The sequence below is a fragment of the Canis lupus genome, chromosome 1, assembly GCF_011100685.1.
Source record: "Canis lupus familiaris isolate Mischka breed German Shepherd chromosome 1, alternate assembly UU_Cfam_GSD_1.0, whole genome shotgun sequence".
NCBI lineage: Eukaryota > Metazoa > Chordata > Mammalia > Carnivora > Canidae > Canis > Canis lupus.
Window position 1 is genome coordinate 7,085,778 of NC_049222.1, and position 72,089 is coordinate 7,157,866.

Genomic DNA, 72,089 nt, shown 5'->3' on the forward strand with positions numbered 1-72,089 from the left:
TTATTAATCCTCTTCTGTTCCTGGATTTAGGCTTTATTTGCTGTTCTTTCTCCAGATCCTTTAGGTGTAAGGTTAGTTTGTGCGTTTGAAGACTTTCTTATTTTTTGAGAAAGGTTTATATATACTTCTATCCTAGATTGCCTTTACTGCATCCCAATGGTTTTGAACAGTTGTATTTTCATTTTTATTTGTTTCCATGAATTTTTAAATTTTTTTCTTTAATTTCCTGGTTGACTTATTCATTCTTTAGTAGGAAGTTAACTTCTTTGTATTTCAGTTCCTTCCAAATTTCCTCTTGTGATTGAGTTCAAGTTTCAAAGCATTGTGGTCTGAAAATATGCAGGGGAAAATCCCAATCTTTTGGTACAAGTTGAAACCTGATTTGTGACTCAGTATGTGATCTATTCTAGAGAATGTTCTGTACACTTAAGAAGAATGTGTATTCTTTTGCATTAGGATGGAATGTTCTGAATATATCTGTGAAGTCCAACTGTATGGTATGTTATTCAAAGGCTTTGTTTCCTTGTTGATCTTCTGTGTAAGTGACCCATCCATTGCTGTGAGTGGGGTGTTAAAGTCCCCCTCTATTGTTGTATTATTATCGTTGTGTTTCTTTTATTTTGCCATTAATTGGTTTATATGTTAGGGACATAAATACAACGGCAAAATCTTGTTGGATAAACCCTTTAATTATGATACAGTGTCCTTCTTCTTCTCTTATTACAGTCTTGGTTAAAATCTAATTTGTTTATACACAGATTGCTATCCCAGCTTTGTTTTGATGTCCATTAACATGAGAAATGGTTCTCCACCCCTTACTTTCAGTCTGGAGGTGACTTTGGGTCTGAAATGAGTCTCTTATAGACAGCATATCCTTGGGCTTTTTTTTTTTTTTTTAATCTAATCTGATGCCTTATGTCTTTTGATTGGAGCATTTAGCCCATTTATATTCAGAATAACTATTGAAAGAAATTAATTTAGTGTCATTGTACAACCTATAAAGTCACTTTCTGTATATTGTCTCTGTTCCTTTCTCATCTACATTACTTTAAGGCTCTCTCTTTGCTTAAAGGATCCCCTTTAATATTTCTTGCAGGATTGGTTTAGTGATCATAAATTCATTTAGTTTCTATTTGTCCTGGAAGCTCTTTATTTTTCCTTCTATTCTGAATGACAGTCTTGCTGGATAAAGTGTTCTTGGATGTATATTTTTTTTCTCATTTATCACCCTGAATATATCATGCCAGTCCTTTCTGGCCTGCCAGATCTCTGTGGATAGGTCTGCCACCTTCTTATGCTTCCACCCTTGTAGGCTAAGAACCTCTGGTCCTGAGTTGCTTTTAGGATTTTCTCGTTGTCACTGAAATTTGCAAGCTTCACTATTATATGTTGAAGTTTGACCTATTTTTATTGATTTTGAGGAGGGTTCTCTGTGCCTCCTGGACTAGAATGCCCATTTCCTTCCCCAGGTTAAGGAAATTCTCAGCTATAATTTGCTCAAATATATCTCGTGCACCCCCACCCCTTTCTTCTTTTTCTGGGACTTAATTATTCTAATATTGTCTTGTTTTATGGTATCACTTATCTCTTTAATTCCCTCTTGCGATCCAAGAGTTGTTTATTTCTCTTTTTCTCAGTTTCTTTATTCTCCATCATTTCATCTTATGTATCTTATGTATCTTATGTATCACTAATGTATGTGATACATTTATGTATCACATAATCCTCTCTTTTGTATAATGTATAATGTATAATGTATCACTAATCCTCTCTTTTGCTTCATTTACCCTAGCAGTTAGAGCCTCCATTTTTTATTGCCTCTTATCAATAACCTTTTTTATTTTGACCTGATTAGATTTTAGTTCTTTTCTTTCTCCAGAAAGGTATTCTCTAGTCTCTTCTATGATTTTTTCAAACCTAGCTAGTATCTTTGTAATCATTATTCTAAACTCTAGTTCTGACATCTTATTTGTATCCATACTGATTAGGTACCTAACAGTCAGGACTGCCTCTTGTTCCTTTTTGGGGTGAATTCTTCTATCTTTTCATTCTTGCAAAAAGTAGTTGTTTCTCTATTTGGAGAACTGCAGCCCTTTTCTTAATCTTCAGTTGAGTTCATAGGTTTTCAGAATGATTTGATATTTATCTAGCTGAATTCCAGGGACCAGACAAAACTAGGGTTCCCTACTCCTCTGCCATCTTCCTCCTTTAAAGACTATACAGAATTTTTTAGTTTGATGTAGTCCCACTTGTCCATTTTTGCCTTTGTTGCCTGTGCTTTGAATGTCATATGCAAGAAATTATTGTTAAGACCAATGTCTAAAGGATTTGCTCTGTGTTTTCTTCTAGAAGTTTTACATTTCAGCATAATTACTGGTGAAAGATTGAAAGCTTTTTCTCTACAATCAAGAACAAGACAAGGATATTCAGTCATAACTTCTATTCAACATAGTATCTGAAGCTCAAGTCAGAACAGTTGAGCAAGAAAAAGAAAATATATCCAAATCAGAAAGGAAGAATTAAAATTCTCTGTTTGCAGTGCACATGATCATATATGCAGAAAAGCTTAAAGACTCCATCAAAACAATGAAATAATGAACAAATTCAATAATGTTTCAGTATACAAAATAAACATATGAAAATAAGTTGTTTTAGTTGTTTTCTATATACCATATTAATCACTGAATATGAGTTTGTGATTGTCATCTTAATGCCATATACTCAGTAGATTGACTTGATCACTAACTCATGTATAGATTTCAGGTTCCAGGACTCAATGGTTTCCACAATATTGCCCAGATGACCTTTCAAGATTCTGTTCTTTTTATTCTCTTAATTCATTATTCAGACACTGCATATTTTATGTATTTTTTCATGGTGTCACCTACAATTGGAAAGACTCTCCCCAACAATTCTCATTTGTGGGAATTCTACTTATCCTTCAAAGTTCATTCAAATAACTAATTCTAATTCTCTCTCTTTCATAGGCTAACGTATTATTATTATCTCTTTTGTTATCGAGGCTGTTCTTTCTTGTATTCTGCCTATTTAATTGCCTTAGTGACATCTACCTGCTACCAAATGTTAAGTCCTTTAAGGGTAAACAGTGGTATGAATAAGTAGTTTGGATTGAAGTCCATAATCATACAAGGTATTTGAGGGTTATTCAGTTATGCCTGTATTATATCCAATGCTGGATCTTAATCATTCTTTTTTTTTTTTCAATTTCAGAGGTGAAATATCATATCTTATTGTAATTTTGCTTTGCATGTGTTTTACTGTTTATGAGACTGAGTTTCTTTTACAAAGTTATTGGCAATCTCTGTCTACTCTGAATTGATAGTAGAGACAGACACTTAGCAACACTGTGGAATGCCATAAATGCTTAGAGAGTTGAACTACAGATTTAGCACTGAACCAAGTAAACTTTTTATATTAGGACATTGAAAACATCCCTGCTACACATGAAACTAATATTGCACTGTATGTTAACCAACTAGAATTTAAATAAAAGTTGGATTAAAAAAAGAATAATCAAGAAAAAATATAGGAATTATTGATTCAGGGCAGCCCGGGTGGCTCAGCGGTTTAGCGCCGCCTTCAGCCCAGGGCATGATCCTGGAGACCCAGGATCGAGTCCCACATCAGACTCCCTACATGGAGCTTGCTTCTCCCTCTGCCTGTGTCTCTGCCTCTCTCTCCCTCTCTGTGTGTCTCTCATGAATAAATAAATAAAATCTTTAAAAAAATACAAATTTCTTAAAAAAAAAAAGGAATTATTGATTCATCACTTACATACAACACCCAGTGCTCATCACAACAAAGTACCTTCCTTAATACTCATCACCCATTTAGCCCATCCCCCATCACCTACTTTTCAGCAACCCTCAGTTTGTTCTCTGTAATTAGGAGTTGGCTTTATGGTTTATAGGGCACTCATTTTAAATTGTGATGAATATTGTCACAATGAAGTCTAAATGTGTCATAGCAATTTACATTCCCACTAATACTAATACTTGAGAATCATGATTTTCTTAGATGGAATATCATCAAGATACTGAAATGAATACCGATAACACTTAAAAGTATAATTTGTTAAAGCATTTTGTCTCCCATGTAATACATATATGCTGTTATTTTGAGGGCATGGAACACACAAGATACAGATTTTGTTTTAAACTTTATAGACGAGTAGTACATTTTATGATTACTCTCATTTTCTCTCTTCTCTGATGGAATTATAGTCCTTGCATCATGGCCTTTTGATCAACTTAGTGTAAACTCAAGTAGTGTTTGCAATGTTTGAGAAGATGATTATATCTATGTATGGTTATTGAGGTTAACTAGACTTATATTGTTATATATATAATATTTTTATTTTATAAAGCAAAATATTGCTTAAAAATATATATATATATATATATATATATATATATATAAAATCATTATGTTGTGCACCTGAAACTAATATAATGTTTCATATTAATTTACCTTGGTCAAAGAAAAAGCCAAATTCTGGTCCCATCATTTATCCTCCTTCTCTCTATAAAGGACATAGCTGTGTCCTTTATAGTGAAGGCTACTCCTTCATTGGAATTGCATAAGAAGGGAGAAATGTACAGCTTATCTACAGCAAACTAGCAAGCATATACAACATGAATAATAAAATAAACCTGTTTCTTTAAGCTATTAGGATATATGAGTTATTTGATACTATAGCACCACCTAGTAAAAAAAGGAGTGATGCATATATATATATTAAGCAATATCAAGGTTTGTAAATTGGGTCTAATTTGATCTAATACATGAAGTTTACTCTTAAAATACTGTGAATTTATTCAATTCATGCAAAGGATTCTGGGTGTGATCCATTTATCCTTGGTAAACAGATAAACTAGCAAATCTCTCCCTGGAAGACAACCATTAGACCTAAAATGGCTCAGAATGAATCTCAGATCTGTAATCACAGATTCTCATATTCTTTTCATTTTGCTTTAGTTGACCTCTCCAGAGAGATTTTTAAATAAATTATAATAATCTATTCTCTGATGAGCTTGGTAATGATGCAATTTCCCTTTCTCTTAATCTGAATATCTCTAATGACAGGAGCTTTTTGAAAACATTTCTATCATGAAAGTTATTTATGCTTGCATAATTACTCATTTAATTGTGTTTAGAATAAATTGACAGTGAATTCATTGTCAAATGACACCTTATAGATCTGTAGTCACAGTGAGAATTTCCCAGTCACCTTACATTTTCACAGGCCAAGAGAAATGATTATATGTTTGGATTCTAGCAACAGTTATATCTTTTGGCTGCTTCTTTTTAAAAATTTTTTTAAAAAGATTTTATCTATTTAGTTGAGAGAGAGAGAGAGAGTGAGAGAATGTGAGCTGGAGGGAAAGAGAATCTGAAGCAGACTGTTGAATGCAGAACCGGAGGTGGGGCTCAATCTCAAAACCATGAGATCATGACCTGAGCCAAAACCAAGAGTCAGATGCTTCACTGACTGACCCCCCCCCCCCCCCCCCAGGTGCCCCTCATTTGGCCTATGTTTTAGAACTTCACATTCTTTGGAAGATATTTGTTAAGTTGCACATGCAACTGAAAATAAAATGTGCAAACGTGCAAAAAATGTGCAAATATGGCTGCATCAAATTTTGTCATGTTATAAGTTTAAACTGTCTCATTCTTTTGCTTTTTGTATAGGGCATTTGGTTTCAAAGTTTTTATTCATTACATTCAGGCTTTACTTATGTTTAGAAAATTTTGTCTTTTTAAAATATTGCTTCAAAAATTCAGGAAAGTTCTGACCAAATAATGTCATTTTTTCATAAATAGTTCTTGAGAAACCACAAAATATTCAAATACTGATATCCTCACTCTAATGGGTAAATATATTTAACCTAAGTTATTTGAGGGAGAGGTGAAATTATCTGTCATGAAACACAAGCAACTACAGAAAAAAGCCTCAAATCATGACTCAAATCCATTTCACTGCGATCAAGTAGAGTTCTTCATAATCAAGGACAGTCTGCAGTGACACCATTCATCTGGATTCTCCATCTTTTTCTCTCTTCTCTCTCTTTTTTAAAACAGATCTATTTATTTATAAATAAATAAAGAGGGGGGGGCAGGGCAGAGGGAGAGGTAGAGGGAGACTTTAAGCAGATTCCATGCTGAGCATGGAACCCAATGTGGAGTTTGCTCACCAAGAGACCACAACCTGAGCAGAAAACAAGTGTCAGATGCTTAACCAACTGTGCCATACTTGGATCCACAGTACCCTGTGGATTCCCCTTCTCTCTTGAGCTCTATCACTTGAGCTCAGAATTGCTTAAAGCCTTATGGTAGTCTGCCCTCCCTTTTCTCTCTTTGTTGTCTCTCCAGACCTTGTCTCAGCTGCAGAATGAGAAAGGTGAAAGGGAAGCTCCCTCCTGGGTTACCGTCCTCTAAGGAAGCCTTGGCATTGGTATCTGTGGTCTTTTTGAAGCTTGCATAATTTTTATTAATTCCAGAAATATGTGTGAAAAAAACTGGCTGAATTTGTTTGAAAATCAATATGCTATCCATTAACTGAACTATATTTATCAAAATATTAGCCCTCATTCATCTTTATTCGGCCAAGATGCCGCAATGCCAAGCAGGAAACCACTCACTCAATTTTTGATAGAATCTGACTCAAACTCCTTGGCCCTGTGTCATGTCCTTCCTATCACATCTTTGATTTCAACATTTTACATGGTCCTACTTCTCGTTAATTTATATTTCTTCTGAATGGAGCTTTTCTATCTTTTTTTATTTTTGCTGGCACATTAAAAACAAAATATTTTCCTGAAACAGCTTTCTTAGCAAATATGTTGCTTCTAGTATTTTCACAAGTTATTATTCAATATTTTGAGTGATAAGTAAAACAAAAAAGTGCATAATTCACAGAAAAACTGTTTACATTCTTAGAAAATATGTATACATTTAAAATGTATATATGCATATACAAAATATATATGTAAATGCACGTATTATGTGTGTGTATATATATGTATATATATATATATATATATATATATATATTTACTATCTTCCTCTTTAACTACAACCATACTTTTCACCAAACCTACCCTTCTTCTGACTTTCACAAGAATGTTAATATTCAGGTTTTCAAGATTATCAAGGGATAAATCCACACTAGCACCATGTACAGGCAAATGTAGTTTTGCAACATATGCAAATGTTTTATACAGATTAATTCCCTTTGTTTTAGATGAAAATCAGAGCACACTATATGCTTTGTTTCCTGAACCCACACACATTTTTTCCCTCTTTCTAAGACCTTATGTGAAATTATTTTATAAGGTCTTTAGTATTGTTTTCTGGAATCCTCTAAACTAGTAACAAGCCAGGATAACCCAGCAAACTGCAACCAAGATCCACAGGGGGTTGTGTTTCCAAATGGGCTTGGTTAAAAATGACAACTCCACGTCTAGTTGATTCATATGAAAATTATGGGGATTTGATGGATAATTTCATAAAATACTGCATGTATCTGGATCTTCTTTTGAAATAGTAACAAACTATTACAGATTGGAAGATTTAGCCTCTTCCAGGTCATTCCTGCCTCAAAGAAATTGGTGAATACAAATACAAATTGGTATAATAAAAACATAAATATAAATATAAAAATAAATATAAATATAAAACTACTGCCCCGGGCCACATCCCTGGGATCTACTAGGTAATTCTCTTTATATTCCAGTCTGTTGTAATCTGTCCTTCTATCTCAAGTAGCTTAATCTGGAATTGTGTAACAAGAAAAATTATTTCTAAAAGTAACTGACAAATATACCTCCCTTTTATATGATTATCAATAAATTGTTACAGTATTGATAAAATCTAAAAAAAATCTTTTTTTTTTCTTTTGTGTTAAGGTTTTTTTCATTGCTATCAAAACACAAATTATTTGTATTCAGCAAAAACTTCATTGGTCACTGTATAATGTTACCAGATTATTGTAACATCCACCATACCAAGCACCAAAGAATGGTGGGCTTGGTGATGAAAAACCATGGGTGATCAAATGACAATATTGTATATGGCTTTGGTACTAATTTTCATTTTTATTGTCACCTTAAGTTTTACTTCCTAGACTGCATGCTGTATCATAGAAAATTATCCTTAAAGGTACCAACTAACATTATTTCTCTTCTCTCTTTAATTCAGGCTTAAAATCGAGGATCCAAGAAAATCAACTCTGGCATCTTCTGACAATTATTTCTTTAGGACTTATAAGCTAATTAATGTAAACAACTCACTTCTAATCTACCTGGCTTAGCTCACAAAGTGAGTTGCTTAGAGTAGCTAATGAATATTTTTACCTATTTGTGTTTATAAATGTATTATTAATCCATTTCAATAAAATTATATGATCCCTAAACTATTAATATCTTTGAGAAATCTAGTGAAAATGTTTTCCTTTTAGTGAAGATAAACAGTGGTTCTTTTGCAATACATACTGGCAATTCAGGTGTATATTGCTCATTTCATGGTTTGAAAAGGGAAAATAAATAGCTTTGCTTTCTTCTGAAGTGTGCTACCACCTACCAAAGATCTAGAGAAATTTTAGTTAGATTTCTTTTTATTGTCTAAGAAAGGAAAATAATTAAAATTCAAGAAATCAAGTTGTTTGTTTTCATTAAAACATAATGATATCCTGAGAACAGTTTATTCTTTTTGTTTCTCAGACATAATACATTACATAGAGAAGTTGAAGAAAATTAAGCATTTTATGTATCTGAAAACTTTCTTCCCCAAAAGTTCATTCCCACCTATGAAAGTTTTGATATTTAATGAGAAGAAAATATGTTGTGGTTGTCATTACTGGTAAGAATTACTGGGGTGTATCAATAGAAATTCAGATCACTTGAATATAAATGCATTCATGTATACATAAGTATGTAGATGTACAAAATAATATTCTGTCTTGTGTAGCCTTTCTCAAAGAAGAAATAACAGTGGGAAAGAAAAAAAAAGATTTCAGAAGAAAATATTCTATTCTCCATGTTAACAATGAGACAAATGTAAGCCTAAGTGAATGAGTCCATACAATTGATTTTTATAAAAGATGTATATCTATCCATGTCTCTGTGTTTCTAAAAATAAAATTGTTCTTTGGTTACAGATATTCAATGGAAATATTAAGCTTCATTTAATCTATACATTCAATAAGCCAGTTCTATAAGTAGCACTTAGGGTATTTTTTTCCAAATGTTTATTTAAATTCCATCTAACAGGGTGGCGCAGCGGTTTAGCGCCTGCCTTTGGCCCAGGCAAAGGATCCTGGAGATCCGGAATCGAATCCCACGTCAGGCTCCCGGTGCATGGAGCCTGCTTCTCCCTCTGCCTGTGTCTCTGCCTCTCTCTCTCTCACTGTGTGCCTATCATAAATAAATAAAAATTAAAAAAAAAGATTTAAATTCCATCTACCATACAGTGTAATATATTAGTTTCAGGTATAGAATTTAGTGATATATGACTTACATATAGCACTCAGTGCTCATCACAAGTGCCTTCCTTAATATCCATCACCTATTTAAGCCATCCCCCTACCCACCTCCTCCATGGTAACCCTCAGTTTGTTCTCTATAGTTAAGAGTCTGTTTCTTGGTTTGCCTGTTTCTTTTTAGTTCTCTTTCGTCCATTTGCTTTGTTTCTTAAATTCCACATATCCCTGAAATCATTTGCTATTTGTCTTTCTCTGATTAATTTATTTTGCTTAGCATAATACTCTCTAGCTCCATCTACGTCACTGAAAATTGCAAGATTTCATTCTTTTTGATGGCTGAATAATATTCCATTGTATATATACTACTTATTCTTTACCCATTCATCAGTTGATGGACATTTGAGCTTTTCCCACAATTTGGCTATTGTTGATAATGTTGCTATAAACAGTGGGGTTCATGTGCTCCTTCACATCAATATTTTTGTAATTTTGGGGTAAATATCTAGTAGTGCAATTGCTATATTGTAGGGTAGTTCTATTTTTAACTTTTTGAGGATCCTCCATACTGTCTTCCACAGTGGTTGCACCAATTTGTATTCCCACCAATAGTGTAAGAGTTTTCACCTTCTCTGCATCCTTACTAACACCTGTTGTTAATTTTAGTCATTCTGACAGGTGTGAGGTGATATCTCATGGTAGTATTGATTTATATTTCTCTGATAATCAGTGATGTTTTCTCTTTCAGGTGTCTGTTAGCCACCTAGATGTCTTCTTTCCAAATAGACATTTGAAAAAATATCTATTCATGTCTTCTGTTCAATTTTTAACTAGTTAAGTCCTTTATATATTTTGGAAACTAACTCTTTATCAGATATATCATTTGTAAATATCACCTCCGCTTTCATAAGCTGACTTTTAGTTTTGTTGATTTTGTTCCCTCACTGTTCAGAAGAATTTATTTTGCTAAAGTTCCAATAGTGTATTTTTGCTTTTGTTTCCCTTGCTTCAGGAGACATGTCTAGCAAGAAGTTGCTATGGTCAATGTCAAAGAAGGCCTGTGTTGCCCTCTAGGATTCTGATGGATCCTGTCTCATATTTAAGTCTTTCATCCATTTTTAGTCTAATGTGGTGTAAGAAAATGGTCCGGTTTCATTCTTCTACATGTGGTTGTCCAGTTTTCCCCACATCATTTGTTGAAGAGACTGTCTTTTTTCCATTGGATATTCTTTCTTGCTTTGTGGAAGATTAGTTGATCATATAGCTGTGGGTTCATTTCTGGGTTCTCTCTTCTGTTCCACTGATTTGTGCATCTGTTTTTAGGCCATACTGTCTAGATGACTATAGCTCTGTAATATGGCTTGAAGTCTGGCATTGTGATGTCACCAGCTTTGGTCTTTCTTTCTTTCTTTCTTTCTTTCTTTCTTTCTTTCTTTCTTTCTTTCTTTCTTCTTTCTTTCTTTCTTTCTTTCTTTCTTTCTTTCTTTCTTTCTCTTTATTTTTTTCTTGAGATTGTTTTGGCTATTTGGGGTCTTAAACAATTTTAGAATTGTTTGTTTTAGCTCTGTAAAAATGCTGGTGTTATTTTGATAGGGATTGTATTAAATGTGTAGATTGCTCTAGGTAGCATAGATATTTTAACAATATTCATTCTTCCAATCCATGAACATAAAATAAAAATTTTCCATTTCTTTATGTCATCTTCAATTTCTTTCATAGTTGTTCTATATTTTCAGAGTACAGATTTTTTGCCTCTTTGGTTAGGTTTATTCCTAGGTTATCTTATGGTTCTTGGTGCAATTGTAAATGAAATCAATTGCTTGATTTCTTTTTCTGTTGCTTCATTATTGGTGTATAGAAATGCAACAGATTTCTATACATTGCTTTTATATCCTGCAACTTTACTGCATTCACGTTCCACTAATTTTTTGGAGTCTTCTGGGTTTTTTACATAGTGTATCCTGTCATCTGCAAATAACAAAAGTTTGACTTCTTCCTTGCAGATATGGATGCCTTTATTTCTTTTTGCTGTCTTATTGGTGAGCTAGGACTTCTAGTACTTTGTTGAACATCAGCATTGAAAATTCACATCCCTGTCTTTTCCCTTACTATAGGAAAAGCTTTCAGTGTTTCCTCATTGAGGATGAGATTAGCTGTGGGTCTTTCATAAATGGCATTTATTATGTTCCCCCCAACACTCCTTTGTTGAGGGTTTTTATCATGAATGGATGTTGTAATTTATCAAATGCTTTTCCTGCATCTATTTACTGGATCGCATGGTTCTTATCCTTTCTTTTATTAATATGGTATAGGTATATTATATTGATTGATTTGTGAATATTGAACCATCCTTGCAACCCAGGAAAAAATCCCACTTGATTGTGATGAATGATTCTTTTAATGTACTGTTGTTGGCTTAGATTTGCTAGTATTTTACTGAGAAGTTTTGCTTCCATGTTCATCAGGGATATTGGCCTGTAGCTCTCTTTGTTAGTAGGGTGTTTGTCTGGTTTTGGTATCAGGGTAATGCTGGCTGCATAGAATTAATTTGGAAGTTTTACTTCAATTTCTGTTTTCTTGGAATAGGTTTGAGAAAAATAAATGTTTGCTAGAATTCTCCTGTGAAGCCACCTACCTCTGGATTCTTGTTTGTCGGGATATTTTTTATTATTAATTCAATTTCTTTGCTGGTTATTCAACTGTTCATGTCTTCTATTGCTTCCTGTTTCAGTTTTGGTAGTTTATATGTTTCTAGGAATTATCCATGTATTCCAGGTTCAATTATTTGGCATATAGTTTTTCATAATATTCTCTTATAATTATTGTATTTCTGTGGTGTTAGTTGTTATTTCTCCCCTCTCATTGGTGATTTTATTTATTTATGTCTTTTCTCTTTTCTTTTTGATACCTTTGACTAGAGGGTTATCAATTTTATTCATTTTTTCAGAGAACCAGCTCCTGATTTCATTGATCTGTTCTATTGTTTTTTTTTTTTTTGTTTGTTTGTTTTTAGATTTTATATCATTTATTTCTGCTCTAATATTTACTATTTGCCTTTTTCTGCTGGCTTTAGGCTTTTTTGTTGTTCTTTTTCTATTCCTTTAGGTATAAGGTTAGGTTGTTTATATGATTTTTTACAGGCCTTGAGGTAGGCCTAAATTGCTATATACTTCCTCTTATTACTGCTTTTGCTGCATCCTGAGGGTTTTGGAGCATTGTGTTTTCATTTTCTTTTGTTTTTATGCTGTTTTTTTTTTTCTTCTTTGATTTCCTGGTTGACCCATTCATTCTTTAGTAATATGTTCTTTAGTCTTCATGTATTTGTGATCTTTCCAAGAGTTTTTTCATGACTGACTTCAAGTTTCACAATATTGTGGTCAGAAAATATGCATGGTATGATCTCAGTCTTTTTTGTTGTTGTTGAGGCCTGATTTGTGACCGAGTATGTGACCTATTCTGGAGAATATCCCATGTGCACTTGAAAAGAAAAAATGTGTATTCTGCTGGTTTAGGATGAAATGTTCTGAATACATCTGTTAAGTTCGTTTGTTCCAGAGTGTCATACAGTGTCAGTGTTTCCTTTTTGGTTTCTGCTAGACAATCTATCTAAGAGGGGGTGTGCTGTGGAGCGTTAAAGTCTAAATGATTTAAGTGGGGCGTTAAAGTCCCCTACTACTACTGTATTAGTATCAATGAGTTACTTTATGTCTGTTATTAATTGTTTGATATATTTAGGTGCTCCTATGTTGGGAGTATATTTACATTTACTAGATATTCTTGTTAGATAGTACCCTTTATTATGATATAGTACTATTCTTCATCTTGTTAGAGTCTTTAGCTAAAAATCTAGTTTGTCTGATATAGGTATTGCTACTCCAGATTTTTAAAAAAGATTTTATTTATTTATTTATTTATTTATTTATTTATTTATCTATTTATTCATTCATTCATTCATTCATTCATGAGAGACACACAGAGAGGCAGAGAAAAGGGCAGAGGGAGAAGCAGGCTCCCCACTGGGACCCTGATGTAGGACTCTGTCCCAGGACCCTGGAACCATGACCTGAGTCAAAGGTAGATGGTCAACCACTGAGCCATGAGGTGCCCCATCAGCTCTCTTAATGTCCATTTGCCTGATAAGTGTTTCTCTATCTTCTCATTTTCAATCTGCAGATGTGTTTAGCTCTAAAATGAATCTCTTATAGGCAGCATATAGATGGGTCTTGTTTTTCATCCATTCTGACACCATATGTCTTTTGATTGGAGCATTTAGTCCAATTACATTCAGTGTAATTATTGATAAATAGGTACTTATTGTCATTTTTAAAAAAGATTTTATTTATTTGAGAGAGAGAACATGAGCAGAGAGAGGAGCAGAGGGAGAAGGACAAAGAGACTCCATAAGGAGACAAGGGACACGGAGCATGACACAAGGCATGATCTCACAATCTGAGATCATGACCTGAGCTGAAATCAAGAGTCAGATCCTCAACTGAAAGAGCCACTCAGATGCCATTTTATCATTTTATTACTTGTTTTGTTGTTGCTTTTGAAGATTTTCTCTGTTCCTTTCTTTCTTTTTTTTTTTTTTTTTTTCCTCTGTTCCTTTCTAGTCTTTGTCCCTTTTGGTCTTTCCTTTCCACTCAGTCTCCTTTAATATTTCCTGCAAGGCTAGTTTAGTGGTCATGAACTACCTTAGTAGTTTTTGTTTGTGTGGGAAACTCTTTACCCGTCCTTCTATTCTGAATGATAGTCTTGCTGGATAGAATATTTTTGGTTGCAGATTTTTCTCATTCAACATGTTAAACATATCATGCCACTTTCTTCTGGCTTGCCAAGTTTCTGCTGAGAAATCTCCAGCTAACTTTATTAGTTTCCCTTTGTAAGTTAATGACTTCCTTTGTCTTGTTTTTAATATATATATTTTTTCTTTATCAGTGCATTTGGCAAATTTAATTACAATGAATTTTTTGGTATTGGTCTGCTTTTGTTGATTTTTATGAGAGCTCTCTGTGCCTCCTGGATTTGAATGTCTGTTTCTCTCCCTAGATTATGGAAGCTTTCTACTATTATTTCCTCAAATTAATTTTCTACTTCCCTTTCTCCCTCTTTTTCTTCTGAGACTCCTATGATATGAATGTTATTACTTTTGATGGAATTGCTGAGTTCTCTAAGTCTACTCTCATTATCTATAATTCTTCTTTCTCTCTTTTGTTCAGCTTTAGTATCTTCCATTATTTCATCTTGTATATCACTTATTCATGCTTCTGTTTATTCCATCCTTGTGGTTATTATATCTAATCTGCTTTGAATCTTAGTTATTGCATTTTTCATTTCTGACTTTTTAAACTTTTTTATTATCTTTTTGTAAGGACCTCTTTGAAGTCTTCCATTCTTTTCTTAAGGCCCTTATGATCATTGCTTTATATTCTCAAAGCCAGCAAGTATCCTTATGATTGCTGCTTTAAATTCTCCATCAGGCATATTACTGTTTCAATTAGACCACTGACTGTGAACTTGTTCTTTCCTTTGGGATGAATTTCTACATCTTGGCATTTTATCTAAGTCTCTGTCTTCCTCTGAGTTTCAGAAAAGCCTGTTGTATTTCCTGCTCCTGAGATTAATGGCTTTATGAAGAACTCAGATAGTGTCCAGGGCCTGGCACTTCAGGGAGTGCCTTTAGTATGTGCTGCACACATTTTGCTGCTGTGACTCGGCTGTTCTATCCTTCGGGCTAGTTATCTGCAGAGGCTCTCCTTGTCTAAAGTGGGAAGTGTTTGGACCTTGGCAAAAGTATGTTCAGTTTCAACTAGGCTTGCTCTGGTCTGCATGTTAAATGAACTGGAACCGAAGCCTTGCAGAACTCTCAAATTTGGAGATGTGGTGTATGTGGGGGTGTCTGATGGTCTTTTGGGGAAGGGGCCTGCCACACTGGTACGGTAGAGTGCGTGTGTGTGGGGGGCTTGGTGTAAGCATACTAGACAGCCAGTGTCAGCACCATGTTGTTTATTGAAACTGGTTTATGCTGAGGGGCAGGAGAGGGAATTGGCTCCAGCCATCTCCTTTGTCCTGAAGAGGAATCTCCCTGCCCGCTGCTCTCCCGAAAGCACGAAAAATTTCCCCTCATGCATCAGAAGCATTTTTTAAATCACAAATTTTCAAACTGTCTCAAGGCTGTCTGCCTGCCAGGAGCAGCACAGTGCACTTTGGGCTCTATCCCAGCCAAGCCTGCTGACTTTGAAAACTCCCAAATTTAGGGATATGCTGTGTTAGGGAGCTACTCTAGTCTTCTGGGGGAGGGTCTTGCCAGGCTCAGACAGTTGCAGTTTTGAATGAGGAGGGCATCACACCAGAATGCCAGGGTGTGAGATTTGGCACAAGCAGGCTAGGCAGCCAGTATTTGGGCTAGCTGTCCTCAGCAGGTATTTCTGCATCTATGCTGAGAGTGGGAGAGGGAAATAGTGCCTCCCTACTCTTCTGTCCCCAGAGATGCATCTCTGTGATGCCACCTCTCACAGATGTGCTCCACAAAGAGTGAATGGTCTCTCACCATGTGCCTTAGGTGATCCTCAGATTGTGCTGTCTGCCCCAGGGTTGCTTGCCCGCCTTTTTTCCAGGAGTAAGACTGCACTCTTATGGCTTTATCCCAGCCATGCTCACAACCTTTAAAACTCCAGTCTTTGAACCTCACTAGTTGCAGAAACTCACAGAAGTCAACTCCTTTCATTAACCCAGTCAATGGCTTTGGGGAAGTGTTTTCCTTGTGTGATCCCTGTGTGTGTCCCACGTAAAAAAAATATATATGCAAAAGAGTAAGACATCTCAAAAAACATTCTGAGCTTTAGGGTTATACAAAAACAGATTGTGAGCAGAATTTGACCCAGTGGGCTATAATTAGCTGACCCCTGTTCCAGGGTGTACTCTCTCATATATTAGACATGGTTCTAGTATCGTGTCAGTTAGATCCACTGGATTCTCTTTCTTATGATCTTTCATTTTCCATATGGTTTATCTGGGCTTTAAGTAGATAGAACAGAAGTGTGCATACCCCTTGAGGTCTAGGTTTGGATGTGAATGATGAAAAATCAGCCACATTCTTTTGACCAAAGCAAATTATAAGAGCAGCCTACATTTGAGGACTAGGAAAATAAACTCCAACTCTTGAGGAGAAGAGCTGTAAAATCCATTGCAAAAGTTACATACAGTGAGAAATTTTATTTATTTATTTAGGATTTTTTTTTCTTCCTTTTTTTTCCCCAAATATTTTATTTATTTATTCATGAGAGACACAGAGAGAGAGAGAGAGAGGTAGAGACACAGGCAGAGGGAAAAGCAGGCCCCATGCAGGGAGCCCGACGTGGGACTTGATCCGGGGTCTCCAGGATCATGCCTTGGGCCAAAGGCAGCACTAAACAACTGGGCCAGTGGGGCTGCCTGAGAAATTATTTTTAAATGACTATTTTTACAACTTCTTTACTTTCATAGTTTTCCCATTCCCTTTCTTCTTCTCTACATTGCTTAACGTATCTTTTAGCTACATGCAATAAATACATTTATCAAGATATAAAGAAGGAAGACTTGCATATAAAGAGTTCCTGAAATTAGAAAAAAAAAAAAAGGAATTCCTAAAATTGGAGCTAAATGCAGTAGTAGGATGACAGTTTTCTCACATTGCAGAAGAGTAAATGGCCTTTTCAAAAAGCAGAAACTGTATTAGAAAGAATAATATGAGTGGATATTTAGCATCCTCTGCCCTGGAATGCCTAGGTGGCTCAATGGTTGAGCATCTGCCTTTCACTCAGGGCATGATCCCGGGGTCTGGGATCAAGTCCCATTGAGACTCCCTGCAGGGAACCTGCTTCTCCCTCTGTGTATGTCTCTGCCTCTCTCTCTCTCTCTCTCTCTCTCTCTCTCTCTCTGTGTGTGTCTCTCATGAATAAATAAAATCTTTTTTTTCCTTAAGAAAAAAATCCTCTGGCCTAGATATTACTAGTCTATTCTATTTATGTTTGAAACCCAAGTTCAAACCCCACTTCAAGCCCCATTCTCCTTCATTCCTCTCCTTAATAGATCAGATATGTGTTCAGGTATTGACCTTTCTCTATGAAACCTTGTACTTGAGGGGTGCAGACTGGGCTCAATCCCCAGAGGTTAAATATTGGTTGGCCTAACTGGTGCTGGCACTACTCTAGATAGTAATTTGTTAAGGTCAAGGGCACCTGAGATAATTTATGGAAAGTGAGAAAAGTGTGCTGATGTTTATGGGAATTTAATTGGGTTTACAATTATTGAGATGAGAATGAGACATGGCTTATTTTCTTCTGGATTTCACTATGTCAGATATGGTGCCATGAGCCACTACAGCTATGTTTCTATCTTGTGGGAATTTAGGCTAAATACATTGCCAAAATAGAACAGCATAACTGATGGATTGAAAAATAGTGTGATTCCTAATGATATCACTGAGCTATGCAAATGATCAGGTAACTAATTCTGTTCTCCTGCAGGTGTATAGTAATATATTATCCAATTAGTTAAGAAATTATTTTTTTCATACTTGAATTCAAAAGCAGTCCAACTAAAATCACCTTACTCAAAGCAAAAAAAAAAAAAAAAAAAAAAAGAAAGAAAATAATAGTAACAACAACAAAAACGTTGTAAAGAAAGTCTGGTCTATAAATACAAAGTACTCAAGAGGAAAACGTGTTTAAAAGGGAGGGCACCTGGCTGGCTCAATCAGTAGAATATATGACTCTTGATGTCAGGGTCCTGCATGTGGAAGCAAAAGAAAAGCAAAAGGAAAGAAAAGAGAAAAAAAGAAAAAAAAAGAAAAAAAAGAAAAGAAAAGAAAGAAGAAAAGAAAAGAAAGAAAAGAAAAAAACAAAAAAAAGAAAGAAAAAAAGAAAGAAAAACTAAAAAAAATAAAGAAAAGAAAAAAGAAAAGAGTAGAGGAGAAAGAGAGAGAAGTTCAAGGAAGTGAGAGATAAGAATCGACGATGAATAACTACGTAGAGTATTTCGTTGATAATAGCACCTTTAGTCATTGTTTTATTAATTACGATTACCTTCCCTTCCTTCCTTACCTTCCTTTCTCCTCCCCTTCCCTCCCCCCCCCCCCCCTCCCTCCTCCCCCCTCCTCCCCTCCCGCCCTCCCTCCCTCCCTCCACGCCCTACCCATCACTTCCGTGTTTTGAGTGATTCAGAAATATAAGCATGAAGCTAAAAGGAATTTTAATTTGCCATAACACCCACAGCAATCAAGACCAACATGTATTTCTGTTAGAGTTTTCATGGAAGTGAAGGGGCAATAGCAGAGACGGGTATCAAGTTGCATAGAAGGATGGAGGGATAGACCTTGCTATGAAAGTGCATGTCCCTAATCCTAAAAATACATAAAATGCACTCAGGATTTTGGGAGCAAGGCAGCTTTTTACAACAGAGATAAAATTTTGGTCAAAATCAGACTATCCAAAAATATAATAATGAATACACAATGAGGCCACATCTTCTTAAATCCTCATTATGCAAAGTCAAGCATGCCCAGCTCGTAAGACAGGAAAAATTCAGAGTAGTATGGGTGGCAAGAAGAACCTTAAAGGTGGTTCATATATAGAGCACTTACAGTAATGGATCTTAAGAGAATGCCTACCATATGTACAGGTGATACAGGTGATATTAACATTCGTTAATATCTCTCAGGATAAATAACCAAGCTTTTAAAGACTAACGAATGATGGAGGCATGCCACAAATATATTAGAAAATCATTCCAGTGTATTATCACTCTGAAATAATATAAAAAATATTTTAATATGGGATTGAAAGTCTTCCTTTAATTTAAATCCATTATATGTTATAGTTTCCGTATTTTTGGCAATCACCACAGCATGTATTTTTTGGGATATTTATATGTTGCTTAAGTTTCTACACCATTCTGTAACTTCCATGAGAGTAGAAAATCTATTTCCATGTAAGGAAGGAGAACTGTAAGGTCCCTAAAGAGTTCCTTAGGAATGTGCAAATTTTTCCCTTTCTTCCTAAGAAAGGGGAGGAACTAGAACTCAATTTTATATAAAACTTATATAAAAGTAAAATTGTGATAGGTAAATTAGGTCCATATTAACATTTTATCTGATTTTTGGTTTTATTTTGGAAGACTAAATGTTGCCTAAAAATACATTAATTAAAGTATCACCAAAACATTAAAGAAAAGGAAAAGCAAAAGAACATTACTTAATCTGAGATAACCGGTGACATCTAGCTGGTACAGCATCATATAAAAGTGAAAAATATAGAAAGCATGAAGCTCCAGGAAAAATAATAGCAATGTCTAAAATCAATAAGTACTTGCCACATTGTAACAAGGATATTTTATTGATTTTTCAATCTTCAGTCTGTGCTCATTTGGAAACTTGCTGTTTGGTATATATCTATAGACCTTTATTTAGAGGTAATATAATATTCAACTTTCCAGCTATCTAGCTAAATGATTTGAAACTGTAATGATCAGATATATGTCGACATTCCATATGTAACAATGGGTTTTTCTCATAATTGCTATGAAATCTTCATATTATGGTATACTTCATTGCCGATAAAATATACATAGAAACATACGCAGATTAAGACTGCATCTAGGGATTTTAAAATAAGGTCAAGTTTTATTTTCAAGGGAACTTTGACGTAAGCATAGATCTTCATAAAATATTTCGTGTAAGGATTACTGAATATATTATATGCTATCCTGAAACTGACTACATTTTAATTGGGCATTTTGAGAATTGAGCATCTCTGTTTATGTGGCCATACAAAACTAGCAATTTCTTCAAAAGATTGAAATCATGATTGCAGAAAAAAAGTTATTAAGTTGATATGGACCACTGGGCCATGTCAAAAAATACTTCTTCTCATATAATTTGGTTTAGAAGTCCATTTTAGATAAAAACTGAGAGATTCAGTCACTATGATTCTACTATGGTACTGTGGATGCATATTATAGAACTATTCAAAGTAACTATGTAGAATTCAAGAGCTATCTCACATTCGGGAACATATATTTTACTTTTTAATTAGATAAGCCATACATTTGTATCATAACAATTTGAAAAACAAATTAGAATAATTCAATAAATAAGCATTTACTGAGATCTTACAACCTAGAAATAACACTATTAAGGCAATATGTTTATAGATGTTTTCCTAGATATATACACATGTACATAAATTCATGTAGTTCGATGATAAAAATATGATATAAAAGAGATCAATTTATCTCTTTTATCATGAGTACTAAAAGAACCTATTAGCTTCTACTGTATAAACTAAGAAAGGCAACACACTTTTTTCCCCCTATTTATTACATCAATGCTAAAAGAATAAGAATCACATCAATTAAGAGAACAGAATTATATAATAAAAGTATTTTACATCATTTTTAATTTACTTTTTCAAGAATATTTTAGCCTTGGCACTATGGTATATTTAAGCTAGCAGAACGATTTAAACTAATTTTAAGTACTACGAGCTCTTAATCCTTCCCCAGTTTTTACTTTTTTTTATTAAATCCTTTATTTTGACAAGTCTCTCAGAAGTCTAGAGTTACATATTGAAGTAATGTTTTCCTACCCCTGTTATCTGACTATGTCTGGACCCAGTGAGTAAGTCTAGAGCTATCAACCTGTGCATTGTTGGGGAGGGCCTTTTCATTCTTTTGAAAATAGTAAAGAAATATTTTTCCTTATTTTCATTCATAGGTAGCCCTTTTTTTGTTTTGTTTTTCAAATACATCCTTATACATTTGTTTCTTCTTTTTTATACTTGCACCATAATTTTTTCAAAAAGTCACGTGTGTGTTCTGTTTACTTGCCTGCTATGCTGGGATTCTCTTCTGTTCATACCAATGGGTGTTTTTCCCACATATTTTTGTCAACTATGTTATTCTGTTTCATTTTTAGTAGTAGTTATTAGTGGAATGGATCTGGGATCATGCTCTGTACCACACATACTATTTTCAACTATATTAAGTAACACAAATTCATACTGATGCCATCGCATCTAATCTTATACTATGTGTTATTCTGTATTCCCTTTGGTTGTCTGTAACCTCTTTCAACTAAGAAACATTTGGATAATAAAGGAAATAACTTCCTATAGAAACCAAACTAAACCAAAAACATGAGACCACTGACTTTCATCTTCTGTCACTCATTTACTTTTCAATTCCAGTACACATGTGTATGGATTCAGAATTTATACTCCTGCAGGAAAAATCATGATCTATTTGAGTACTGTGCTAATGTACCATTCCTTTCACCTTTAATGTCACAAAATCCACTCATTTCTAAAGCTACTTAGGTCGACAACCTCCTCACCCCCTTCAGTGAGGTAATTTAATATATATGTAAACATTAAATTATTTTCTCATAGTCTGCATTCTGTGCTGCGATCCTCCAACCTCTTAAATGTTTTCATTTGCAGACTTTAAGATTCAATTTTTATGCTGTAAAATTTTATGAATTTTAAAAAATGTATAAAACTTATCTATTGGGAAATAATACAAGTGCATATGAAATCTTAGCTCTATTATCCAAATTATTGTTATATTAGGAAGATAAGATAAAATAAAATTGTTATTTGCCTCAAAGTAACTATAGACTGGGAGATTCTGTTATGAATTTCATGTACATGAGTATAATCAAATATAATTATAAAAATTAATTTTAAAAAAGTTGTCAAAATGAGATAAAATGTGTTCCTTGGGAAAAAAATACAAAAAGTCTTGGTTTATTGTCTTTGTGTTTTTTCTTGAGGCTGAAAAATAAATGTCTTCTTTTCATTGGATTAGAATACTAAAAAATAAATTGTCATATTCTATATAAGTGAAAAATCCATAGTTGAATTGATATCACTTTTATAGATACAACCTGGTAATTATTAATATCTCAAAAGAAGAAAATTGTAGTGGATTCAAGTTACTGTATTTTTTCTAAAAAAATCACAGATAAAATAGTTAAATATTATATTCATTAAAATTAATCTAGTATATTTTTAAAAATGTGATTATTTCATATCACTCTGTTTGAATAATTTTTCAGAAACAAAATTGATCTTGGCATTTACATTCAGAGTTATTGGCATTATGTCATAGAATAACACTATCTTAAAAGATGAATCACATACCGTATTTCTGCAGAGCTTATTGATCATCCTTCAGCATATAAAGAACTTGTAAGGTTAAAAAGCGTTTAAAGATTTATTACCAGTATTGATCTACTTTTTTTTTTTTGTGACGTTGAAAGCAAATATAAATCCAGTTCCAGCAAAAGATACAGTAAACATTACTGTTTAAATACCAGAATTTAACAATTTAAGGCATGTCTTCACTCTGTAATAAAAGGTACTATTTGCTACTTGTTACCTATATGGATTCTTATTTCATTATCAAGATTTATCACTTGCTAAATCACTGCTCATTATTGATTTAGCAAAAACTAAACAAATCTCAACTCCACCCCATGGAATGCTTCCTTGATTATGGGTATGCTATTCTTAATTCAGCTCAACTAACTGAAAACATGATGTGGATGATCTTTTAGAATGTGAATAAGAATATTCTCTAGATCCATCTGAGTTTCAGCTATATCTATATCTAAATATTTTTATTTTCTCTATCAATACTTATTAAGTATTACTACTTAATAAAAATGCAGTATATCTGATATCATATTTTATCACATCCCATGCACATTTATATATGTATACATATTATAAGTGTATATAACAATACATATATAATGTGTATTTATATGCACATTTTCTGCATAAAAATGCATGACTTCCTATGTGCTCTAGAGTGCTATAGATTTTTTAATGCAGGGTTTAAACATATCTTTTGTATTTTTAGCTTATATTTTTTATTGAGCTTTAAGTGATATTACTATCATGACTTGAAATAAGATGAGTTAGGAGAGCTTAAAGACTTTTGTTCCATTAACTTGGGACCTAAGACAAATGGAAAATTTATATAATCTATCACTTTAGCACATGTAGGGCATATGTACAAATGAAGCCTTTAGTTTATCTTCTGTTCTGAACATATAGTTCTTATGCTATATGTATTAAGTAGGTCAGGCATAGCATTTTGATCAGGAAACTAAAAAATTTTGTAAGATAACTGATACTTGTCATTGTATCATGTTCTGTAAGAAAAGTCATCTAAAGACAAAAGAACGTCCATACAAACAGATCTGGAAGTTGTTTCACACATTTGTAATATCGAATCTATTGAGTGTTGATGGCCTTCTCTGAAAGAAGTCCATATTTCTCTTAAACGTGGTAATGTTACAATCATGGATAAATGGTGTTTACTGTGCACTTTCATATAGCAAATGCTTGATAGGCATAAAGAGCAAAATGTTCAAAATTCTCTAACCTTGACAACAAAAAGAATAGAGAAAATGTTTCCAATTTATTTTATGCAAATGTATACCCAAAAGAAAAATTGGAATATTTCTGAAAAGCAGTCATAGCATATCTACTGAAAGAATTACAAATCAAACAGATACCCACCTAGTCAGAAATCAACATATGTAGGAATGAAAAAAATAGTATTTGATTATTTTTTTTAGATGCTGTAGCATTAAGATCACTATTTTTTTAACTCTGAAACTGGAACCTCCACCTCTGCCACTTTTCATACTCTTTGAAAGGTCAGATAAATGGCATTTCATACTATAGACTAAGTGCAGACTATTACTTGTATCAGAACTTCCCCCTTTATCCCTTTATCCAATGCTCACAGTCCTTCACTTTCACCAGACTGTGGTCTGTCAACTGCTCTTGTCTCTCCTGTCTATGGAGTCCACCTCCCTCCTCTACTCTGCTCAGACTGTTTCATGATGCAGAATTTCATGTGCTTAAAAAACCCACCTCTTAGCATTCTGCTTTTCCGGTCTTTACAGTTCCTGACTGTGGGTAGACCACCACTTTTACTTCTTGTTTTCCTGCTTCCAAAATGTCAGAATTTGCGAAAACATGCTGCCCTCCCATGCACACTCTTTTCCTCTTTTCTTTATTTGCTTTTTTTTTTTTTTTTTGTAGTAGTAGAAAATAATACAACCTAATAAGTTAGTCCACACTAGTGGACTGAACATGTGGTGTTCTACAACTCTTCCATCTATTTCAAATTAACTCATTCTGATTTTTCAGTGAAATAAAATTATACATATATGTTTTATATATATAATAATACATATATATATATACACATCACCCGTGTAACACACACACATGTCAGCATGCATGTATACAAATATACACGTAACTCCTGTTTTCCAGAGAGAATCTCTGCAATTGAGCATTTTAGGTTCTGCCTTTGCTCCAAAGCTGCACTTATTATTTCTTCTCGTATTTTCACTTCTTCCTCTTTTACTGGGTCCTTCTTTAGCTAATATCCTATCTTTCCTCCCAACATTACAACAATGAAAAAAATAACATCTCCCAAAACTAATTTTACCCTCTTTGTCATCACATATTAAAAGAATCATCCATATTGATTGCTTTTTTATTCTGTAAGTTCTAATAATTCTCTTCTGTTCATCATGTTGTACAAAATGATGTCATCATGGATCATCATTGCAAATCCATATATTTGCAAAATTTTCTTTGTAACTTCTTTAATATCAAAAAACCTTAACTAATCCTTCTATAACTCTTCTTCCTTAGTTTTTGTGACATTAAGATTCTCTAGTTTTCCATAACATATTTTAGAAGTTTATTGTGTTTTGCTTTGTTCTGTTTTTCCACCTATATCTTCTACTTTTGCCCACCCCCTCGACTTTATCTATCAATATAAATGCATTAGAAAGTTCCACCTGTCTTTATTTTTCATAACTTCCTGGCAATTTTCTCATTATCCATAATTATCTGCTTTAGAATAACCAAGGGGATTTTATGCACCTGTAGATTCTCCAGCTCTGATCCAGAACTACCAAATCAGAAAACCTGGAGCTTTAACAAAAAAAAAAAATCTCATTTTCTAACAAGCACTCTTGTGTTTATTATGCACCCCACATATTGGGAATTATTGCTGTATATATTCATCCCTTTGATAATCTTACTTAACTCTGCAATTTATCATATCACCTCTATAAGGATATCTCTAAAGTTTTATCCACATCCTGACCTTATTTTTAAATTGTTGCTCCATATTTCCAGTTGCCAGACAGGTATCATTATGGATAGTTTCTATTGAGCCCTGTATGTTATATATACTCAAATTCCCCCATTAGAGATTAGTGTAGAATTGATAAAAATTTATTGATGATCAATGTAGATATATTTTTAATGAATCTGGTTGTGACAATTTGATGACTAGACAAAGAAATAGCCTGGTTAATTTGCTGTAATCTTGTCCTTAACATGAAACAAGTTTCTTGTTTTTATGATTATAATCTCTTCCCATCTGCTTAGTAGAATTTACTTACTTCTAATCTTCAAAATATATGGATACTGTGCTCCTCCAGATTTATTGCACATTCCAAGAATTAATGAGAGCTCAGATAGTCCTTCAGAGTCTATGGTGTGTGTTTGTGTGTATATAAGGGTGCTTGAGATTTCCATTTGATTTATGAGACTGAATATTTTTTATTTAGACTCATAAAATAATGACTTTTAAAAAACAGTGACTTATTCAATTAAGCCTTGATCACTTAAAGAAAAACAACATCTTTATATGTTGTTGCATTTTAAATTTCCTGAATATAATACTCAAGCAACACATACTGTATATTAAATAGCAACTTGCCTCAGGATGTGCAGTGTTAGATTCATATATTCCTACATATTTTTGCTACATTTGAATTGAGTTCAACATTCTTATAAATCTTCGCCACATACAATGGCTTGATAGATTAGAGTTATTTAAAATTAGCATAACTGAGGGTGGATGTACTTTGAACATTGCTATCAAAATTTTATACACAGATGTCACATTTATCTGTCCATTGTTATAAAAAGATAAATTTAAATTTAAGGAATTTTTGCAACTAAAATTATGACCTAAAAAAGTGTATAATAAAAATCACCTTTAAACAATTTCATGATATATAAGACAAATTTTAATGTTCTATTAGAAGGTCATCAGATCACACAAGGTCTAATACATCTAAAACGCATTAGAATTCAAAGGACAGTATATACAATCTTCTCTTCCAGTACCATGCCCCAATTAAGAATACTTCAAAATTAATAAGAAGGGAGAGATTTGCATCTTATGTCACTGCCCAAGTCATTCAGTAAGACAACTTATTAAGCATAGAAATTATGCCCTATTTCCACGCATAAATTGTGCACAAATAGTAACTCTATTATTTGTGCTTCAGTAAAGTTACATATAATAAAAATGTGATTGATATGACACCATACCCTGTATAGGAAAAGTTTTATTGAAAATTCTAGTCTCCCCAATTCACTTATGGCCATTCTGCGGTCCTTGTTTTCTATAGAACCTCTACTCCAATATGCAGAGCAAGTTCATAATACACATCAATTTTATTAAATTGTTGCTACATTCCACTGAAGAACAATATAACTATTATTACAAAATACCATGTTTTGTTGTCGTATTTGGTGCAATAACTTCATAAATATTCATGTATTATAATTAATTACTTCAATTTAAACTAAGACACCTCAGAGGTAATCCAATATATCTAAGCAGGATATGTTCACAACCTCTCTTCATTTCTGATATATATATATATATAGAGAGAGAGAGAGAGAGAAAAATAAATCTTGCTCATGAGTTGCTGATAAAATTAGTACCTTAAGAGAAATGAGAAAAAAAATCTCTTCTTGGAATTCCTAGAAACAATGATAATAATAATAATTAATAATAATAATAATAATAAACCAAACTGCCATTTGAAACCAAATGCTGTTAAGAAATAGTTTCACAAAATTTCAAATAACTATCTTCTGATGGTACCTAATCTTACATATAATAAGAAAATTATTTCTTATGTACATGCATGGAAAAAAATAGAAATCTGCAGAACAAATTGTAGCAAGACTAGTAATTGACAAATGGATTGACTTCTCAACAGCAAACACTAAACATACCCTAGAAATACCTGTCTGTTCTACTTTTTCTCCTAAAAAGATGCCATGTGCACCAAGAGAGTCTGTGGCAGGCTAAAAAATATCTTCTTTCAAAAGATGTCCATGTAATGGACAAAAAGAAGTTCAAAAGAGTTCCTGAAGTATGTTACCTGACCTGGAAAAGGGGACTTCCAGATGTGATTTTTAAGGATCTTGACTTTGGGGGATTATTCTGGATATCTGGGAGGCCTACTGTCATCACCAAGATGCCATAAGAGGGAAGCACCATGATTATGGAATCAGAGGTCACAGTCAGAGAGATTGGCATTTGAAGATGCTACACTGTTGGCTTAAAGACACAGCAAGGGGCCAAGAGCCAAGGAATGCATAAGGCTTCCAGAAGTTGGAGAGGGCAAGGAAATGTATTATCTCCTAGAGCATCCGGAAGAAATGTAGCCCTGCTGAAACTCTGATTTTAGCACAGAGATACCTTGTCAGAATTTTAACCTCCAGAGCTATACAAGAATAAATTCCTGCTGTTGTAAGCCACTAAATTTGTGGTACTCTGTTACAACCAGAGGAAATTAATACATTTTTTCTCTCAGTAGACCATCACTAGAAAAATAAAATTTGATGTAGAACAGACTAGCTCAACTCATTTATTAAGTTAATTCATTTCAAACATATGGTCACTGAAAACACACAATTTCTTGGATTTATTGTGGTGGTGGATGTTATTTGCCACAGCCTATAGCATCCTTAATATAGAAAGGTAGAGATAAATATCATTGCTAGTACTTTTCTGATTGGTTTAATTTTAATCTATTACTGATGTGTGATACAATGTACATGCATTCTAAGAAATCCTCCTCAGAAAAAGCATAGAGCAGAATTTTGTAGTCACATGATAAACATGCCCTGCTCTCATAATCCACACTATTAAATATTACTTGACTTTTACTTTAAGTGAGTTATAGCTCTGTGTAGTAGCAAAGCATCTGATAAGCATGTAATCTTTGATCACTCACTTCCCTTCCCGGACATGTCCATTGCCTCACCTGCAACATTAGAAAACAGGCCAACTCCTATATGACTCTCCACACCTCAGATTTTTATGATATGAAAAAGAAAGTCTAATAGACCCAGAAAGAGCTACGGTGCTCTTATTTTTTCTCCCAGTATGGTGCAGTAGATTATATAAGTGAGGATGTGAAAGAGCTAGCCATTTACTTCCCAGTTCAGCACAATGGAATAGTAAGCTAAATTGCACACTATTTTGCATAAACATTACATCCTATCTTTCAATTGGTTTGTAATATAACCACTACTGGTGCTTTATTTGCATATTGCTTATATTATAGTATTTTTAGTGGTAGAAATTTGTTACAAATATTTCTGATCAGTCAAAAATCAAGTAAAACAAAATTTGGAGATTTAACCCTCTTACTCTGTCCCTCGCATCAATCAATATGTCCTCAAATTCCTTCTCTCCAGATCTATCCTGAGGATAACATAAATTATCAATCACATTAGTTAAATAATAGGCAATATATGTTTAGCTTTATAGTATATACATAGAAAAATATCTGGCACAGACAGAAAAAATATGATCAATTTTGTTATCAGTGGTACCAGTGATATGTTCCCAGTTTCTCAAGTCTTCCCCAAAGTGTATAATTAATCACTGCGAACTTCACTTCCCTCTCTCTCTCCCTGCCTCTGTCCTTTCTACCCTTTCTTCCTTCCTCCTTTCCTTCCTCTCCCCCCTTTTTTCTTTCTTTATAATTATTTTTTAAATATTTTACTTATTTATTCATGAGACACACAGAGAGAGAGAGGCAGAGACATAGGCAGATGCTCAACCACTGAGCCACCCAGATGCCCCTAATTTATATATATATATATATATATATATATAGAATTAGAGGCTTTGACATCAGGCAAGTTGGGTTTTCTCTCTCTTATCTCTCGTTTCCCTCGTAACTCATTTTTTCACCCAACGCTCAATTGGTCACTCTATTGATAGGGAGACGTCTTCAGAGACAGGTATCTTTCTGACTTTCTCATTTGTTATGCTGTGAGCCTGAAATTAACTGCTGAACCATAGGCACATCATTTACTGGGCTTAGTCTTGTGGTAACTACTCACTCACAGGAAATGTAAACAATTAGAATAAGAAATTAGAGCAAAGTGAGACATGGTAAATGGGGGGAATGCCAAATTGTTGTGAGAACAATTTTTGGGGAAATGAAGCTGAAGTTCACACATGAAGGATGAGAGGTAAGTAGGAGTTGGCCAATGTGATGGAGGAAAAGACAGCGACAGGAAGAAAGAAACTTCTTGGATGTGGAGCTCTACGTGCACAAGCACGAGGGACAGAAAACTGGGTCTGCCCAGGAGCTGGGTGTTACTCTCCTTCTCTGGAGTGTAGATCATACAGATCATGGGAGGAATTGGAGGTAGTAGATGGGAGAAATAGGAACAGAATAGTAGATAAGAATACCAAAAATGATGATCTATGATAACAATAAAATGTTTCTCTTTAGCTGAGATCCTCTACTTTCTCTCCACTTTGTGTTCTCATAATTTAGTCAATTTCTTCCACCATCAATGCTCACTCCTACCCAGAGAAACCAGTACTGTCATTCTACCAACCATCCCAGTGGCTATGCCTGAGGGGAAATGGAAACCAGAATCACTGGCAATTAGTACTAAACTTTTTTTAATCCCTAAAAACCTCAGGGAAGACAAAAAAAGAAAAGAAAGAAAGAAAGAAAGAAAGAAAGAAAGAAAGAAAGAAAGAAAGAAAGAAGAGGAAGGAAGGAAGGAAGGAAGGAAGGAAGGAAGAAAGAAGAAAGAAAGAAAGAAAGAAAGAAAGAAAGAAAGAAAGAAAGAAAGAAACTTTATTTGGTGGTAATGAAAACATGTACTTATGTTTCAGAAGCAGAATCTTTCAAGCCAAATGAGTAAATAATAAGAAACAATGTTTTCTGTTTTGTGTAATTTTATCATTAGTTTAAAACTTGTTTGATGATATGTGGTATATATTTGGTATCCTTAATATCCATTTTAATAATTTTTATGAAAATACTATTGTGTTATAGCAGAAATGTTGAGTAATAAAGAAAAATAATACATGATCATGCCCCTCCCCCAAATTATTTCTCTTGCCCATTTGTTTTTCCCTTTGATTTTTAATTTTTTTAAAGATTCTATTTATTTATTCATGAAAGAAAGAGAGGCAGAGACATAGGCAGAAGGAGAATCCCTGTGGGACCCTGGGTTCATGCCCTGAACCGAAGGCAGACACTCAAATACTGAGCTACCCAAGCATCCCTTCCTTTGATTTTTTAAATTCAAAATTGACTTCTGCATTTGAACTGAAATGTTTTGACCTATGGAGTGTATTTGATTTTAAAAGTCACAGCCTATTATTTAAATTTCTATATTTTTAAGGATTGTGTACATATGTGTATATGTGTATTCTGATTTCTCTATAGAATATAAAAGTGTTAACATTTAGTATTTTCAGTATGGTCCATCTTCAATCAAGGAATTACTGTCAAGAACAAATAGGATTATAGAATTCAATTTCTAAAAACATGTATTCTGGAAGTGATTTATGTATGAATATTTATAAATTAGTGGCTTGGGAAGGTACTAAATTAAATGGCTTCATAAGACAATGACGTACTTTGAGAAAGAATTTTCCTTAGAAAAATGAACATGAGTCAGAAAGAAAAAATGGACATTTTTTTTCTGTATCCTTTATTACTAAGGCATACCTCTCACAAGTCTGTCACAAGAGAGATTAACATTCTGTTTTCTCTTACGTAGATATAAAAAATATAATATATAAGGAATGTAGAAAAATTCTTTATTATTACTTTTAATTTCACCACTCTTAGGTTTCCATGAAGCTTAGGATGAGAGAGTACAATTTTGTAAATTATGCATTTGATGACTTTTTTTATCCTTAAGAGAACAACTTTAAAATACTATTTATTGCTCATTAATAATATTCAGAAGTGAAGAGAAAATGTGCATATATTTTCCAAAAGGATTTTGCCCTTTTGTGATAAAGGTTCTAAAATTGAATATTTGTGCACTGAAATTCCACTGAACATCCTATGCTGCAGGAGGAAAGGACCCTGTATTCATTTTCACAATAAATCCCAGTTCTTCTTTATGTTATCATTTAATAATGTAGAGCATCATAGGGATCCCTGGGTGGCGCAGCGGCTTGGCGCCTGCCTTTGGCCCAGGGCAAGATCCTAGAGACCCGGGATCGAATCCCACGTCGGGCTCCCGGCATGGAGCCTGCTTCTCCCTCTGCTTGTGTCTCTGCCTCTATCATAGACTAAAAAATAATAATAATAAATACAGATTAAAAAATAATGTAGAGCATCATCAAACACATTTTCTCTTGAAAGTTTTGTTCTATTATACCAAAAAATTAATTTAGATGTGATATTTGCTGCCATCATGTTTACAATATATATTTGTAATGTATTTATGATTTACATGTAAATGTTGCATGTATGAACATAGATACTTGACTTTTGACTACACATAAATGACATGTGAGTGACTGCAGATGTTGTAGGGCCCCTCCTTGTCCCTTGGACCTAGCAGCGTGTCCCACAGACTTCTAGTTGCCATTTTTAGCATTTTTATGACCATCATGACCTGTATGCCACAGCGACTGTAGGTCTCAACACCAGAAAACTTAGCACATCTCAAGAGCTATCCTCCAACAGTAACTCCAGGAAGCTGGTGTGTAAATACCTCAGCCTTCTTGCCCCTTGAGTGAAATAGTTCAGAGACAATTGACTTAGACAAATCTCATTACCCGCCCCCCTCTATACCCCAACACCCTCGTTCCCAGTGTGCAATTCCAAGCATCCACAGTGGTACCTGGCTTCAAAAAACATCTGTTCTAGTTCCCCTGTTCTGCCAGCGTTCCCTATACCTCCCAGAAAAACCTCTTGGGGGCTCAATGTCAGTGGCTGGGGTTGCAAAATTAAGACCTCATGTGTATCTTTCTATCATACCTCATGAATAAGAGGTTTTCATAAACCTCCTCAGGATTTCTTCCTTAATGATGTCTTTCTCTTTTTCTCTCCTCCATCCCAATGAGTTTACATCTCCACAGGCCTGTGTGTATGAACACAGGCACTCCCACAGGTAATATCCATGATTTGTAACATATACAATATACTTTAGTTATAATACATGTAAGCATGTGTGTGTATATATCTGTATCTATTTAAATTGAAATAGCTGTAAATGACCTATGTTCATCATGACAAGTCATATACATTTTTTACACTGTTTAACGTCATGTGAACCTAAGGAAAGGATTGTGACTTTCTGCTACTTGAATTTAATCTTTCTAAGGTATGCCCAGTTACTCACAAGGTTTTAGGAAATAAGTTGCAAAAACAAAAGCTTTACAGGTCACTTATTTTGAAGAATAAAAAAGCTGATACTCTGTGGAAACATTCATTGTTTATAAATGACTCCAGCATGGCATTGACACAAAAGAATGATATTTTTCAGACAGTGGGGTTGTTTTAATACAATTATATTTTCTGGAATTGCAATATTCTCTAGAGAAATTGAACATTTCTTTTTTGTTTGACAGATTAATATGGTATAAGAGATTATAACATTTTCTTAAAGTGTATGTTTAATTGTTAATATGTTAATTATTTTATAACAAATAATGAATTAATTCATACTTTTAAATAATTTCACCTTTATTTTCTCAACATTGGAACTTAAGGCTTCTTTATGTTTTATAAACTATACTTTACATTTCCTTATACTAAAATTAAATAGAAGAAAAAGCTTGCATTGAAAAAAGTTAATTGGTTATGACCAAACATTTGTTCACTCTTTCTCAGGAATATTCTGAGTTTATATAGATTTACAGAGGTATCATTTAAACTGTGACTTTATTTGCTGTCCCTTTAAATGTTGAAATGAATTCTCACATAAAACACAGATCTCTTGGCATATTAGCCAACCTACTGTCTCAGAACTTAATAATTTAAAAGTTTAGAAAACAGGGAAGACTATTGAGTACATATAACATTTTTCCAAACTGCAAAGAATTGTTGTATTTACATCAGTTTTCATATTTTATGACTCACCTACTTTTACAATGTGCATTTTTTAGAGCTGTTATAATTGACATTGTTGTATTCAGTACCTATGACAGAGTATTTTAAACTCTTGTTCAAAAACAAACAAAAATACTTTACCCCTAAAATGACACTGACTTGTGAAAAAAGGACTGTCTGCTGGACCTTCATCCTTTCCTTTAGTTCAGCAATTTCAAGTGGATTAAAACCTGCAAGAAATGCTTTCTTCATTTTCCAAACACAAAATCACTTAGAATATTTGGAATGAGCAGGATTGCCTTGGGGACCATATATCTCTGCCTACAGAATTACATTCTCCTACTTTGATATTATTTTACTTTATGCAAAATAATCTGTAAAATGTTAAGAATTCAATGGTTTGAAATGTTTCTTTGCCAGACTTTTAAGCTTTTGGAAGTCCTTATATAAGCAACTTCAAAATTTTGCAAGTTTCTTGAGTTTAAGGCACACTGGGAAGAGCATTTAATCTCTGACACACATACAAAAAAACAGGAAATGCACATTCAAAGGAAAGAATGAATCACTTTTTCTATATCTATAGGAAATAGGCTATTTTGTGGTTCCTGGAGATTTAAAATGAGTAGTGCCAATCTCAAAATATTTTAGCATATTATAACCATCACTGTCTTAGTAAAATTATTAGGAAATGGTCTAGGGCAATTTATGTTCATTCAGAGTCTTGGTGACGGTTGGAGAGCTTGGCAAAAGTATTCTCCAGCAAAAACTGAATAAAAATGTTATTTTTCCTATCCCTAGAATATATATGTTAATATATCGCTTTTCAGTCAATGGGAGGAAATTGCAAGGGATTACAAAATCAGGAGGAGTGAGAATTGTGGATATTTCAAATCTCATCTACTCTGCTCAGGGCCCTTTGGGCAGTGATCTTATTCTTCCACCAAAGGCCAGTTGGTGGTCCCTGTCTCTCCACAATAGCTCCCCTGGAAGTCCCTGTACTTCTTGCCCTTGCTCCTTCAGAGCAAGGTGTATTCAGGGCTTTCTTCTGTTACTCGTCCTTGAGTCCTTAGGTAACCCTTCAGTGTCCCTTATTCCTATCCAAACTCTTAAAATAATCCCTTTAAACACCCTCTTCAATTACTCCTTCAGGAAATTATTCATCCATTTCCTGCCAAGAACATCATAATACACATTATGTTTTCAGGTTCTATATATGGCACTGTGGAAAAGCACTGAAGCCTAGAAAAAAAGATTAAAACCTCTAGGCTAGGAATATTAAGTACTATTTCTTTAAAAAAAAACAAAAATATCATATAATAAAACTAAAAGTGACCAATAATGTTATCAAATACTCAAACTCAGAATGTTGCTTGACAACAAGATAATTTGGTCATTTAAGAACCATCCAATACTTTTGTGATGCGCTACATGCAAAAAAGTGGCGTGAAGAAGAAAAGGATATTTTCTACAAGAATACATTATTCATACATCTTGTAATATAACTCGAGATTTGGGAGTTGGGTATCTTGACCTTCAGCTACCTAACCAAAGGATTGTTATTTTCATTGCTTCTTTTAAGAAAAGTGTTATCACTATCTTTCCATTTGACATGAAAAGCTATCACTCTAGGTCAATGCCTATAACAGAAGATAATAAATTATGAATCTGAATTTTATTGCCAAGGCTAATAGTGATCATTGTTAAACTAAAAATTTTAAAAATGCATTTCACTTATCAGCACTCAAACTAGAGACAACAATCCCATCATGATCTGAAAACTGAAATGTGAGATTTAAGTTGAATACAAACTAATCAGTGAGTATTCTCTACAAAATACCTACTGAAAAATTAAATAATATATTATAGTTCCTCTCCATGGTATATATTTTAGAGGTTTTTTTTTTTTTCCCAACAGAATGATAGGCACTAGTTAGAATTTCAACAGTATGAGAAATAAAACCAATTTTCAGGTACTGATTAAACACACATATATTGTTATTTAACTTTTCTAACTTAATTGAAATTGAGCAGATGATATATAATTTCATTAAAAACAAAGATTTATGAATTTCCTCCAAATTTATAGCTGAATAATTTAGCTAGAATTTTCAAATCAATCTCGTAGGGATCCTATTATAATTCTACTATTAGAGACTGAGACTATATAATTTAAAATTAATTTGGTTATCCTAATAAATTAATTGATTTGCTGAAACATATGATAAATTAAGTATATCTATTAATAAATCAAAAAATTTGGCATTGGGGGTGCTTGAGTGGCTCGTTGGTTAAGCATCCAACTCTTGATTTCAGTTCAGGTCATGATTTCAGTGTCATGAGATGAAGCCTGCATTGAGTTCCACTTTCACTGGGGAGTCTGCTTCTCTTTCTCTCTTTTTCCCTCTTCTTCTGCCCCTCCTCTACTTGTATTCTCTCATGCTCTCTCTCTAAAATAAATAAATAAATCTTGAAAAAAATGGCATTTTAAAGAGGTAGTTTAATTTGTGTGTTCCAGGTTACTTGACTAGAAAGGAATAAATGTCTACTGTGAGAATTCAAAGCCCAGGTTGGACAGGTGGCTGAGACTCACTATATCCATACAGCCATAACACATGCCATTTCTTTTAGAAACAAACTTCCATAGGTGTTTAAAGTTTAGATACACATTTTAGTAAATGTTCATAATAGTTTTTTTAATGTTATTTCATTTATACCAACTATTTTTTTCTAGAATCACTATAAAGAAAATTTTCACATAACACTGAATCAGAAATACCTGAGCCTGGGAAACTCAAACAATCATCTAGAGCTATCAATTTCAACCTATTTAATTATCTTAACATTTAATTTTTTGAAAAATGATAGAAGGCATTAAATAGTTTTATTAGAAACCTGAATTTTCATTTTAAATCGTTGATATGCCCATATGACATGATTGCTAAATATAATAAATATTGGCATATATAAACGAAAATAATCCAACATTCTTATAACTTTATCTAGCTGGATCCTCCTTATACAACAGCAGTTTGATCACTGCCACCATCCATTATATGTTTACACACACACACCACACATACCATCCCATGGTATGGTCTGTTAACATACCATGTTTAATAATCAGACTTTTATGTTAATCCATCTTCTCTTTCAACTTCTACATACATTTAATATCCTCCCCCAAAATATATTATAAATTTGGTTAGCTAATTATGAAACATAAAGGATAACTTTTATTTGAAATGTATTTCTTGGGGTGTCTGGGTGGTTTACTTGGTTAAACATCTGCCTTTAGCTCAGGTGATAATCCCAGGGTCCTGGGATTGAGCAGCGCATTGGGCTCCCTGCTCAGCAGAGAGTTTCTTTCTCCCTCTTCCTCTGCCCTCCACCTACGCCCCAGCTCATGCTCTCTCTCAAAAAATAAAATCTTTTAAAAAAAGAAATGCATTTCTCAATGAGATAGATGAAGGGGTTTTGCCTCTTTTTTAAATTGCTCTAAGAATGAGATAGGTCTCAGCATCAATTCTCTCTAATTTCATATATTGTTCTGAAAGTTTAGAAAATTATTTATGTAAATAAGTGTCTTAGAATAGGAGTATCCATAGCAATATAACCTTATTTTTAAATTCTTCTTAGTTTATATATAAAACTGTTTAGTAATATCTGATTGCTGATGAATCATTTAGCTATTATTTCAATATTATTATTTTTTAATTTTTTATTTGAGAGAGAGAGAGCATGAGCAGGGAGCAAAGCAGAGGGAGAAGGATAAGGAGACTCCCACTGAGCAAGGAGCCCATTGTGGGGCTTAATCCCAGGACCCTGGGATCATGATCTGAGCCAAAGGCAGATCTTTAACCAACTGAGCCACCCAGGCACCCCTATTGTTTCAATATTATTAAAAACAAAGATTTTAAAGCATTATATTTGCATAATATTTGTTACCTAGTCATTAGAGTACTTTTCTTCATATTCTAGGAAACATTCAATAGTTTTTACAAAGAATTATAAAATAATTATTAATTGTACATTTACTATTTTATTTAGAAACACTTATTTGCCCCAATATACCCAGAATCAGTGGAGACAATACAAGTATTGTTAATTTGCTGTTATTGATAAAATATTTGTATCTTTTCATGAGCTTTTAAAAAATATTTTATTTGTTTATTTGAGGGAGAGAGAGAGAGAGAGAGAGCACATGCACGAGGGTGAGGGACAGAGAGAGAGGAAGGAGGGAGAGGGAAAGAATCTCAATCAGACTCCAGGCTGAGCATGGAGCTCAGTGTGGGGCTTGATTTCACAACCACGAGATCACAATCTGAGTTAAAATCAACAGTTGGATGCTCAACCAACTGAGCCACCCAAGTGCCCCTTTTACAAGCTTTAAATACATTTTCTGTAAAACTTTAAGACTGAAGATTTTCCTCATTCAGTTTATGTATTAGTGCAGACTTTGAAAAGATTAGTTGAAAATACCAATCTCTTGTCCTCTGAGTCTCCAGAACTTTTTACACTCTCTGTCAATGCTCCATAATAAAAGTTGGGAGGCATGAGGAATATGCCCATCTAATTTAAAGTAGAAGGATGCTCATGAAAAGGAGAGTGGGAATGCAGAATGAGCATGATGCCTTTGGCAACAAGAGTATTTCCAGGCAGATCAGTTTTAAGAAATTGTGCTAAGGTAAAAAAAAAAAAAAAAAAGTTTGTCCAGTGATCCTTAAAGCAATACATGCCTCTGCACCCTTGGAGATTAGAACATTCTAAGCTTGCTCCTCCCCGGTCCCTGACCAACTGGACAAGCCATTCATCTTTGCCCATCCAAAACAGATGACCAAGTACACTGCCTGAATCTCTGCCCATTAGGAAAATTTCCCTTTACCTTTCTTTCAGGACCACCTCTGAATGAGACTTTACTCAGAAGCAATTTCTGGTGTTTACTAATATACTGAGACAACATCTCTGTGAACCATTACATTAGAACCACCATTGGATGGATAGGTGTGCCTGTCCATCATTAGATCAACACAAGGACTCCATTTATTACCTAATCCTTATTTGCCCCCACCATTTATCCCCTAATAGAAGGCTCATGAATACTTTGTTTCCACAGAGGTCAAGGTCAGCTCATGTCTTATATACTATAGCCCTCAAAATATGTGTGTGTTTTACTTTCCTCAGCATACTGTTATATGGTTAAAAGATCATAGAGCTCTATAGAGAAAGATGGAGTACTTACTTCCACATACACTTGCTGAGGTAATGTAAGATGCAACATAAATCCACTCACATCTCTCCGTCTTACTGCCTCCACTTATTATCAGGTTTTTCCCAATCCAATCTCAGCCCAGTAAATACCTCCATGCTTTAGCACTGCCTCTTCTCCATTCTGGCCCCTGTATCCCACTATGGTGTCCTTGACAAAATAGAAAATCTTCTAAAACTATGAATCATAAAATCCTTCATTGGTTTCCCATTATCCTGAAAAAATAATCAAGATTCCTAGCACTATGTCCTAAAACTTTCATAACTTACCTTTCCCATAGCCTTGGTTCTGACTTACCATTCATTCTCTACTCTCTATGCAGGTTCAATGTTTTCTGAGTCCTCAATCAAGGACTCATTATTAAGGCCTTAGATATTGACCCTTTTACCTGAACTTTTCCCTGTTTCTCCTTTTTCAGTAATTTACAGTCAGAAACCCTCTCCTTATCCACACAGCACACTATACGTTTTCTCTCTCATCCTATGCTATAATTTGTATGAATGTAGAGATGTGTCAACCATATTAATATTTCCTCAGCAGCTTATAGCACAGAACTTAACCAGGAGTGTCCTATTATTTCATTTAGGAATTGAAATAGTGAATGCATTAATCAATATAATCATTTGTATTAATTGTATGGCAGAGGAATTTATCAGTTGTTTTTAGTTTTCACAACCAAGTACAATTTTTCTTCTCAAAATTGTCATTTCTGTCTTCTCAGCTGTCTAATAATATTTTGCAACAGGGAGGAAAACTACTCCAAATTAATCCCTTTAAGCATACCCTAAAATATTTAGAGCTCTAAGCCATTTTAGCCATGATAGCTCTAGCTTTCTAAGAATATAGCTTATGCTGCTACACTAAATATTTTATCCCTGGAAAAACATAAAATGGAAAGTACAAATGTCTGTTTCCCTTGACTATAAACAAAGATTTTCAGTAAACCTTTTGCCTTCTTTATTCAATATTTTTCTAGACATTTGTCAGAGTTCGATATTTTACAGCATCTTTGTACTTGAGAGAGTGAGTGATCTAACATTAAATCAATGATTTTTATGGCTGTAAATAAAAGAATGATTTAATGGATAAAATCCTCAATTATTTTTTTAATGTCTCCATCTTACTCCATAAAATATTACTACATGTTAAAATAATTAACATGATAAAATTGTAAAATGTTCATTGACTCTAATTTAGAATAATAGTGAAGATCTGATCCTAAAAATTACATCTTAGGAGTAATTATTATTATTGTTTATTAGTAATTTCTTAATAGTAAATTGCTATGATTCACAGTAAAATGTATTCCCATTTATTATCTTCAAAGACTTAAATCCTACATGATGGGTAATTTTACTTATGTTTATTCTCATCAATTTGCAGAGTTAGCAGCTTAAAAGATGTAGGACATAAGTGAATGTGTTTCTATTATCTATTTAAATGTATGCAAGTATGCCCAAATGTCAGCTAATCCTTAAATTCATAAATATCCACAAACCTCAAGTCATCTTTACCATCATGGTTTAGAGATATGAAGATTACAGAAATTCTACTTATTTTTCCTTACATTTGATTAGAGTAACAAACATGTTTGTGGATACTATTCTGGACTTTGGTTTCCAGAAAACATAAAAGTTGTATTAGTTGATAAGGACCTAGCTTTTACTATGAAAGGAATGAGTGGCCATTGGAATATTTTGAGCAGAAAAGTGACAAAACCTTACTTACATTCTGAATCTTGTAGAAGAAAGGCAAAGTCCACAGGATCTATTAAGGATCTATTGTAACGAATCAATTAAGACACATTAGTGGTGTGAACCACGGTGCCATAGTGGAAGTTTTGAGGAGTGATGACATTCTGAAAATAGTATGAAGGTAGATAGTCCAGGATTTGTTGCTGGTTCAATTGTGGGGTGGAAGAAAAGGAAGTGCGATAAAGATAATTCCAAAATATTCTCCTAGAACAAATGGAGGAACAAATGTGCTATAAATACAATGGGTAAGATAGATAGTGGGAAAAGAGTAGTAATTAATAAGGATCTTTGGGGATCCCTGGGTGGCTCAACAGTTTAGTGCCTGCCTTCTGCCCAGGGTATGACCCTGGAGTCCCAGGGTCGAGTCCCAGGGTCGAGTCCCAGGATCGAGTCCTGCATTGGGCTCCCTGGGTGGAGCCTGCTTCTTCCTCTGCCTGTGTCTCTGCCCCTCTCTCTCTCTCTCATGAATAAATAAGTAAAATCTTAAAAAAAATAAGGATCTTTTTTTCACTACGTGAAATTTAAAATATCTATACAACATCCAATTGCAGAGTCATGTAGATATATATTTATTGGGAAGTCAGAGCTGAGGATATAAATGTAAAGAACTATTACACATGGGGAAGGCTATGCCCTGTAAATTCATCCCCAAAGTGTCACTCAAAATTTATTTTTATTCATTAACCCTCATTTATTCATGCATCCATAGGTCCATTTAGGGATGAAAATGCCATTACCTTAACTCAGGCCTTGTAATTTCTGATTTTTTTTTTAATTTCTGTTTTAAAATGACAGATTCTTTCCCATTCTTCATATTTTTGATCTTGGGGAATCCAACTTAACATCCAGCAATTGCCATTTTTTATCTTTTTTTTTTATTTTTAAGATTTCATTGATCTATTCATGAGAGATACACAGAGAGAGGCAGAGGACATAGGCAGAGGGAGAAGCAGGCTTCCTGTAGGGAGCTTAATGCGGGACTCAATCCCAGGACCCCGGGATCATGACCTGAACCAAAGGCAGATGCTCAATCACTGAACCACCCACCATATTTATCTTTCTAAAGTAGAAATTTAACTGTCCTATCTGGAGCCTTTAAAATCATTCATTAGTTTTCTATAGTACTTGATGGAACTTAGAAGTCTCTGGAAATTCAAAGTGCTTTTCAGCCTGAATATATATTAAAATAAAATGGTATTAACGTTATCACTACCCATGATTACAGTTCAATATATAGCAAGCCAATCTGATGGAGGATCTAGACCCCAGATGTATTTAAAGTTCCTGAGTGCTGCTGCTGACCAAAAGCCATAGTTGAGGTCCGCTGTCTGAGGCTTGCTTAAAAGGCTATTCATAGTTTGGTCCCCATGTTGTAGGGTTCACAAATCACTACTCAGTTCCTCAAATACTCTGTTCTTGACAAGCTCCCTCATTCTCTCTCTCTCTCTCTCTCTCCCTCTCCCTCACACACGCGCACACACACACACACAACACACACTCACTTCCATCTTTCTAGAAAATCTCCTTCCCTGTTTTCACCAACCTAATTCTTTTCTACCAGGGCTCATCTATTCCTTTCCTCTCACCAGTCCTGCCTACTGCATTCCCTCTCACCCTTAAACCACTGCAGACCTGTTGTAGGCATTTCTCCTATCTGTAAGTTCTTTATGTCTGGTATTTAAACTACCTGGTTTGTAACTTAGCACACAAGCCATAGGAAACTAATACAATGCTCAAAACTTTATGAAATTGGCTAATTTTTTATCAATAAAATGAAGTTCTATACGATTTCTTATACATCATTTACATCATATAAATCATTTGCAGAACCAGGAATTACAAGCATACCTATAAGCTCAGTTTTCCAACATCTAATTAAGTTTGTTGCTCTTTTTTTTTTTTCAAAAAAATGCAGCATATTATTGCCATTAATGAACCTTATATAAAGTAGATGCCATGACCTATGTGTTACAGCTGGTCTTTATATAGATGAGGCTGACACAGAGTCATCATTGCTGTGTTGCTGCCTTTATCTTTGGTTTTCAAGTATGCCTGAAAATAAAAATCAAGCTTAGTTTTAACTTGTCTCCTCCCTTTGATCTTCTGTTCAGAGCTTGCATGACTTTTCCTGACTCCTTCTGATAGTAATTTTTATCACATGACGGTCCTAACATGCATCATGTTAAAGCATGTGATTTCAAATAGGGACCCAAACTGCAAAACCAATAAAGATGAAATATAGGCAGTATTTTTAATGGACTGAGATTCAGAAATCCTTTGGGTGGAGGTAAAGGTGACTTAACAATAGTCTGGAAATGACCTATAAATCTATATGTATTCAATTGTATGAAATTCTGAAAAGTCATAATCTGTGACAGCTTAATTTCTATTTACTTTGCATTTTCCTAAAAAAATGTTTCTTAAGACAAAATGTTATGGAAGAAATCAAACTAGTCTCAAAGGTGAGTCTCAAATCTATAGAAGGAAATGCCTATAAAATTTATTATATATCACTTTCCTGTGTCTTCTAATCTCTGCAGAGCCATTCCATCTGCTATGACGTGCACACAATTTCCATAGTACCAGAATGGCAATAAATACTGCTGGAAAATCTGTTTTCTCACCAACTCATTGAGACCCTTTCATGATTTATGTTCAACCTGGAGCCCACCAAGGAGTGACAACAATAAAAATCCAGCTCAGAGTAATGGAGTCACTAGGCCATGCTTTCCTTCACATCCTCTCGGAATGAAGAATATGAGACTTGCCAGGTAAAAATCTAGAACAGGATTTTTCTCCAAGTCTTTCTGCTGTATCCTCCAAATATATGCCATTACTGAGCTATTTAGAGGATAACTTTTTCCAGGAGATCCTTTTAGTTCATGGTCATTTCATGATTTGGTATGTAGCTTTTTTTTTTTTTTTTTTATGGTAATGGCACAAACTGGTACTCTGCATCTTACTCTGTTCAGTACACATTTTAGAGCAATATTTCTGAGAGATCCCTAGTCCTTACATAGTCACAGATATCACATGAAACTATTTTATTTTATTGAAATGAGGATAAAACATATTGCTTTAAGTACTCTGAACAGATATGTGTTCCTTTTCATGTGCAAATTTCTAGTTAATTTGACTGTTTCTGAATTGTTTTCAATGAGCTATTTTTTCTTTTTCCTTTTAACCGGGAGCTTATCCAGTCAACTTAATTGCTGTGGATTCTAACACTGTCACCTTCTCAAAGCCCTGCAATTAACACAAGGAATGTGTGAAATGCTCACACACACACACACACACACTCACAAAGTAAAACCATCTCTTAAGCATATCAATGTTCTCATAATCTGCATTTTAAAATATCTTTGCACACATATCTAACCTTCAATAGCTAAGTATTTAACTAGTATAATTGGTTTTCATCACTAGATATGGGTAGTATTTACAACACAACATATATTGTATCTCACATTCGTTAAGGGAAAATTTTATAAATAAAACAGAATAGCACTTTAAGCACTAGAAAAAGAAGATTTAGAACACTTTCATTCTTTATCTCTTCAGTGGCATATAACACTTTATTGTTTTCAAATAGCCTTTGATACATTTCTCTATACTTTTTAAACAGCTATATGGAGGGGATGTTAGTGTGTTATCTCTGCTAGCTATTAACAGGAGAGAGGTGTGTAGGGCAAAACCTCTTTGCCCTATGAGCATATAATATATAAATTAACTAAAATGTAGGGGAAAATTGCAAAACAAAATATTAGCCATATTTTTGGATACAAAGAAAATGTGGTAAATTATGTTTAAAAAGTGGATGGTAAAAAAAAATAAAAAATAAAAATAAAAAGTGGATGGTAACCCAATCAGTACTCAGGTGAAATGTTATGGTTTCCAATATTTAATTTAGAAAAAATAAATGGATAGTAAAATAAGTAGATATTTTGATTAAATAAAAAATAAGATTTAATCCTATTTCTCAAATATGAGAGCATAAGCATAAAATGGTTAAATGGTGAAAGCTACACAAAATTCACTGATAGTCACCAATAAAAGGTGGTAAAGGTAAAGCTTCAATAATGTATTTTTAAGAAATTAGTACTTAACTGGTGTTGGATACTGCTAACACCACTTTTATGTATGGTTTTATATAATCCTCAAAATATCTCTTGAGGTAACTGCTATTATTACTTCCATTTTACAGAGGAGTACACTGAAGCAGAGAAGTTAAGTAACTTACTATAAGAATTACAATCCTGGGATCCCTGGGTGGCGCAGCGGTTTGGCGCCTGCCTTTGGCCCAGGGCGCGATCCTGGAGACCCAGGATCGAATCCCACATCGGGCTCCTGGTGCATGGAGCCTGCTTCTCCCTTTGCCTGTATCTCTGCCCCTTTCTCTCTCTCTCTCTCTCTCTCTCTGTGACTATCATAAATAAATAAAAATTAAAAAAAAAAAAAGAATTACAATCCTACTCAAACCAATGAGAAAATATAAGGAAGGTTTCATTCTAGTAGATGAAACTATATTTTAAATCACTGAAAAAACATGATAGAATGTAGAAATGTATCCCATTATTATATGATGATTTTATATAAGACGTTATATGGGATTAAATAATAATAGATAATTTTACATAAGATATTATATGGGATTAAATAATAGCTTATTAAATAATAATAGCTTAAATAGTACAGATAAAATTGGCTTCCCAGAGGAAAATAAAGTGAAATTCTAACTTCAGAGCATATATCAAAGTAAATTCAAGGTAGAATATGATAAAAGTAAAATACTTCCAAGTGTACAGAATGTTTATACAGCAAGAAAGAAAATTCGAAATTTACAGATTTGTGGATATAAGCAGTAAATATTTATTTCAGTTTTATGGAAGATACTATATTCAACATCAAATGGCAAATTTATACCAGGTAAAAATGTAATGTATGAGCAAAGTTGTAGACAAATGGTTTACTATTTGTAATATATATATATATATATATACACACACACACACACATATATATATAATTACATATAAAAATATATAAAAAGGTGCAAAACTTTTATATCTATATGAAGTCTATATGTATATATAGACTTCAATAAGCTGATAAGAATAAGACAGAAATAAGGAAGAGAAGAGGCAACTGGGTGGCTCAGACGGTTGAGTATTTGACTCTTGGTTTTGGCTCAGGTTATGATTACAGTCATAAAATTGAGTCCTGCATTGAGCTCCCCAGTCAGAGGAGAGTCTGCTTGAGATTATCACCCTCTCCACCCTCCCCCCACTCTCTCGTGCACATGCATGCACTCTCTTTCCTAAATAAATAAATAAATAAATAAATAAATAAATAAATAAATCTCTAAAAAGAAAAAAAGAAGAAAGAGAAGGAAGAGAAATTTTTAATAAAATAAGAAAAACTAGAAGTAAAGGATAGTGTCAATCAGAAAACAGGTAAATCAGAGGGTTCATAAAACAAGGAAATAATCTGACTAGTAATCCATAACATACAGATTCAAGGAAAAGTGTAAGTGATCATTTCTACCCCTTGTATTTGGATAGTAGGATAGGAGGGGTGGAAATAGAAGAACCCAACAGGAGAAAAGAAAAACTGTCTTATAAACTGATGATAAAAGTATGAATAGCTGTCATGCTTGTAAAGTAATCAGGCATAGTTTTATCGAAGTGATAATTCATGTTAGATTTGCTTTATAAATCCCACTTTGGAAATATATTTCATAGAAAAAAATCACTTGTACATGACTACATACACCTGGTTATGATGGAAACATCTCAGTAAGGATGCCTGGATCCTGTTGTGGAACAGAGTATATCTGTTAAATGTCTAACATTTTTTGTCCAAAATGTCTATGTAATGGCACGTAAAGTAGCTGGAATAAAAAGTGCAGCTACCAGTAGAATTTAATGAAGTAAATGCAAACCATCTGTGAGAGTCTTAAAATCTTTTGGAAACCATTTTATTGAAAATAACAGATGGTCAACTATAAGGCAATATTGAATATTAAATAATTTTGAAAGAAAGAAGGTAACACTCAAAATTTTACTCTATAGAATTGTTTCAAGACTTCAGTAAGGGTATTTACTTCAATAAGAAATCAAAAGGCTCTTGGTCATTCCCTATAGAATAGCAAGAGCTATGTTTGATTCATGAGGCAAAACCTGGCATATGCCATCACACTATATTTTGGACTGTTTAATTTCATAATTGCTTCTTCATCACATTTATTTTATCTGTTGTATTGTCTAAATGATCCTTTAACAAGATTTCCAGATTGATAGCCTTAAATGTGCCCACATTAATTATCTGATGACCGGTTAGTAAGTGTCTTATTTAAAGCATTTTTATAAAAAATAGCAATATGGACACTTATTATGAGCTTGGAATTGTAAACACTTTACATATATAACATTTAATTCCCTTAGCAATCCTTTGAAATATATACTGTAGCATGGTTCCAGTTTTACAGAGGAGAGTAAAGCCACAGAGAACCTGGCCAGATCATTCAGCTACTAAATGTTACAGTGGTATTTGAATCTAGAAAATTGCTCTGATACCTACTTAACCTCTAAACCACATATTCATCTTCAGAAACCGAATTATACCTTGTTAAAATTCATTGCAATATATATTCCAATACATAATACTGCACATATCACTGAGGAATTTTAACAAATGTTTAAAGATATTGTTGAATAATCCAACATCTCAATGGTAGGGGCATTTTATGATTTAGGTGACTGCAGAAAGGATTTACAAAACTCATATGGATTCAAGTCCTTTTTCTGCAACATAGTACTTGTGAGATGTTAAGAAGGATGCAAAACTTTTCTAAGCCTTAGTTTTCTATCCAAAGGGAAATTGAGTAATATCCATACCATAGAATTCTTGTGAGGATTAAATGAATTAGTAGACAAGAAAACACCTTCTAAACAAACCTACCACATAATGATTTAAAGAAAAGCTGTGATTAATATAGAGCTCTTGTGCAACACACAAACATCTTAATGTTATTATGGTGTATTTGTCACATTTTAGGACAAATACTGATTATTATTAACTAATGTTCCTACTGATACTGATTATTATTAACTAATGTTCCTACTCTATCTTGGTTTCCTTGTTTTTACACAATGTCTATTTTCTGTTTTAGGATCCTGAACAAGACATCATGTTTTCATGTCTCTTGACTGTAACAGTTTCTCAAAATTCCCTTGTCCCTGAGGACCTTGACAATCTTGAGGAGTAGCAATCAGGCATTTTGCAGAATGCACCTCAATTAGAACTCATCTGGTTTGCCTCCTGATTATATTGGCATAATGGGGTTTGGAGAAGATAACAAGGAGGAAAGTACAAATCTCTGCATCATACTGAGGGAACATACAGGCAATCAACATGACCACCCTGTTGATGTTAAACTCTCTCATCTGACTGAGGTAGTATTGGTCATATTTCTTCACTATAAAATTACTCTATTTTTTCCTCCCTTCCTACACCATATTCCTTGGAAGGAGGTCACCAGGCACAGCCCACATTTAAGGAATTAGAGGTATTCCTCTACCTTCCTAACAAAGGAACATCTATACAAATTCTTTGGACTTCTTCATGGAATTCCTTGGACAACTGCATAGAAGATTTGCTTACTCTTTCTCATTTATTTATTTATTCAATCATCTACTTATATCAGTATGGACTCATGAATCTTTATTTCATACTTTGAGTTGTCATTCAATACTGCTTCCTCAGTTTTTCTAGCTTTCCCCATAGGAAGACCTTTCAGTTGGCTCTTGTATTTTTTCGGCATGCCCCCATCATTAATCAGCCTTAACTTTAAACAGACAATTTATCAACTTGCATTAAAGTTTTAAATGTAAGATTTCCATACATTTTACTAGTTTGGTTTACCTTTGCTTTTTTTAAGATTTTATTTATTTATTCATGAGAGGCAGAGACACAGGCAGAGGGAGAAGCAGGCTCCTTGCGAGGAGCCCAACGTGGGACTCGATCCCAGGACCTCAGGATCAGGACCTGAGCTGAAGGCAGATGCTCAACCACTGAGCCACCTAGGTGCCCCTGCTTTACTTTTATTATTCTTAAAGGAATTTAATATTGTGTGGTCTGGAGAAGGGTTGTTAAATTATGTGTCTTAGTATGTATGAATTAACTCTAACCAATACTTTGATTACAGGAACAAATAATTATTTAAATTCAATGTTGGTGAAAAACTTCTATGTAAAATATGTAAATTTTTATGTGAAAAACAACGAATAAAATACACCAATTCAAAAAACACAGTATAATAACTTAGAGATACTTAACTATAGTACATATAATATGTAATCCTGTAGCTTAAATTTTTCTGATAATCTAATATTATTGGCATTTAACATTTCTTTTTTTCTGATTTGTTAATTTGGTTGAAAGTAAAATGAAACATTCAGGGTGATTGAAAATAAGAAGAGGGACATTTTAAGAAAATAAATGCATCTATACAAATGGAAAATTCCCAGATGTCTTAACTTTAAATCAATATTGATTTATTCCAAGCGAAAACTATGTCAATTTAACATGGACCTGTAAAATGATGAAATAATACAGATATATTTTAATGAGAAGGCAAAGAAGTCCTTTATAAGAGTGATTAAAGTGATTTTTACACTTCTAACCCTTTTTAGAATAAGATGCATTCCCCTCAAAAAAAGCTCATGCATAAATATCTTCTTATCCATGATATATAATATAATCTTGAAAACTCAAAGTAAACTGTAAATTACCAAATTAGGCAACTTCATTTTTTATTTTCTTTGTTATTACTATATTTTATTTTATATTTACAATTTTTGCATCTACCTATTTTATAACGTTATTTAACATTCAAAATTTAATGACACAGAGATATCATGATCTAGCCACTACAGTGTAGCTATTAGCTTGTTGGGTAAATTCTATGGTTGATTCATTTTACTTTTGCAGCTAAAAAAGCTTCAAGCTGAGCAGAGAGGCATCTGATTGGGTCATCATCTCTGTTGGAAGCTTCTCTCTTGTGTTAGTCTTGACTTTTATGACCTCAAAACAAAGTGCTAATATTTTACAATTAATAATAACAAAAGGAGAGAAAAACTGAAAATGGAATATATGACTGAGCCATTCATTTTAAACCATGACTTCTTTAATTCATTCAAATCTTTAGAAATGATAGATTTGCTTAATGAACCACTGGCAATATGTAAAAGACAGGAAAATCTGAGCTTCTGCTATAGAATTATTGAGCATATATAGTAGCAGTAATATTTTAAAGCAAAAGGAAATTTCAGTGTTGAGGAGCCTTTAAATGTTAACAATGCCTTTTTGCTTCAGACTTTTATAGCAGAATATCAAAACTCTGCCTAACATAATTAAATTCATGTTTTTGAATCCATATTATTAAATATATTTTTTAAATTGCATAGCCTGAGAAACTGTATTTTAGATCTTTTATACTTATAAAAATAATCTCAATATATTCTACCCAATTAAGTGTGTGTATTTTGTGTAAGTTAGATATTGTCAAAATAAGCCAAAGATTTAATTTTATACTTAGTATTATATATTAAACATTCTTTCTAATCATCTATTGTGTAATTACACAGACATCTATCAATCAATATTTATGCCAATAGCCACATAAAATTCTTTACATATGACTTTGTAGCCACATAAAATTCTTTACATATAACTTTGTAATTCTTTACATATAACTTTCTTTGAGTAATTTTTAAGTATAGATTCCCAAAGTATAGATTCCCATAGAAAAAGAAGGCAGTTGTTAGTTAAAATATTGTGTATAGTTCTGATTTTCAAATATATTATCAAAATATACTAGAAAAGGTTCTTACCAATTTACATACTATCATCACGAGTAAGGAGAAAGTTCAGTTACACATTTTCACATTATTTACTATCTACTAATCTAACAGATAGGAATAGTACTTTACAAAATTAAAGATCATCTACTTTTGGCTATGATGTATTTGCTTGTGAAAGATTAATGTCCCTTTGGAAACAACTAAAAAGTAGAAAACAAAAGAAAAGTAGAAAAGTAGAAAAAAGTAGAAAACAAAGAAATTTTCTTATAAAAGAATCAAATAAAGAAATAAATAATCAAATGGGATACACTGAGCTATTTAGTTCACCAGGATTTTAGATATCTTAATCCTAGAACAATCATGAGAGAATGCAAAGTGGTAATGCTTTTCTGGCAGGAGGTAATATTCTCATTGAGAATCTCCACTGTTTTCTGGACAAAATAGTTGGCATTCATTCAAAAAAAACAAAGCATGCCAATACAAGACCATATGAGGGGAAATTAAGGAAAGAAACCCTGATATTAGGAAATGACCCATGGGGTTCTACATAATTGGCTTTGTTATCTGGCAAACTTCTTAAAAAACAAGGCTCATCATCAATAAGAATGACAAGACTAGAGAAATAGAAGACAGGTGAAGAGAAAATAACCAAATTGCAGTGCTTAAGGGAAAATAAAAGATGATTTTTTTTTTTTTTTAGGAAACATGAAATTTAAGAAGGAAAGGAGAAAAGTAATAGAAAATTACTAATATTTGAAGAAACAATGTCTGAGAATTTACAAAATTGATTAAGAGACATCAAATAACAAATGCAGAAATGCCCCAAATCCTAAGCTGTATAAATACAAAGAAAACTAAAATAAGGAGCATCACAGTATAACTGCTGGAAGTGAAAACACAAAAAGAAATTCTGAAAAGTACTCTCAGAATTTGCCATCAGCAACAAAGTCCTTAAAGGGAGCAAGTTATCACTGACAAGCTAACTAACAGGAATTTCTATGAGGTTTTGCTAAGAAGAAAAAGCATAAAAACCACCCCTTTTTTATAAAACAAACTATCACTGAAAGGTCCATACATATGATATGCATATTTGTCTATACAAGTTTACATAAACAGAGAAAAAATATGGAAAAATGCACCCTAGTGTATTAATATAGGAGATATGTGAGGATGGTTTTTCTGTACAGAATAGATGAAAAACAAGGAGAACAGAGCCAATAAAAAGGGAGAGGGGAATGTATTTGCAGAAAAAAAGTGTACTTGTTAAATTTAGTATTTTATGTAAATATTTCTGGATGTAGGTATGAATACATTAAAAAGTAAAATAATCTCTACTAAATCTGGAATTTATCTACTTCAAGGATTTTGGTAGCATATTTTTTTCTAAAAGTGCCTAATATTGCCACAGATACTAGCTAAATAACAAATGCGCCCCCCTCCCCCCACATGGATTCAGGTAATGGACTGAAATCTTACATGTTGTAGCATTTATTTCTTGTCTTTATATGTAAGAAAATACCTAATTGGCCTTACAATGATCTGAAGTTTTTATTGCTAATATATTACCTAGAAAAATCTTTATATTTCTAGTTGTGAATTTCTAAAGTATTTGAGTTTTATCATATTTATTGTTTTATTATTGTAGTATTGGCTTTATTACAAAAATGGAACCATTGGTCACTCTCTCAGCACTTTATATGAGTTAAATGAATTTGCAAATTAAAGCAGTCTGACAATTTGAAATAATTTCTTCTTAAGATATTTAGCTTGGATACTTGTTTGATAAATTTCATGAGACATATATAAGTCTTTCTTACAGTTTATTTTTAATAAGTTTTATGGAGACCTGGTGGTGAATTACAGTAATATATATTTCCAAAGAAAAACATTCATAGTTGTCTAGATTTCTCAACTGAATGCTTATATTATTTAACTAAATATTTACTTCCTAGTTTTAATTTCCCATATACCTATCGCTCTTTTCCCATTATTATCTTTGTGATTTCAAAATAGTCAATTTTTCAATATTCTGACAAGCAGCTGACAAGTATATTCTCTATTTTGGAGGTGGATCACTTTATTACATCTATGAATTGTGCCCTAGGATAAGACATTTAAAGCCTTTTATTCTTGTAGTATGTCATCCTATTTCTCCTGTAGTTTCTATGATTTTTTGATTCATAGTTTTATTTTTTTTTACTTCATGAAATAAATGCTGGATCTTTGTTTTAGATTGCATGCTTATCAGTATAAAGTCGTTGGTTTCTCTGTTGTTTCGTGGTCATACAATGTCTTCTGCTTGTTGTTTGTCCATTTGCTTGACAAAAGTCTCCTAATCCTTGTACTTCCAAATTATTTATTAGCTTTTTTAAAGATCCATCATATTGGGAAGAACAAATGTTGGATTTTTCCTATCACGTAATCAACAACTTACTCTCACTGTGGGTTTTTTTTGGGCAAGGGTTGATTTTATCACATTTTCATAATTTGATTTGTCATCTTATTCCATGTTTCATCTATTAATTTCAATGCATAAATTCACTGTTTGCTCTTAGTGTTTGTTTTATTTACATTGTACTTAAATGATATGACAGATTCATACACAATATTTGCTTTTATATTTGTCAAATGTTGGTATTATTTGGTATACTTAAACTTCCATTACTTGAATTATGATCTTTGAATTGCATGCAAGACTAGTCATAACAGTATTCTTCATAGGAGGCATTCAACAAATGTGTGATGATGTGCTTTCTCCTTTACCTTAGTGGTACTTAGACATATGTAATAAATTGATCTAATAAATATGTCAGGGAACGTCACTAAAAAGAAATAGTAAGTTGCAATTTACAACTATATAATATTTTAAAATTTAAGGGTAATAGATGAAAAGATAACGTAAAGGAGAGAAGAGTTTTATAAACAAAAATACGGATTTGAGTTTGTTCAGTCTGGGAGAAGGTAGGCCATTTAGACTCCTCTTATTGTCTTCCTAGTGTCGTCTAATTACTCTAATTGACTCAAAGTTATTAGTTTTCTCTTCTTGATTTGCTTAAGGCATGTTCTTTTTATTGCTGAATGAATTTTAATATAACTACTAAATACTAATGTTTCCTTCTCTACCTGATAGCATTCCCAAGTTAATTCAAAAATGACTACTGAGGTTTTATTGGATTTCTGCTAAATTATTTTCCTTTTCATAATTGCATTGTTTTGTCTGTCATATCCTGAATTTCTCCTGAGTATATAACTTCATATCTTTCTTTTACATTTTGATATTTTTTTTCATTTTAGGCAAATTGTTGATGGATATAGAGAGAAAATAAAGATAGGTCTTGGCTATAACCAAACAAGAATAAATATTAATATTTTTTTAAAAAAGAATAACTATCAATACAATGATTACATTTATGTTTATGTTTCTTCAAAAAGAATTAAATGAATTATTGATTAAAATCATATAATATGATTTAAAGACAATTCTATTTATTAAAGATGTCTACAGCCATACCACCCTGAATGCACCCGATCTCGTCTATTTATTAAAGATTTATTTAGTTTACTATAAGATTAAAATAAACATGTCGGCAAAGTTCAATGTTATATGCAACAATAAGCACTGTGAACATTATACCATTTTTTTTGAGTGTTACTTTTGCTATCGTTTTAAGTCATTTGTTTGGTTTTCCATTTGTACCTAGCTGCTAGCTCTTAATCCAGCACATGCCATAATGAATAGGAGGATTGATGAATCAGTAAATTATTCAATTAAAGTGTTGTTATACTGTTATTTAGAAAATCATATTTTATAACAAATTATGTTGAAAGTATAGTAAAAACTCTTTTTTGAATTATCTATTTGAGGAGACACAATACTCATACAAAAGAATAATCATTATAATACTATGGTTAAATGCCAGAAATCATACAACTCATAACTGCCATGATATATTAGAAAATTAGATCTTCACCGAGACTGCAGATGTCAAGGGCTCAGCTTTGGTGATAGGTATCTCATAGGTAAATGAGAAGGCTAATGAAGATGATTGACACCAACCAAGGCATGCATGGAATATTTTACAAGATAGTTTGGTACAATAATGAATGCACTAGTATTAATAGACAAGATTGTTGGAAATATAGAAGACAAATCAACATAGGTCCTACATATTGAGCTAAAACCGTTGAACTTTAATTTGTGGTTAATAACACAGCGATTTATATTATTGGATTGTGGGGGAATACATGATCTATGTTAGCCTTAGAAATTCAATTCTGTCAATATGGTGTAAGAGAATGTGTAAAGGGAACAAAGGCCAAGGAGACAAATTAGGAAGCTAATTCAATATCAAAACGTTACATAAACTCTACCAAGGAAGGAAATGTTTCATTGTGATGCTTATATCCCCGGAGTCAACAAAACTTCCTAGTGCTCAGTAAATATATGTTGAATGAATGTATATGTTAAAAAGAGATGAAACTTTATATTTTAGTTGTGTCACTATGTGACCCTTGCCAAGTTATAAATGTGTGTTTCGCATTATGGCCTATTCTCAAAATGGTCTTATGTAGGTAATAAAATGACATATAAATTTAATAATCCCTTTTATTGTTATTATAATTCCCACACAGGTAAAAAAATTGGCTTTCTAACACATTGACTTTGATGGTAGAATAGATCATCTCAGTTAAAATGTCCTGGAGGAGGTTAAATTGTGTAAGATTAATGTGTGAGAATAGATATGAGATGTTCCAGTGAGAATGGAGATGAAAATTTAGAAATCATTTTCATAAAGTCAAAAATAAAAAAATACGAAAGTGATTATTATTTTTATTTCTTAGAAGTATCAATTAGGCCCAAAAACAAAAGCAAAAGCAAAACTGAACAATTTCTTGTTCTTTTCAATTCTAAGACCTATTACCAGGTTTTGGTGGTAGTTCAGTTTTCCCAAGTTGATGTCCCAACTGAAAAAAACTAATTTTGCTAAATTAGTTCCCTAATAATGGTTTATTAGAAAATGGCTTCTGGAATATTTGATTAATGAATAGCATATTTTAATTATCCCTAACATGACTTAATTCACAGATGTACAAGATATTTGTAAACACAGAGGTTAGTGTTTTATATATATATATATATGTACACACACACATAGTTTTTTCTAAAGTACTGTTTACTATGTGCAATGAATATAAAGGAAAAGATAGAACTGTGATTTATTCCTCTTTTAATCTACCTTTTTATGCCCCAAGGGAGAAATTACTTTGATTCAAACTTTCTTCCTTCAGTAAGATAAGACTGGTAACAAGTGTATTGCCAATTAATTAACCCTTTTGGTTGAAGACTCAGGTATTATTACCTAATTGCTTTTGGTCGACTGACTTGTTTTTAGGTCATTGCACACTGAGGGTTAAGTCATCATCTGAAGCAGTTACCAGTGCATCTCAGCTCCCCACCCAGCCCTCTGAAAACCTTCTAGATTTGGCCATCACACAAGAGTGGCCTTCCTTTTGGTCTCTCACTACCAGAAGCCTTCAGAACAGAGACAAGAAGCTCCTTTTATTGGCCAATCTACATGGCAGAGCTGGGCATTTCTCAATACCGATAACATCATCAAATGTTACAGAATCACCTTAAAACAGTACACATTTTAAACAAAAATATATTTAGTATCTGAATATTGTCGTGGTTGGTGTTTCTTTGTAAAAGAAAGTAGGGGTCCCGTATCTGAAATGATCCAAAACACAAACCCACTATTGCTTTAGATTTCCTTTTTATCAGAGTCCAATCCAAATGTTAATGGAATAATAGTTTTTAAATATGGTTTGTATGATTAACATCAGTGTACAATTATTTTCCTTTAAAAAAGATATTTATTCCGCAGAAGTGAATTCAGTGTGTTCTTCATGTAATTTCATTCCTTGGCCATTGTGTGTTTGGCATTGTCCGTGCATCAGTGTGTCTCTGTATGTGTGCTACCTAAAGCAATTGCCTTAATTAAGATTGTGGTGACTTTGGGAGGGCAATTTAGAACTGTTCTAATATTATCATATGCAGCTGCCTAAAGAATTTGACCAACATGGGTTTTAGGCTTCTATCATATAGTTAAATATTTTATATGCCCCTTGTTGATGACACAAAGTGATATGAAGAACTTTCATTTGATCCTATGAATGATGAAGAGTTTCTGGTTTTCCTGAGAATTTAGATAAGATCTAAGAATATTTGCCAAGATGTGCCTTGTAAATAAATCAATTCTTTTTACAACACAAGCTCTTTAGACAGATGGTCATTTAGAATTCAGTGTTTCACTGGGAAAAAGAAAGAACAGAAGAGGAAAGGATAAAATAGCATGTTAGTACATATCTTATGCCACACTAAACTCATTGTAAAAACACAACTGGTCATAATATTCCAGTGGAATGGAGAAATACACACACTCTTTTGTATGCATAATTGAAAAATATGAATGAATTCACATTTAACATATGAAAATTAAAACTCATCCATGTAATCTTGCACAATAGTTTAGTTATATTTATATTGTAATATTTTACCAGTAATAGAAAATGTTTCAAGGAGAGGCATATAGATAATCTGAGATATTCATTAAAATGAAGTAAATCAACATTCACAAATTATCCTGTTTAACATGAATTCTTAATTAAATTTTAGATCAGTGATCTTTGCATGTATTTATAAGTATGTATATATAGTCTCACCAAAAATATTCTATCACTGATTTTGAAATTCTCGAGAGGGAATAGTTTTTGTGACATTTAATTTTTTAAGAAACATTTTTGGAGCAGTTTGCAGTCCCCTGCAAAATTGAGAGAAAGACAGAGATTTCTTTTATATTCTCTGCTCCCACATATGCATGGCCCTCCTCCCCATTGTGAACATCCCCAACAAGCGTGGTACATTTGCTACAACTGATGAACCTACAATGACACATCATCATCACCCCAAATCCATAATTTACTTTAGGTTTCATTCTTCTGGTTAGATAACCATTGGGTTTGGACAAATGTATGATGCCATGCATCCTTCACTATAGCATCACTGGGGTTATTTTCACTGTTTTATTATTATCCTCTGTCCTCCACTAACCCCAGACTTTGAAAATCACTGATATTTTAACTGTCTCCATAGTTTTGGCTTATACAGAATAGTTGGAATCATATAGTACACAGCATTTTAGATCAACTTCATTCCTGAAGAATACGTATTTGAACTTCTTCCATGCCTTTTCATGGCTGGATTAGCTAATTTCTTTTTAATGCTAAGTAATAGTTCACTGTCTGGATGAACCATGGTGTATTTACCCTCTCACCTACTAAAAGACATCTTGGTTGCTCTCAAGATTTTGCAATTATAAATAAAGCTTCTGTGAACACCAGCATACAGGTGTTTGTGTGGACACAAGTTTTCAACTCTTTTGGGTAAACACTAAGGAGCGTGACTACTGGATCATATGGAAAGAATACATTTAGTTTTATACAAAACTGCAAATTGTCTTCCAAAGTGGCTGATTCTGCATTCTCACCAGCAGGGAATGAGAATTCTTTTGCTCTAGCACCTAACCAGCATTTGATGTTGTCAGTGTGCAGGATTTGGGGCACTAACAAGTAATGATGGCTCATTGCTATTTAAATGAAATTCAATTTTGATAATAAGTGATTTTTTGACTGCCTATTTTCTGAGCATTTTCATGTACACAAGTGTATTTAATTACTACAGATGTATATATATATATATTTTTTTTTCCATAGATAAGGGTATCTGGGACAATAACAAATCCCGCATGGCCACATATCTAGTGAAAGAATGAGACTGTACTGGATTCTAGGACTAAATATCTCCTTTAAAACTCATTTTCTGGGTTGCCTGGGTGGCTCAGCGTTTGAGCATCTGCCTTTGGCTCAGGTCATGATCCCAGATTCTGGGATCGAGTCCCACATCGAGCTCCCTGCATGGAGCCTGCTTCTCCCTCTGCCTGTGTCTCTCCCTCTCTCTCTGTGTCTTTCATGAATAAATAAATAAAATCTTAAAAACATTAAAAAAATAAAACTCATTTTCTGTGTGACTCTTTTTTGCAATGTTATAAATAAAAGCAGTGTATTGTGCTGGAGAACCTAAAATATTCCAGTGAATTTACTCAATTACTTAAACACGTAACTTAACACAAATATAATTACACATGAAGGGTTTTGCAGTGTAAGTTCAACCACAACTTTCCTGAAATTGTAAAAGTGAACTATTAGTCCTCATCGCTCCAAACTTTATACTTCTGACACCTTCTGTCAAAAATATAAACTAATTATAGAATACAAGGTAGGGGATATTAAGATGAATAAGTCTTTATCTCTCTCCTTTCCCTTGATGTCTTCTTTCCTTCTCAGATTTCTTATTCATATCCATAGTCTCAACAGAACTTGACCAAAAGACGTTGTCTCCTGTTATTCTTACTGGTGTACATTTGCCAATACAGGAACTCACATGGGGTCTATTCCAGAAAAATTGGGAATTAAAATCCGCGTCAAAAACCATTAGATTTATGGAGCAAACTAGGGGATATTTAAGTTAGAAATGAGAAGAAGGGAGTCTGGGTGGCTCAGTCAGTTAAGCATCTGCCTTTGACTCAGGTCAAGATCCTAGGGTCCAGAGATCAAGCCCCACATTGGACTTCCCGCTCATCAGGGAGTCTGTGTCTCCTCCCAGTGCCCCGTTCCCACTTGTGCTCTCTCATTCTTTCTCTCAAATAAATAAAATCTTAAAAGAAAAAAAAAATGGAGGGGGGGAGTAACAATCTCTTTTTACTCTGAATATCTTCCTGTTAGCTCAATGGAGTTCAGTTTTCCAACTTATACAAAGAAAGGTGAGTTCAACTTTATTTCTATAAAACAGTGAATTTTTCTATTCACAGTGAATGTGAATCATAAAGGGAAAAAAAGTTTTGTTTCTATTTTTAAAATAGCATTGTTTAATTAAAGAGGCTCACATCTATTTTCCTATTTCCTCGGTACACATGGTTTCATTATTCACATGCTGCCTTCCTATTTTATAGAACTGCTGAATCAATGATGGGACTACAATCATATCACAGCTACAGATCAAGTGACAAAGTGTTTGCTAAAATATGCATCTTTTTAATTGTTAATGAGGAAGAAAAGTTTTGTTATTTTTGTTGAATCAATTTGATCAGGTCAATTCTTTTGTCAAGAACACATGCACACCTATACACACACAACTGCCATGAACCCAAAGGGAGAATTGTAACCTCAATTTTACTCCAAGGTCTTAAACTTGGGTTTTTGGTGGCACTTTAAATTTTATACCCCAAATCATGAGCTTTAATAAAACAATCAAGAGTCATGGATTTTGTCATTAGTGTTGTTACAATAAAGATTTTATCACATAATGTGTCTGACCTCTCAGACATCTGTGTCCTCCCCACTGCACGACATTAGCACTTCAGCCATGACAGCCAGTAGAGATGCTCAATGTCCCACTCAACTCCCTAAATGTAGTCCGCAAAGCGCTATTTTATCTGAAAATTAGACAACATGCTTTGCTATCAAGAAAATAGTCCATTCTATACATCTAAACATCCTGGTCATAGGATAAGGACAGAGTACAAGGGATGGTATTGGTTTTAAATTCTACCCTGAGACTTACTTGTCTGATGGGGGTGGTCAGAATGCATGCAATGAAGTTGCTGGCTGCTCACCTAGAAATGTGTCCAGTGCAAGAAGGGTCAAAGCATTTTATGAAATTTATGGAAATGAAAGTCACCACTGACTTGCATTTCTGGATTGCATATCTGATAGACTCAGAGAAGAAATTTATTCACCTAATTGTGCATGAAATACATATTTGTGACTACAGAGGCCATTTACTCTTGATCTTATTATTGTGTTCTGTGATTCCCAGTCTGCCTGCCTGCTTGTTATAAAATTTGAATGTCTTAATACACATAAAGTCTTTCATGCATCAAGATACTTTTTAGGTAGAACAATATGGAATAGTATCATTTTCTCCTTATTCACTGAACAAGCAGGGAGTAAAAGTTCTTTTTACAAAGTGTGGAAGGCAGATTATCACCTGCCCCACCTGCCCTAGAGAGGTAAGTCCTGTTCTCAAGCAGCGGTGAGTACATTACATTGTACTAAGAAAGAGGAATTGCCCACGTGAGTACGAGCAAAGACTCTGAGATGAGAAGTGGAGTCTGAATTATCCAGGTGGGCCCAACTTAATCACATTTATAGAATCTGTCCCTGCTGAGGTCTGGTCAGAGGTAGGTCTTACTCTGAAAGAAGAGTCAGAGAAAGGCAGTGTTGCTGGCTTCCAAAGAAGTGAGTCATGACTCAAAGAGTATCTCAGGCCCCTGGAAGCTGGAAAAGGCAAGGAAACAGATTCTTTCCCAGCTGCTCCAGAAACCAGTCCTGTTGATACCGTGATTGTAAGACTGTGAACCCTGCTAGACTTCTGATCAATGGCAACGTCAGAATAAATTTGTGTTTTTTAGGCTACCAAATATCATAATTTACTATGGCAGCGACAGAAAATGAACACACACAGATTTTATTAACAAATGCAAAGAGAAACATGACTTATTAGGCTAGCAACAAGTAGGTAGGACTGAAATTCCCCTTTCTTTCCTGTGCCCAGATTTGCTCATGCTTGCGTTCCTGGGAATAACCCACCCCAAGAGAGCCTGGTCTTTCTGGTGTTTCCTAGCGTGTGCCCTCCAGCTCAACTAGGGCTTTCCCGAGAAACTAGGGTGCTCTGATTCAGCTTGCTCTGAGGGAGCCAAACAAATCTACAAACCACATTGACGAAAGCACAGATGGGATCAAGAGATACGTTTTTGTGTGTCTGTGTCAGGGAACCCTACTCTTCTTCTTTCCTCTATTTTTCCCATTTTCTCATCCTCTTATATTTTCTTTTCCTTTTTCTCCCTTCAGCTCACCTGGCTTATTCTTTGGCAGAATTGTACCGAGTCAGATCTATAAGAATCTCTGCTTCCAGCCTTCCCGCTGTCTTCACTAAAGCTGCGAGAGACAAGGACCTGTCCCAGGGAAGTCGTTGGGGGTTGCCATTCAGTCCTGGAAGCCGATCCTGCATCTGTAAGCCCCCCGACTGCTGTCTGCCTGCCCCTGTCAGCCTCCTCTCCATTTTCAACCAACCAACCTTTCTGGATCTTTGAAAACCAGGGATCTTTCTTTTCCTGGTCACGAAGCTGTTAGCACTTGGGTCTCTCCCTGCAGCTGCTGGCTGGAGTCTTCCTGGGACATCTGCTCCAGCAGTGGCTCAAGGGCAGTACTGCAAGCTCTTTTGATTGCTCATCTCCAGAAGCAATCTTAAAGAAATGCATCTGTGGATTCCCTCTGAGGATGAATTCCTTTGCTTGGGTTTTAATTCATTTCACTAGTTTGATGTTTCAGAGAGAATGAAATCCCCTTCTCCTGTAATTAAACCTGACATGAATTCTCAGCCTCCCACAACATATGTAGAGCACACAGGCTACAGAGTAAGAAAAATGGATGCTGAGAGCATTTCTAGCACATTGGTGTCACTGCTTAAAAAGATCATTTCTTATTTTTTATTTTTGTTTTTATTTATTTATTTTTTTAAAGATCGTTTCACTGAAGTCTCAGCCTGGGTGGTTTAACCACAGAAGGTAGGTCACGTTTTAAAATGGTCAAAGGGTGCAAACTTGTAGTTAGGGGATGGATACATTCTGGAGATCTCAGGCAAAGCACTATGGTCAGACTTAACAATACTGTAGTGGATACTCCAAAGCAGCTGAGAAACTAATCTTGAACGTTCTCACCACAAAAAGTAAATGATAATTATGTGATGAGATGAAGGTGTTAGCTAATGCTATCCTGGTAATCGTGCCGCAACGTAGGAACGCATCAAATCAACACTGAACTCCTTCAACTTACACAATGTCAATTATATCTCAATAAAAAAATTAAAATTAAAACTCAAAGCTAACTGCAAAATGATGGAAAATTAAGCCAGACTTGCTAGGGTTCATGATTCTCATCCCTAGAAGAACAGTAGGTAGAGTCAACACGTTCATCTCACAACAACCGTATTCCATGTCTTTCCATGGTATGGGTTAGCCTCTCATCTGCCAAAAGACTACAGAAAATGCATTCCTTCTCCCAGGTTTTCAGACCCATTCCCTCCTTTTCTACTTCACATTATGCAGATGGACCTCATCTTGGTGACCAAGTCCTACTCTGCCAAGAACCTGTCCTTCCTTGTCCATTCTTGGTGTCAACACACAAGCAAACTGGGGACCTGCCTCAAAAGGAGGCCATGGTAGGTAGGGGGTGGGGGGCAATGTATGGGTGGGAAGTGGGGTAGGTCTGCAGGGGGCAAATCTTTACCTTTGCCCTCCTTCTCTTCTTTTTGGCTGAGCCTGAACTTGACATGATATAGGTCAACAGGCAAAAAGCAGGCCTCTTCATTTGATCCCTGTTTTCCGTGGCACAGAAGTCCTCTGTAGGGATGAAGACCCACAGGAAGGGTGAACCCTGTGGCTTCCACACGAGGTTGAACAAGGAGAGGCAGCTGTGGAAGGTGATGAGGTTGTGCTGAGACCAGGGGGACATCAGAGGACGTGAACAAGGTCCATTGTCCCAGAACTCTCACCAATTCAACTGCTCGCCCTGGATGAGGAGAACGTAACCACCTCAGGCAGAGGAAGGGCAATTCCAGAATGGCAATTTCATCTTCATCTTTTAAAGGAAAGAAGGTCATACTGTTTTTCTTGCAGTTGTCGTTTTTTGAATGATTTAACTCCAAAATGTTCATATGCCAGAGTGGCAAGTTTTGGGATGGCATGTTCTGAATTCCCTCAAATCATTTCCTTTCTCTGGCCTAGGGGAGTTTGGGAGGGGCCAGCAGAGACAACCAGCTGTAGCCAGTCACTTCCTGCCCAGGGTGGCTTCATAGAGGTGGTTGCTGAGGCTGCCTGCAGGCCAACTCTGGAGCTACCCACTCAGCTTTCCTCACGACTGCTTTTAATTCCCTGATGCTCCCCAAGGTAAAGGACACAACCAGCCAACGCCCTTCACAGAACCAGCTGCCTTGTCAACCACACAGGGTCAGATGTGAGGGGGGCCTGAATAATGTTCTATGTGTAACTCTTGCTCCCTACTCCCTCATTTTATTTATTTTTTTTATTTTATTATTATTATTATTATTATTATTATTATTATTTAAAGATTTTATTTATTTACTCATGAGAAACACACACACACACACACAGAGAGAGGCAGAGACACAGGCAGAGGGAAAAGCAGGCTCCATGTAGGGAGCCTGACATGGGTCTCAATCCTGGAACTCCAGGATCACGTCCTGGGTTGAACGCTGGCACTAAACCACTGAGCCACTCAGGAATTCTCTACCCCCTCATTTTAAAAATCACTACTACTACTATTATTATTATTATTATTATTATTATTATTATTTGCTGTTTCCATCCTTCTGCTGTTCAAATGTTCTGGTATAGCTACCTTCTAAAATCTGTCCACATTGTCAAAATACTCACTGAAACACCCACAACAAGGAAACCTCCCTGCCTTTTTTCCACCTCACAGGATATAGTCCTCCTAGTATTTTATTAGGGTGCCTCTAGGTTCTAGGGGGTCACTTTGCCTTTGTCTGGCCCCCTACTTCCCTTTACATGTGGCACCAGTGGGACTATTTCAGGTTGACTCAAGCAGGACCAGAACTTGACCATACAAGTTGGGCAGAGTTTGGGGCTTGGTTTCACCGTTTTTCTCATGACACTTCTGTGAAGCTGTTTCAGCTTCTACCCTTACCTGGAGCTCCTTAGAGCTCTCTCGCACTGAATGTCACATTTCTAAAAATTTTCTTTTCTTTTTTTTTTTTTTTGCTTTTGCTTTATTTATGAGCTGTCATAGCAATTGTGATAACAATTAGATACATGAGAATCATAAATTGTTACTCTTATGACTGTAGGTTAGCTAGGTCTTGAGACTCAAGTAATACATATATTTCTTCATAACATTTTCCATCCCAAAGAATTAAATTTGAAAAGATTGTAAAGAAATGAAAAGTGACATAGTTCAGTACAAAACAGTGGCTATGTATAAATTTCCATAAAGCAGAAAAATATTAAAACATCCAGCAGTCAAAAATATGATTACTCTCTTATGGTATGAGGGGTAGAAATTTGAAATGACACATGATCTTTGGTTATATTGCAACTTCTATTGACTTTGCTACTATATCATGAACTATAAATAAGATACTTAGGCCTTAAAAAAGAAAAACATAGATTATTACATATGGCATTATTAATTCTTTTTTTTTGAGTTTTCACTTATGTAAATTATATCATTTTCATTGATAGGAATTTACAGAGGACTTACCATGCATTTATCTAAATATTGCTTGAGTCAAATATACTCTGTTTAAAGTAATGTCTCAATAACTGGATATTTTTGAAATGTTTTTAATACTAGGAAAAGACAGTCACAAAAGCAAAAAATAATGGCTACTATCCTTGAGGTTATAGCATTCTCATAGGGTGTCCCAGGGCATCAAGCTCATTTATCAACTATGAGTTAAAGAAGACAGCTTCCACTTCAGCCAAACCATCTTTCTTTGGTGTCACTGGGGTGCTATTCATCAGAAAAGAACCTTTTGAAAAAAAGTCTACAATCAACCTTGACCTAAGAGGTTTTTAGTAATGTAGGCATAGTAAAGAATATTTACAACTGCTTATAACTTTTTTTTATTGTTTTCTTTTACCTCATATGTCAAAAGTAAAATGAAATCATAATATGAAATACTTATAAAGCTATTAAAAAATAATAGGCTAATTCTGTATGCCTGGTATGGAAAGTAGACTATGTTATATTGCTGAATTTTTAAACACCAATTTGTGTAACAATATGTGTATTATGCCTCTATTTTTGTAAAAGGTATGTGTGTGTGTATATGTTATAGAAGGTCTGAAGAGATATGTGTCTATTAGTAGAGTTTACCTGTAGAGAGTTGATTTTATAATTTTATGTACTTTTCATTGTTCTAATTTTTTACAACAAATGTAGGCCTTTTGTAAAAAAATTAATACTGTAAGTAAAACATTACTTTTATTTCAAATGTAAGTTTACATAACAATAAATATTATTTTATTTATTAAATCTTACGTAAGGTGAGGAACCTATTTAGTATGTAAATTTCTCTACAAATACATCTATGGATCTTGTGTAGAATCCTTGGGAACATAGCAGTTTTTAGGGCAAGAACAGGTAAACACTCCAAGTGAGAATAATTCTCCCTGGGCGGGAAATATGCAATAGTGGAGATGGGAGACGATAATAGTCATGATATCAAGAGGAAATTTTAGTTAATTTGTCAGAATATACGGTAAAGGTATCACAGCATAGGCAGAAATAATGTACTATAAAATCATGCTAAAATGTTGAGAAATATTAAGTTGAGCACAGAGCTACCTCCCACATCATGCTGGTGGTCAAATTCTACTGCAAAGAGAAGACAAGGTTCAGAGCCAAGACTATTCATAAGCCACAAGCTCGCTTAGAACCAGTGGTAGAGAAGATAAATACATGTTGACTTAAATAGAATTTTACTGACAATGGCACTTTTGATGTTGAAAGGGCTGCAGAAAATGACCAAGGAAATGATCCTCTTTCATTTAAGATGATGCAGCAGGAAGTGGCACCTCTGAGAGACAGTGACCTCTAACCTGTTGTGACTCAGGTTCTTATATGGTGACAAAAAAGCTTTTGCACACACAGTAAAGCATGTTTACTTCCTGCACTTTCGGTTGGATCAACACCTCTACCTGTAGATTTACTGCAGAGATAAATAACCTCCTGATTATAGTACAGAAGGTGATGACACGGAAGGAAAAGGGCGAAAAAATCATAAATCTTTACCACGATACTGATCAGAACTTATAACTGTTACAGTATGTATTCATATGCACTATAATAATAACAGAGTAATATGAGATACAAGACTAAAAGAAATTATTGTTGAAGTCTTCTTTGACATATATGTATATCCATACCTATATCTACCTATACGTGTGTGGTCCATGAATGTGTGTGTGTGTGAAATCATATAATCACATGCAATCACTGTTCCTAACCAAGGGCAATCTTGTCCCTGTGAGGACATTTGGCGATACCTGGAAACACTTGGTTGACACAAGTAGCAGAAGAGTTAGTGGTAGCTAATGGGTGGAAGCCAGGAATACCAGTAAATAGTCTATGTTTTCTAGGACAATACCCACAACAACTACAAAATTATCCAGCCCCAAATGGTAGTAGTGCCAATATGAAGAAATTCTGACACACAGATGAACAAAAAATAACTGTACATATGAATATGACAATAAGGACCATGATAGACATCTAATATCAATGAGCAATTCACTTAGCTTCTCCAACTGCATTTTTATTTATGTCATGGCTTACTGTGTCATACATGTATTTGTGTTCATTGCATATTTTTGAAATATAGGCTCTCTTAGATTCAATATCCTTTCTCTCGTTCTGTTTTGTCTAGTTGGGGATTCATCATTTTAAATTTTTAAATTATGTTAATAATAAAAAATGCTTTCTGGAAAACTGACCTTAATGAATCCTAGACTCTCTGATTATGGATCTAGAAAGGACCTTCTAAATTACTTTACCTAAATCTCACATTTTAGTGTGTGCCAGTCATTGTCCTGACAAAAAAACACAATCCTGCGTAGAGGCCCAGAAGATGTTAACAGGATATTCACAGACATATAGTCAGGGTTAGGGAAACCACAACGGGATGTGAAGGCACCCAGAGATTAACGGTGAGAAGCCATTCCATCATATATGGGACAGGGCCTGGAAGGAAATTGTTTTATAGGGGCCCTGTGATTTCTGGATTCAAAAAAGAGGTACCACCCTACCGGAGTTGTCATGGAGAGAGATAGCAACCGCCAAACACAAAACAAAACAAACTTCAAAGCAGATATGGGGTTTGAAAGGGGACCCCTGTCTCCTGCTCTTTGATCACTTGTCAGCACTTCTCCTGGCATGAACCCAGTGGGAAACTACAGAAGGGTCAGGTAATGCAGTCATCAGGGTCAGACCTTTGTCAGAGGGCAACAGGAATAGATGGAAGAGTGTTAATTTGTTCGTGGTCAGAGACCCAGAAAGGGTATATCCTGCGCAAGAAGACAAATTTCACTAAGTTAGTCCTGTGACTAAGTGCAATTAAGATTGCTTTCCTGCAGAGGCACCTGGGTGGCTCGGTGGTTGAGTGTCTGCCTTGGGCTCAGGTCGTGATCCCGGGGTTCTGGGATCGAGGCTTACATCTCCCTCTGCCTACGTCTCTGCCTCTTTCTGTGTCTCTCATGAATAAATAAATAAATACTTTTTTAAAAAGATTGCTTCCCTGCAAACAATTAGAGATGTTAAAAGAATGTGAGCCCTGAGGGAATATAATACAAAGAAATCTTATCAGGCTTCATTACGCTGAATTAGAAATGTAGGCACAGTCAAAAAAGTCTGTTCTACAAATGTATTTGTAATAGAGTACAGGTGGCTCAAACTGCTTCATAAGGTCCAGTTATGAGTCAGTTATTGGTTGCTTGGAATTAGCCATGGTGGGAATATTTGTACCATGGGAACTGATAAATGCTACAATTCAGGGCTTGATTTACTTTTTGACTTATTGTTTAGATTCAAAATGATGGAGAAAACGTTAGGAAGGCAGGATACACTTAAAAATCAGTAGTGTCTATAGCTACTACATTGTGAATAGCACCACAAAGAAAAATGAGAGATTATTCTTCCAGCATTTAAAACTATTAGCCAATTCAGCCAAGAAGCAGTTCTTATTACTGATGAACAAGAGAAATCCAACAAATGGAGAGCTGAGGCTGAAGGCAGTTTCACTTTATGAGTAAAATTTGCATTCGGGGAAGGGAGAGTTTAATAGTTGATTCAATATCAGATTTAATAACAATAAATTTATTGAAAAAATTTCATGAAGTAGGATGTGACTGGATTTATCAAATCATAGTTGAATTGCAAACCGAGCTTGGCTGCTGTACAGACTAGGACTTGGCCAAAATCAACAAAAGTATACTGAGAGACTCCATCAGAGCATTTGAAATTTATAATAAAATTACTTTATATTTGATTATTTATCTAAATTTGTACTATGCACCCTTTATATCAGTAACACTTGTAATAAACTTATATATGCACATTTTTTTGAGAGAAGGTAATTATTACCTATACCTACCTATAGATCATGATGCAATTTCTATAGATATATTTTCTACAAATGACAGCACATTCCATATTATATTTTGATTATTGCTTGTTTCTTTGTTTTCACTCACAGCATTAGAAGTTTAGTAATCGTTTTCCTTCCAACTATAGCTTCTCTGCCCATCACAGCACCTGGGCCTTGGTACATACTCAACATATATTTGTTAAATAAATGGCAGAAAACTTGGAACATATTTATAAGGCAGTTCATATGGAGAGAATTCTATGAACAGGTTTGCAAATGTCATTCACTGTGTTCAGAGGTGGAGGGGAGAAAATACAGTTTAACAAGCTATCGCTTTTTAAGATGTCATTATTTTTTTCTTTGCACATCACTTTGGCTTAGGAAACCATGCAGCCTGGCGTGGCCCATTTGTCCCATCCAACCTCAAATGATGCTTAGAAAGCACTGTGCCTGATTGGTACTCCTGCCCTAACAGTAATATTCCATTAGAGATTTATGAACAATAACGGAGGGGAAAAAAGTCCCATTTTTTTCTTACATCATGACTATTCCTGAATATCCTAAAACTGCCAACTCTCTTGTTTTATTTAAAGTACAAAAGGCAGGCAGGCACACAGGTAAAGGATGAACTGTGAATTTCCATGACAGAAAATACTCAAAAATTTCAGAAGCTGCAGGGATTAAAAGATGTGGATAAATATTTATAAATGTGAACTCAAAAAAAAAAAAAACTATAGTCAACAGAATTCTTAAGAAGGATTTTCTGCTCTTTGTGTAGTCAGACTGCTCCTTAAACTTTAGATCTAAGAGTGAAAATCACTTTCATTCCGGCAGACTTCCTAGTTTACCTGTACTTTCTGGAAATACACATTACAGTATAGCCACCTTGGATTTTCAGCAAGTTTTCTCCTTACTAATGATATACTTTCTTTCAATCCAAGTTCTAGTCTATTTCTATTTCCAGCCTCATATGATAAAGAAGCTCAAAGATTAAAAATATAAATTGGTTTTAAGCATTAATATCTGCATGTCTCTATTTTTTTATCTGCATGTCTCTAACAGAATTGATAGTATCATTAATGTTTCCTGGTTTAAAACACATCATCTGTATTCTAAATAACTTATGCAATTAGTTTCCATGCTATTTAGGCCTCATAAACAGCATCCAAAGTTATGGGTTTGTTTTAGACACCTCATAGATACACCCAGAAATACTGTTTTACCAGCTATCTGAACCTTAGCCTGGGTGAGTTGACACATAAAATTAACCATCACAATAGATAAGACTTGACACATTTTCCCAGTAGAATTTCAGATTTGCTTCTGACCACTGAGTGGTATGTGCCTCCTACTTTTCATCTGTTCTCATGTGGGGCATTATTTTGGTTACCGTATTCTGGTTTGATCACTGCATGTTGTTGGACGCATAGCAGACAAGGCTTTTCCTAAACTGTGTGTGGCAGAGAAAGAGAAAAATAGTGCCTCACCTATTATAAGCATACAAATTCAATTTTATTTTATTTTTTTAACTTTTAATTAATTTATTTATTCATGAGAGACACAGGAAGAGATAGAGACATAGGCAGAGGGAGAAGCAAGCTCCCTACCAGGAGCCTGATATGGGACTCAATCCCAGTACCCTGGGATCACATCCTAAGCCAAAGGCAGATGCCCAACTGCTGAGCCCAGGCATCCTACAAGTTCAATTTTATAAACTAAGTTAATTGTTGGAAAAGATGTATCCACATCAGTTTTCAGTGTATTTTCCAGTGCTTTAAGTGTTGTCCTTAGGAGCAGCTGTTGTTTTTAATATATAGTACTTTAGATATCCTAGGATTTTTTGTGGCATTCTCCACATGTTGCTTTTCTGCAAAATAAATTCCCCATGTCAGCTTGAAAACAAAAGTTGGTGTGCGTGCATGTGGTGTGTGTGTGTGTGTGTGTGTGTGTGTGTGTGTGTAGACCTAGAACCTAAAGACAGAATTCAGTATTGTTAATTTCTTACAAATCCTCTCTAATGGGCTGATGTAGGAAAATCCTTTTGTTCTTGCTCTATCCCCTTCTTTTCAAGTCTAGATCATTCCTGTACTACGGGGTCGTTGGGTACATGTCTGTGGACATCACAGCCAACAATCCATGTTTGTTCCTTCCACTCACAGTTGCCACTTGGCCACCCTTTGGGTTTAGGGAGGGACACGCTGCTAGGACAGTAGGTTCTCAATAGTACAGACAAAGAAAGAGCTGTGTAAGCCCTTCCCTTATGGATATGTGCCCAAGGCCATCTGCATAGGGAATTCAAAGGTTCTAGCAACTGGAGAGTGTAATAGGAAGGGCATAGTTTCTGATCTTGTTTTTAAGGGTGCAGGCAGAGGAAGGTCAGAATGTGTTTCTCAAAAGAGTAGGATCCAGTGCAGTGGCCCTTTTAAACAAACCTAAGGGAATCTCTGATAAGGAAAGTTGTCTTTTTCACTCCAGATTAAACAACAACAACAACAACAAAAGAAAAAGAAGCTGCACAGCATAACATAATTTGGATTAGAGGAACCTGGGATTTCAGCTTCATGCCAGTTTTGCATGAAATTCTTGGAGAGTCTTGGGGAAAGATTTCAGTTTACATTGTGTGCAGATGAAAGTAATATTTGTGACAAATAAGTAAGGCTGTAGCAAATTGGATTATCGCTGCCAATTATTTGTCCCTCCTTATAATAAAATTGTATAACATTCCTCCACTTGTCATGTGTCTTGTTTGATCATCATGTAGGAAAAGCACATTAGGCCGCCTCTCTGATTTGCGGATTGGCAATGTGATATTCTTTGGCCATATCCTAAATACGGGACAACTCTTTCAGTCAGCGCTTTACAAAAAGAAAACATTTGGAGCCAAGCTGCGCCAACCACAGCAGAGCCAAGCAGAGCTGCAGCTGACCTGCCGCCTCTGATAACATTAGCAAAAAATAAATATGTGTTTGAGAGCCATTTAGATAATACATTTGCCATTAGCCACTGCTATCTAATATACCAAATTACAAAAGAGGCAACAGTTAAGGAGTACAATGAAGTTAAGTGCAATGAAATTGAATTAAACATATTGGTATAAATTCATAATTTAAAAGAATTTCACTGAGATGGTCTAGAAACAGATATTACATCAGTAGCAATGATGACTTCAAGAGCTCA

At 34.3% G+C, this 72,089-nt stretch overlaps 1 long non-coding RNA gene across 2 annotated transcripts; it reads left to right on the forward strand.

Annotated features, from left to right (window-relative positions):
* Nucleotides 1–32,551: 32,551 nt before the first annotated feature.
* Nucleotides 32,552–56,247, forward strand: LOC111090576. Of its 2 annotated transcripts, XR_005353002.1 has the most exons (4): nt 32,552–32,784; nt 43,286–43,516; nt 47,917–48,199; nt 56,002–56,247. It is a non-coding gene; the product is annotated as an uncharacterized LOC111090576 (long non-coding RNA). The 2 variants fall into 2 exon arrangements; XR_005353001.1 differs by lacking the exon at nt 56,002–56,247 and having other exon boundaries at nt 32,553–32,784; nt 47,917–48,597.
* Nucleotides 56,248–72,089: the final 15,842 nt, after the last annotated feature.